General features: G+C 43.6%; 2 protein-coding genes and 1 non-coding gene across 4 annotated transcripts; 2 read left to right on the forward strand and 1 right to left on the reverse strand.

Moving 5' to 3' along the window:
- The first annotated feature begins 5,188 nt into the window (after nt 1–5,188).
- On the forward strand, nt 5,189–14,071 carry snip1 (Smad nuclear interacting protein). The gene is made up of 3 exons (XM_055656046.1): nt 5,189–5,524; nt 6,782–7,383; nt 11,380–14,071. Exons 1-3 carry the CDS (start codon nt 5,249–5,251, stop codon nt 11,654–11,656), a joined length of 1,155 nt encoding a protein of 384 aa, XP_055512021.1. The 5' UTR covers nt 5,189–5,248; the 3' UTR covers nt 11,657–14,071.
- Nucleotides 14,072–19,775: 5,704 nt separating this feature from the next.
- On the reverse strand, nt 19,776–19,959 carry LOC129709982 (U2 spliceosomal RNA). The gene has a single exon (XR_008725610.1). It is a non-coding gene; the product is annotated as a U2 spliceosomal RNA (small nuclear RNA).
- A 3,141-nt stretch (nt 19,960–23,100) lies between these two features.
- On the forward strand, nt 23,101–44,281 carry meaf6 (MYST/Esa1-associated factor 6). Of its 2 annotated transcripts, XM_055656047.1 has the most exons (8): nt 23,114–23,269; nt 27,549–27,664; nt 30,999–31,086; nt 31,192–31,237; nt 35,722–35,917; nt 36,402–36,431; nt 40,321–40,354; nt 43,436–44,281. In XM_055656047.1, exons 1-8 carry the CDS (start codon nt 23,180–23,182, stop codon nt 43,442–43,444), a joined length of 609 nt encoding a protein of 202 aa, XP_055512022.1. In that variant the 5' UTR covers nt 23,114–23,179; the 3' UTR covers nt 43,445–44,281. The 2 variants fall into 2 exon arrangements, with proteins under 2 accessions (XP_055512023.1, XP_055512022.1); XM_055656048.1 differs by lacking the exon at nt 36,402–36,431 and having other exon boundaries at nt 23,101–23,269.
- The last annotated feature ends 27,808 nt before the right edge of the window (nt 44,282–72,089 follow it).

Genomic DNA, 72,089 nt, shown 5'->3' on the forward strand with positions numbered 1-72,089 from the left:
CTGTAAAAGCTTCTTTAGATATGTAAAAAGGAAAAGATTTGTGAAGACAAATCACAATCAGGGACAGGTGAATTTATAATGGGAAACAAGGAAATCGCAGAACAGTTAAACAAGTACTTTGGTTCTGTCTTCACTAAGAAAGACACAAATAATCTCCCAAAAATACTTGGGGATCGGGGATCGAGTGGGAGGGAGGAACTGAAGTGAATCCACATTAGTCAGGAAATGGTGTTAGGCAAACTGTTGGGATCAAAGATCCTATGGCGGAGCAAGATAGACCACTCCTGTTAAATCCAATGGGCTGACGTGTAGTACGCAACGGAGTGGAATGTCAGCCATTTCAGTAAACCTACCCGACTTTGGTTATCCCTCTCGCAGTGTAATCAGCGTTGCGGGGGAACAGTTTGTGTGTGTGATATAGGGTTAGATTCATAATTCATAATTCTGTTCATTCATAATTCTGTTCATTCATAATTCTGTTAATTTTTGTTAGTGATTAATATGTTATAATTCTGTTAATTTTCTTTATTAATGGGTTTTTTTAAATTTTATTTTTAAATGGCTCATGTGCGGTGTTTGAGTTGATGTTTGTATTGCACTTGCACTCTGTAATTTATCTAATCACACTGTTCACAACTGCAGTATTTGGTAAAATAATAGCAATATGAAGATTCTAGTTGCTCTACTCTTGGAATGTTCCTTAATGTTCTTTTGTGTCTATGGAATTGTTTTTCAACAATAAAATGGGTCTGATCTTCCCAATCGCCAGAGAGTGGAATGAGATCTGTCTGTAATGGTGGGGTTATCTAAATGAAGAATTTAACAAAATAAAATTTGTTTTGAGCAAGATTAACAAATGATGTATGACTTAAGGATGATTTTATCCAGCGATCATACAACTGATTAGATTGTGGAGGAAAGAACACACATAAACACGTATATGACTGTATCTGAGACAAAGGGGACCACTCCGCTCTATGATCTGAGCTATAGTAAGAGTTCGAGCAGGCTTAATAAAATTTTCACTACACAACAGAGTGTATATGGTCTGATTTTGTATTAGATCACAGAGAGGCAGAACAAAAATGCCCTTGAGAAGATTTTTAAGAGGATGTTGCACGAGGACTTGACTGTATCTGAGACATAGCGGAGCGCTCTGCTCTATGATCTGAGCTCTCGTGCGAGTTCGGGCAGGCAATATAAAATTTTCACTACACAACAGAGTCTATATGTTCTGATTTTGTATTAAATCACAGAGAGGCAGAAAGAAAATGCTCTTGAGGAGAAGATTTACGAGGATGTTGCCACGAGGACTCGACTATCTGAGCTCTATGATCTGACCTACAGTGAGAGATTGAGCAGGCTAAATAATATTTTCACTATACCATAGAAAGTAATAAATGTTTTCTTACCTTTCCTCCTTAATGGGGAACCTGAAGAAAGACAGGTCGGGTCGCCTACATTGGCGATTGGAGCAATTTATAGCAGAGCAGTATGCTACACTAGTAGATGTGGACACCATGACCAAAGCAAAGATACTAGCGCGGAGACAGAAGCCGGTTACGGAAATGGTGCTGAAGATTACCCATGGCCTACTACGGCTTTTTCCTCGAGTGGACTACCTTGCTCTGCTTTAGGATCTTTTGTTGGGATTGAAGGCAGATAAATCTTCAGGGCCTGATAGGCTGCATCCCAGGGTACTCGAGGAGGTGGCTCTAGAAATTGTGGATGCATTGATGATAATTTTCCAATGTTCTCTCGACTCTGGTTCAGTTTCTGTGGACTGGAGGGTAGCCAATGTAGCCCCACTTTTTAAGAAATGAGGGAGAGAGAAACCAGGGAATTATAGACCAGTTAGCCTTACATCGGTAGTGGGGTAGATGCTTGAGTTGAATACTAAAGATGTTATAGCAGCGCACATGGAAAGCAGTGACAGGATCGGTCAAAGTCAGCATGGATTTATGAAGGGGAAATCATGCTTGACTAATCTTCTAAAATTTTTTGAGGATGTAACAAGTAGAATGGATAAGGGAGAGCCACTGGATGTGGTGTATCTGGACTTTCAAAAAGCCTTTGACAAGGTCCCACACAAGAGATTAGCCTGGAAAATTAGAGTACATGGTATTGGGGGTAGGGTATTGACATGGATAGAGAACTGGTTGGCAGACAGGAAGCAAAGAGTAGGAATTAACGGGTCCTTTTCAGAATGGCAGGCAGTGACTAGTGGGATGCCGCAAGGCTCGGTGCTGGGACTCCAGTTCTTTAAAATATATATTAACGATTTAGACAAGGAAATTAAATGTAACATCTCCAAGTTTGCGGATGACATAACGCTGGGTGGCAGTGTGAGCTGCGAGGAGGATGCTATGAGGCTGCAGGTTGACTTGAATAGGTTGGATGAGTGGGCAGATGCATGACAGATGCAGTATAATATGGATTAATGTGAGGTTATCCACTTTTGTGGCAAGAACAGGAAGGCAGATTATCTGAATTATGTCAGATTAGGAAAAGGGGAGGCGCAACAACACCTGGGTGTGCTTGTACATCAGTCACTGAATGTAAGCATGCATGTACAGCAGGCAGTGAATAAAGCTAATGGCATGTTGGCCTTCATTGTGAGAGGATTTGAGTTTAGGAGCAACTGCCTACTGCAGTTGTATAGGTCCATGGTGAGACTGCACCTGGATATTGTGCGCAACTTTGGACTCCTAATTTCAGGAAGGGCATTATTGCTATTGAGGAAGTGCAGCGCAGGTTCACCAGATTAATTCCCAGGATGGTGGGACTGACATGTGATGAAAGAATGGATCGACTGGGCTTGTATTCACTGGAATTTAGATGGATATTAAGAGGGGATATTATAGAAACATATCTTATATCTTATAGAAACTGTCTTCACTAAGGAAGACACAAACAATCTCCCAGATGTACTGCAGGACTGAGGATCTATGGGGGTAGAGGAACTGAAATAAATCTTCATTAGGCGAGAAATAGTATTGGGTAGGCTAATGGGACTGAAGGATGATAAATCCTCTGGACCTGATGGTCTGCATCCCAGGGTCCTAAGGGAGGTGGCTCTAGAAATAGTGGATGCATTGGTGATAATTTTCCAATGTTCAATAGATTCAGGATCAGTTCCTGTGAATTGGAGGATAGCTAATGCTATCCCACTTTTCAAGAAAGGAGCGAGAGAGAAAACAGGGAATTACAGACCAGTTAGCCTGACTTTGGTGGTGGGAAAGATGCTGGAATCAATTATTAAAGAGGTAATAATGGGGCATTTGGATAGCAGTAAAAGGATTAGTCCAAGTCAACATGGATTTATGAAAGGGAAATCATGCTTGACTAATCTGGAATTTTTTGAGGCTGTGACAAGTAGGGGTGCCAGTGGATGTAGTGGATCTAGACTTTCAGAAAGCCTTTGATAAGGTCCCGCACGGGAGACTGGTGACTAAAATGAGAGCACATGGTATTGGGGGTAGGGTGCTGACATGGATAGAAAAATAGTTTGGCAGATCAGAAGCAAAGAGTAGGAGTGAACGGGTCATTTTCAGAATGGCAGGCAGTGGCGAGTGGAGTGCCGCAAGGCTCGGTGTTGGGGCCGCAACTGTTTACCATATATATTAATGATTTGGAAGAGGGAATTAGGAGCAACACTAGCAAGTTTGCGGATGACGCAAAGCTGGGTGGCAGTGTGAGCTGTGAAGAGGATGTTAGGAGGTTGCAGGGTGACCTGGACAGGTTGCGTGAGTGGGCAGATGCGTGGCAGATTCAGTACAATATAGTGAGGTTATCCACTTTGGCAAAAACAAGGGGGCAGATTATTATCTCAAAGGGGTTAGGTTAGGTAAGGGGGAGGTGCAGCGAGACCTGGGCGTCCTTGTACACCGGTCACTGAAAGTTGGCTTCCAGGTACAGCAGGCAGTGAAGAAAGCTAATGGAATGTTGGCCTTCATAACAAGAGGATTTCAGTATAGGAGTAAAGAGGTTCTTCTGCAGTTGTATAGGACCCTGGTGAGACCACATCTGGAGTATTGTGTACAGTTTTGGTCTCCTAATTTGAGGAAGGACATCCGTGTGATTGAAGCAGTGCAGCGTAGTTCATGAGATTGATCCCTGGGATGGCAGGACTGTCATACGAGGAAAGATTGAAAAGACTAGGCTTGTATTCACTAGAGTTTAGAAGGATGAGGGGGTTCTTATAGAAACATATAAAATGATAAAAGGACTGGACAAGCTAGATGCAGGAAAAATGTTCCCAATGTTGGGCGAGTCCGGAACCACCTTTTCATTGAAAGCCGTCCAGAAAACGTTTTCACCCAGAGAGTTGTGAATTTATGGAATTCCCTGCCACAGAGGGCAGTGGAGGCCAAGTCACTGGATGGATTTAAGAGTTAAATAGCGCTCTAGGGGCTAGTGGAGTCAAGGGATATGGGGAGAAGGCAGGCACGGGTTATCGATGGGGGATGATCAGGCATGATCACAATGAATGGCGGTGCTGGCTCGAAGGGCTGAATGGCCTCCTCCTGCACCTATTTTCTATGTTTCTATATAAAATTCTTTTAAGGATTGGACAGGTTAGATGAAGGAAAAATGTTCCCAATGGGAGAGTCCAGAACTAGGTGTCACCATTTAAGAATAAGGGGTGGGCCATTTAGAACTGAGATGAGGAAAAACGTTTTCACCCAGAGTTGTGAATCTCGCACATCAACCCGGCACAGACACATTAGCACTTTAGACTGTTTTACTGTTCTTTTTATAAATCATGTTTCTCGGGGTATCTAAATCTAAATTGTATTAGTTGTTTAAGTTATGACATCGGTTGGAAGCTGCATACCAAATCTCGTTGCACATATGTGCAATGACAATAAAATATATTATTATTATCTGTGGAATTCTCTGCCACAGAAGGCAGTGGAGGCCGATTCACTGGATGTTTTCAAGAGTTAGATTTAACTCTTAGAACTAAAGGAATCAAGAGATGTGGGGAGAAGGCAGGAACGGGGTACTGATGTTAGATGATCAGCCATGATCATATTGAATGTCGATGCTGGCTCGATCAAAGATCCTATAGCAGAGCAGATCTTTGGGCTGGATATTGATCCAGCGCTGGGTTTGATCCGGTAGAGGAGGTGATGCAGTGACGCAGTGGATGATGACCCCTCGCCTCCGCCCCGGAAGCGCCAGCGCCAGTGAGTGAGCGAGCGAGCGAGCGTCCCCGCTTTGGGCCGAGGCGCCGCCAGCAGTGATGGAGGCCCCGGGCCCCCGCCGCACCCACCGCCAGCCCGCCCCGCACAGCCCCGGGCCCCGGCCCCCTGCACCCCGCCGCACGGCCAGGGGGCATGACCCCGCACCCTTCATCAAGCGGCGCCGCTCCAGCTCCCGCTCCTCCGGCGGCAGCGTCTCCCCGCCCGCACACTGGAAGGGCGGCTCGCCGGCCCGGAGCAGCCCCGGCCCCGGCCCCGGCCCCGGCCCGCAGCAGCAGCAGCAGCAGAGAGCGCGGCCCCACGACAGGAGCAGGAGGGTGAGTGCAGCCGAGGGAGGGGGTTAATGGAGGTAGGGATTGGGGGGCGCGCTCTTCTTTCATCACCACAACGCACCTAAATTCACATCAAACAAAATGTGGCCATAATGCAGTTCCCTGGTCGGCGAGGGATAGAAGGAAGGAAGGAGGTGGTTTTAGTTTGACAATGGGTGGATTGTGAAAGGGAGACAAGAGATGTCGGAATCTTGCCCAAAAAATCGGTCCTAAAAAAAAACTGCTGAAGGAGTTCAGTCGGTCAGGTAGCATCTGTGGAGAGTGGGATTGCACAGACGACATTTTGGGAAGGGCTCAAACTATTTCAGGAACACCTGCTGAGGTCCTGGATATGGGAATCATGTCCTGGCTCAGATAACGTTACATGGAGGAAAATGATTCCTTGGTTCCTTTAGCAGTTTGTGTTTTTGGATTATGAAGAGTTTTGACAGGAAGTCTCAGCTGGGTGACTGATCAGTCACTTGAGGGCACAGAACAATAGGGAGCTGCGGGTGGATTAATGAGAAGGAAGCATGAGATACTGGAATGTACTGAAAGAGTGGAGAAAACAATCAGCAGTGACTTTTAAAGTCTACATGCATGAAATGGAGGTGGAGGAAGAGAGGGGTGAAGGTAGGAGAGACATGCAGGAAAGGGAGACAAATGGCAAAGCACAAGTGCTGGTGACACTCAGTGGGTCTGGCGGCATCTGTGGTGAGAATGGACAGGCAACGTTTTAGGTCGTCCACAGGACACATCCTCAGGCTGGGCAAATAGGGCAGAGTTTTCAAAAAGTTGAAACATGAACTGAACTGTCCTGTCTGAGGTATTACTATATATTTAAAGAAGGGTCTCGACCCGAAATGTCACCTGTTCCTTTTCTCCAGAGACGCTGTCTGACCCACTGAGTTACTCCAGCTCTTTATGGCTATCTTCAGTTTAAACCAGCATCTGCAGTTCCTTCCTATAACTATATATGTATACTTTTGTTAGTGGCTGAAATTAAGTGTGGAATTAAGTTTTGATTTGTGCTGGTGACAGAAAACCATCTCATGGAAGATTAGTGTAGTTTATTGTCATGTGTACCGAGGGATAGTGAAAAGCAAGAAGCCAAAATTATGTACAGGATATTGTATTTTGTTTCATTCGTTTCATTAAATAGATTGTTAATAAAATAGCTGTAAGGTAAGATTTTAAAAACTTGGCTTTTTAAATGCTGGCTGTGTTGTAGCAAGCAATATTGGATGTTCTGATTGTCTCCAGGAACGTCATGAGCACCCACGACAGGAGCGCAACGAGAGACGCCACAGAGACCACTCGGAAGGAAATGAGCACCGACGTAAGAAGGACGGTGACCGAGAGCGACGGAGAGAGGGCTCTGACCGCGGGCAAGCTCACGGCAAGAAGAACGGTGGGCCCCGCACAGAGCCTGGATTGAGCGGTCGGGACAGGGAGGATCTGAGTGAACAGCAAGCCGAGCGTGAATTTAACAACGATAGACGGCGCCAGAACCGTGACCGGTTCAAAGCACTGGGTGCTGAGAATCCCGAAACTGAACCAAACAGTAGCCAGGCCAGTAGCGGGAATGCTGCCCAGGTTAAAGAGGAGCCTAATTTTGAGTTATCCGGTGCCCTCGTGGAAGATACAAACACCTTTCGTGGCGTGGTGATAAAATACAATGAACCGCCAGAGTCCCGCATCCCAAAGAAACGGTGGCGACTTTACCCGTTCAAGAATGACGAGCCTCTACCAGTCATGCACATTCATCGTCAGAGTGCCTATCTCTTGGGTCGTCAGCGAAGGATAGTGGACATCCCCATTGATCACCCCTCATGTTCCAAGCAGCATGCTGTGCTGCAGTACAGGTTTGTGTTCCTGTCTCAATAGGGTGATTTCACGAAAGGTCACTGGATCATAGATCCTCACCCACGTGACCGCAAAATCCAACTGGGGTACAAGCGTCACTTCCGGTACATGTTATTGATGCTGAAAACGCGCACTTTCACACCCGTTAAAAACCGCGAAAACGGACCATTTTTGAGCTGTAAATAACTGTGCCAGTCGGGGTGACCATGAGGCACAGTTATCTTACTTTACAGTCCAGAAGATAGATAAAAACGAAGATAAATACAAGAGGGAGCTGAAGGGGCAACAACAGCGGAAGTGGTTAGCGGACATCCGCCGTGGAGATATAAATATTGAAAATATCGGGAATTATCGCGGTTGCTCGCTGCATTTCATCAAAAGTAAGGCATTATTGACGTTTTATCTTTATTCATTTGTTATATAAAAAGTTGTAAAAGTGAAAAATCCGTCAGTAAAATTGCAAAATCGCCCATGGTTCTCAGGTGGGTTTTAACATGCAAAATGAAAACGCTTCTGAAGCTACATTTACCATTTAAATAATTGTAAACTATCAGTGCATTTTGAAATACATTTTATTCAGATGCAAGCTAACGAATGGGATAATTGTCAGCTGTTAATTGGACAAAATCAGGACATTTAATTATTTGCCAAAATATATTTCTCAATATTTCTTGTTTAAACCCTGCACAATCACCCAAACTACTTATTTATTTTACTGACGGATTTTTCACTTTTACAACTTTTCATATAACAAATGAATAAAGATAAAACGTCAATAATGCCTTACTTTTGATGAAATGCAGCGAGCAAACGCAATAATTCCCGATATTTTTTATCTTTATATCTCCACGGCGAATGTCCGCTAACCACTTCTGCGGTTGTTGCCCCTTCAGCTCCCTCTTGTATTTACCTTCGTTTTTATCTATCTTCTGGACTGTAAAGTAAGATAACTGTGCCTCACGGTCACCCCGACTGGCACAGTTATTTACAGCTCAAAAACAGGCCGTTTTCGTGGTTTTTAATGGGTGTGAAAGTGCGCGTTTTCAGCATCAATAACATGTACCGGAAGTGACGCTTGTACCCCAGTTGGATTTTGCGGTCACGTGGGTGAGGATCTATGAGCCAGTGACCTTTCGTGAAATCACCCTATACATACATTTGGGGAGAGGGAGGTTTAAATGTAGTTTCCCTTTACATGCCCGAAAATGTATTGATGAATCTACTCTCTTTAAGTCAATTCTGGATAGCAGACTTGATACTAAATTAAATATAATTTTGGAATTTATGGAAAAGGATGACCTAATGGTTGTGACTTGAATTCCAACCTAGGTTTTAAATGAGTTGAATCGGGAAAGAATGAAGTTGATCAAGCAACACCTCGGCTTTGCACTGGTATCAGTGTCTGATTCAAAGTCGGTGACATTTCCCGGCACTTTTCAAACTTAATATGAAATAGTACGTAATTTCTTCGCTCCCTCTTTTGTCAGTGACTCCAATAAAAAGTGCACCTACTAGTTTAATTTGGGTCTACAAACTGCACAAAACATTACGCAGAAACTAATTGCACCCCAAAGGCTTATTGCTTTGTCATAGAAAATAGAACTGTACAGCGCAGGAGCAGGCCTTTCGGCCTCCAATGTCTGTCAAACATGATGCCGAGACAATTCCTATATACCTGCACAAAATCCATATCCATGTGTCCATCCAAAACCTTTTTAAATGCCACTTTGTGTGTCGTGATATTACTTGCGAGCGGAGCACCAAGGCAAATTCCTCGTATGTGTACACACTTGGCCAATCAACTAATTAATTAATTAATTCATTCATTCATCACCACCCTCGGCAGTGTGTTCCAGACAGCCACCACTCTCTTTACTTGCCTTGCACATCTCATTTAAACTATGCCTCTCTCACCGTAAAACTAATATTTGATATTTTCATCCTGGGAAAACAAAATCAAACTGTCCAACTAGGCTTTAGACATACAGTGTGGAAATAGGCCTTTCAGCCCACCGAGCACGCACTAACCAGCCATCACTCCAGCTATTCTGCCCACTAGGGACAATCTACAATTTTACCGAAGCCTAGTTCTAATTAATGTAGAAACCTGTATGTGTTTGAAGTGTGTGGGGAAACCTTGGCATCTGGAGAAAACCCACGTGGTCATAGGGAGAACGTATAAACTCTGTACAGACAGCACCCATAGTCGGGATTGAACCTGGGTCTCTGGCGCTGTAAGGCAGCAACTCTACCACTGAGTCACTGTGCCGCTCTGCCTCTCATAATTTTACATACTTCTATCTGGTCTCCCCTCAGCCTCCAATGTTCTAGAGAAAACCATCCGTCAGACCAGCTTCCCCTTCTAGCCAATATCCTCTAATGCAGACATTTTAGAACATTGGTGAAAGGCTGTGCATATTGGTATTGTGCTAGTTTTGAGAGTGAGAAGTTTTTCTTCCCGTTTCATCATGCAGTAGTTTTGTTTTTTGATGTCTCCCTTTATTGCACCCTCATTTCTCTTTCCCACTAGCTCTTAACAGTAAGTATGGAATTTAAGGAATAATTTCTATTATGGACAGGACAGCGGCTTGTACAGTAGAGGTTCTCGAAGAAAGACCTTGTTGAGATGTTTGATTGGTTATTTTCAAGAATGGGTGAGTGGTTATGTTGATTCTTCATTGGGCTAGTACTCTGAAGAGCATGATATCCTGATAACCCAAGGACATTCTTTAGAGGGTTGGGGTGTAGAAACAGCCGACGAACAAGATTCTGGTGATGAAGGAAAAAGATAGTGGGTTAGTACAGCAGACTTCATTTTCTGCAGACTTTGCATAGACGTTTACTGGCACACTTCTGAATCTTGTGCAATATTTTAATCCATATTCTTTTGAGAAGATCGACACAAAAAGTCAGGCAGCATCACTGGAGACAAGGATTGGTTGATGTTTGGGTCAAGACCCTTCAAGAGTAGAAAGTAATAATTAGGAGACACTCCAGGAGTCATGAGTGGTTAAACCAACAGGAAATATTTAAGGTACACAAAAATGCTGGAGAAACTCAGCGGGTGCAGCAGCATCGACGGAGCGAAGGAAATAGGTAACGTTTCGGGCCAAAACCCTTCTTCAGACTGACGGGGAAATATTTAAGTTAATTTTACATGGATCACAAAAAGCAAGTTTGATGGCTCATTCCAAGTCTGCATCATGTTGATTTGATTGTTTTAGCAACCTCTAGTTATTTGTTTCTCCTTGAAGTCTCTGTGTGGGCATATCATGAAAATGTGTACATAATTTGTCAATGTTATTTTTAACATGCGCACACTATTTATTCCAGGTTCAATTAGTGAAATGAAAAGAGATACAATGAAACAACATTGTGAGTCCAAATCAAAGTTGTTTTATGCAGGGAGAAGAGTTCCCTCTACAGTTTTAGCAAAATTTAAACTAACTATCCCACACACACTAGGGATAATTTACAATTTTACCAAAGCCAATTAACGTACAACATGCACATCTTTGGAGTATGGGAAGAAACCGGAGCACCCAGAGGAAACTCATGTAGATCACAGGGAGATTGTACAATCTCTATACAGACAGTACCTGTGGTCAGGATCGAACCTGGGTCTCTGGCGCTGCAGCAACTCTACTGCAGCGCCACTGCACCTTTAATGAGGGTGTTTTAGGAACCTCCCTTAACAAAATAGTTGTAATAACATTTGCACGCTATAATCAAAAAACAAGCTGTTGGAAATGTGAAGTGAAGAGAAAATTTGTGATACTCAGTATAAGGCGGCATCTGTATAGAGAGAAACAGTTAACGTTTCACAGATGAAAAATCGTTGACTCAAAATATTAGTTCTCTTATTATGCTGCCTGCATGCAAATACACAGCGATGGCTTTGGTAAATTTACTGGGGATCTTTTCTACAGAAGTGGATCTTTGATATGTAAAAGTCCAATTTTTAAGTAACTTGGTGTCTATTTTCTCTCCATCAGACTAGTGCAGTTCACCCGTGGTGATGGTACAACTGGCAGGAGGGTGAGGCCATACATCATCGATCTAGGCTCTGCCAATGGCACCTACCTTAACAATCAACGCATTGAGGTCCAGCGATACTATGAACTCCGAGAAAAGGATGTGCTGAAATTTGGTTTCAGTAGCAGGGAATATGTAATTTTGCACGAATTCTCAGATACTGCTGAGGTGGACGCACGACAAGAACAGAACGACGACGATGATGACGAGGAGGAGGAGGAGGAGGAGGAAAGTTAATGTAAAAAAGCACCACCTGGCTGTGCATTTTCAAATTGGCACAACTGTTTCACTTCCCCTTGCAGTTAAATTGTAACAATTGGAAGGACCAACGGACAATTGACCAATTGAGTTCTTCTGTCCAAGCCAAGCCAACAGAAAGCGCATATTGACTCTTAATTTGGAGTTTCATATCAACTCGGACAAAATGCTGCCTGGCTAACAACTGAACATGTAATCCCTTCACACCAAATGTTTAAAGTTCTGTTTTGCAGTCGATTGTCATGTTTTGTAACCTGATGCATTGTAGTATTGAAGAGGCTCAGTAAATGGTGGCAAAAGCCCATGAAGTTACTGCGTGAGTTTAACTGAGCAGCAACTAAAGGGCAGCATTGTCAATGATGTAGGAATATATGATGCTTTTCATTGTCATTTTGTTTTATTAGTTTCAGGTTATTCACTGGAGAACGATGAACTCCACAAATTTAGCTACAGATTCTTTGGTCTGACAAAGTCAGAAAACAAGAAGTCAAATGCGCTTGGGCTTTTTATACACCTGTTGGCTTTTGCAAACTCTGAGATATTGAGTTGCTAGTCTGAAGGCTTTAATTTCTTTTTCTAACAAAAGATTGTGCACAAATCAATGTTCTTTCTAATTTAAAAGCCTTGTTTTGTACATGAGTTATGTTTTACAAACATTTCAGATTCTTTGGGTTTTTGGATAATGTATTTGTAATTTATGAACTTTACAAATAACAAATATGAACATTTCTTATGTCTGAATATAATCTGTCTTGAATCCTTCTGCAAGCTGCAGGATGTTTTTGCATAATATGGGATTCTCCCCTGAATCTTATGTTTCTTCCAGTCGCTATTTTGGTTAGAGGTGAAAATAAGGATTTTATTCCCAGTTATCCATGACACCTAATTACCTAAAAGCGCTCAGCAAGGCAGGAGGTTTTTGGTTAAAAGCTTATTTTTTGTTTCCCCAGCCAGAAGTGAGATGTTATTTTGGTTCCTCCTGGGAGCAGGAAGCAACAGGAAGCTCAACAAACCATTGCACAATGAACGTCGGAGGTATAACCCTCTGCCTCTTCATGATTGATTTGGGCACAGTCACAAATGCAGCTGTACTTGTGCACAGTGCGAACCACATGCTGATGGAAAGGCTGTGACATTCTAAAAATGTTCCTAGTAAATGATACCCTAACCAATACACGCATTATGGGTGTACTTTCTATTGAGAGATGTGTTATTCATATGTAATTGGCTAAATTCCGGGATATCCAGAAATTCAACTGATTGTGGTTGGAAAATTGGATTAAAATCTTGAATTAAAATGGCAACATTGGTTGTCAGCAAAATGATGCCGTCAGTTTACATCCACCAACTGAGCTTGGAGTACTTAAACTGCCAGCATGATCCGATTGTGGTCTGTAATTATTAAAATACTTGCATTAGCAAAAGAACTAGAGAGAATGGTTGTATCATTCAAAGTCACATCTGCATTATATTTGCAATAATAGCTTCTGACATCTTATGTTAGGAGGCATATATTCCGCCAACAATTATTTTAATTGCTATTAGCTCTTGTGAAAGGCTGTGGACCTGGAATGTTAACTCTATGCTTCTCTCGCCACAGATGCTGCCTGACTTAATGAGTGTTTACCGACATTTTCTGTTTTTAAATAACTTTCATTACATTGATGGACTTTCCAGTTAAGATGCCTGGATGTCCTGACCACCTTACTGTATCTAACATCTCCGTATAAGAACTGCTTGGAGCCAAGATGTTAATTTAAAATATGGATAAGGGGGATGGATTTGGAATCGGTTGGCTTTATGGATATGTATTTCTAGTTGGCCTATTACATTGATTTTGTTCCAAGGAAGTGGTTATTACCCCTCTCGATATGAAAGAGCCTGATGTTGAGTGTGTGCTTGGGAGGGACAGGGAAGCTGTGTGTTGCATCTAAATAGTGTGTTTCATCAATAAAATGGAAGGCGGGTAGCAAACAAATTACTGCTTTAAGTCTGTATAATTACACTGACGCGTGTAGGCCTTGAAAACAAACATTCAGGGAAAAAATTGTCTTTTTCATTACTTAAATTCTTTGTAATTAAATGCATCTGCTAAAATGTTCATAGATTTTCATACCAAAGGGCTCAACTTTCCCCCTTTCCCCCCCGTACAGTTGCATAGTGAAGTCAGGTTGTTGCTGAGCAACAGGAGAGTGATAATGAACCGCAGCACAAACCTATTTGTTGCTGCAATTTGTTATTAAATGGAAAGCTGTTTTAAAATACTGCTCAAAATTATATTTTGTTGTATAAAGAAAACTGGTGTTCTGCCGATTGTGATTTTGATTTTGTTACAATCACTCCTACGTTTTTGGCAGTCTGCATCATTTTTAGTAAAGTAGATTTCAAACAACATTTTTCATGTGTTGAGTGTGCATTTATTTTGACATTACAGGTACAGGCTTTCTTAATTTATCAGCTGCACCCCTGTGGCATTAGTCAAAGTATGGTTGGATATGTGGCAATGTCACTTCAGTTGTTCAAATGGAGCCAAGATTAACCAAACCCCTTTCTATTTGAGTACGCCCCATGGGAATGTGGTGTAAAGGGGAATACACTGAGGTCATTATATAGGTTTTCTGCTTTTTAATAAACCCTTCATGAAAAATATTTATTTACCTGCTTCTATTTTTAGAAATGTTCAACCTCAGCTGAAAGCACTGGTGGCGTGGAACTCTGGTCAAAATGACCAAGCGGCCATGTGTAAGACCAGGTTGTAAATAGTGGCCCATTTACTAGTACATTTAACACAACGTGATCATAGAAGTGAATGATAATTTGTGGTGGTCTGATTTCTCCGGGCTAGAGTTTTGCTTCTTTATTAGCCTCTGTACTCACTATTTGAGATTTGTAATAGAAAAAAATCACATGTGATTAAAGTGCATATTTCAGATTTTAATTAAGGCCATTTTTATACATTTTGGGTTCACCATTGAGAAATTACAGCAGTGTTTATACTTAGTCCTCCTCCCCCCCCCCCCCCCCCCCATTTCAGGGCACCATAATGTTTGGGACACAGCAGTGTCATGTAAATGAAAGTAGTCATGTTTAGTGTTTTGTTGCATATCCTGCATGCAATGACTGCTTGAAGTCTGCGATTCATGGACATCACCAGTTACTGGGCGTCTTCTCTGGTGATGTGCTGCCAGGCCTATATTGCAGCCATCTTTAGCTTATGCTTGTCTTGGGGGCTAGTCCCCTTCAGTTTTCTCTTCAGCATATAAAAGGCATGCTCAATTGGGTTTAGATCGGGTGATTGACTTGACCACTCAAGAATTTACCATTTTTTAGCTTTGAAAAACTCCTTTGTTACTTTAGCAGTATGTTTGGGATCATTGTCTTGCTGTAGAATGAACCTCCGACCTATGAGTTTTGAGGCATCTGTTTCAAATTGAGCAGATAGGATGTGTCTTTACACTTCAGAATTCATTTTGCTACTACTATCAGCAGTTGTATCATCAATGAAGATGTGAGCCAGTACCTTCAGCAGCCATACATGCCCAGGCCATAACACCCCCACCACTGTGTTTCACAGATGAGATGGTATGCTTTGGATCTTGGGCAGTTCCTTCTCTCCTCCATACTTTGCATTTGCCATCACTCTGATATAAGTTAATCTTCGTCTCATTTGTCCACAAGACCTTTTTCCAGAACTGGTTGCTCTATTAAGCACTTCTTGACAAACGGTAATCTGGCCATCCTATTTTTGCGGCTAACCAATCTTGCAGTGTAGCCTCTGTATTTCTGTTCATGAAGTCGTCTGTGGACAGTGGTCATTGACAAATCCACACCTGCCTCCTGAAGAGTGTTTCTGATCTGTCAGACAGGTGTTTGGGGATTTTTCTTTATTATAGAGAGAATTCTGTCATCATCTGTGGAGATCTTCCTTGGCCTGCCAGTCCCTTTGTGATTAGTAAGCTCACCCGTGCTCTTTTTCTTCTTAACGATGTTCCAAACAGTTGATTCTGGTCAGCCTAAGGTTTGGCTAATGTTTCCAATAGTTTTATTCTTGTTTAAAAGTCTCATAATGGCTTCTTTGGCTTTCATTGGCACAACTTTTGTCCTCATGTTGATAAACAGCAATAAAAGTTTCCAAAGGTGATGGAAAGACTAGGTGCTGAGAGCTCTCTTATATATATACCTTCATTAAGGAGGCATTTAAACACACCTGAGCAATTACAAACACCTGTGAAGCCATGTGTCCTAAACATCATGGTGCCTTGAAATGGGGGGACTATAGATAAGCACAGCTGTAATTTCTGCCTGGTGAAACAAAAATGTATAAAAAATACCCTTTAGTAAAATCTGACAATGTGCACTTTAACCACATGGGAATTTTTATATTACAAATCTCAAATTGTGGAGTACAGAGGCAAATAAATAAATGATGGGTCTTTGTCCCAAACATCATGGAGGGCACTGTACATACTGTGCCAAACATGGACCGTGGCTGGGAAATCATCAGCTTGGTGAATGTCACACCGGCTGAAACTTGTTGGTCTGGAATCAGATGCTGCCAACTGGCACATTTCCAAAGTGCAGGGATATGCACCGAAGATGTTTGGTGCAGTCACAGTAAGGGCTCTGGTGAAAATCCAGTCGAAGGTCCTGGTAGTCACTGTGTAGCAAGGAACTGCAAATGTTGGTTTAAACCGAAGATAGACACAGAAAGCTGTGTCAAGACCCGAAATGTCACCTACTCCTTTTCTCCAGAGATGCCGTCTGACCCGCTGGGTTACTCCAGCTTTTTGTGTATCTCCTGCTAGACACTGACGGCTGGATCTATGTAATAACTTCTCACCATAGAAGGCGTGGGAATGAAACATTGGTGACGTTGACACATTAAATTACTTGATAATGTGAATGAAGGAAATCACTGAAGAAGGATCTAAACCAAAATTTCACCCATTCCTTCTCTCCAGAGATGCTGCTTGTCCTGCTGAGTTACTCCAGCATTTGCGTCTATCTTCAAAGAAATGACAGGTTCTGTTTGTGTGACTGCAATGTTGTAACTAAATATACATTCGGATAAAAAGAAAACAGCCCTGACCAGGTGTGAACAACGGGTTTCTTTTCCAGATACACATTAGGAAACCAAAGAGGTTTTTAACAAAAAAAAATCCATGCACCGTTACAAAGATTAGATTTTTAATTCTCAATGTATTTCATGAACTAAATACCAATTTTGCAGCAACGATAATCACAAAGTTGCTGGAGCAACTCAGTAACTGGAGTGGGTCAGGCAGCATCTCTGGACAAAAGGAATAGGTGTCATTTTGGGTCGAGACCCGTCAACTTGAGAATCGCGGAGGGGGAAACTAGAGGTATGGAAGGTACAGAACAAAGCAGAGGCTGCATCTATGACTCAGGGAAGGTGGAGCCCATAATGGCCCATTGTGGGCTGGGGACAAGGTAACAACATAGAAAAATAGGTGCAGGAGTAGGCCATTCGGCACTTCGAGCCAGCACCACCATTCTATACGATCATGGCAATCATCTAGAATCAGTATCCCGTTCCTGCTTTTTCCCCATATCCTTTGATTCCTTTAGCCCAAAAAGCTATATCTAACTCCCTCTTGAAAACATCCAGTGAATTGGCCTCCACTGCCTTCTGTGGCAGAGATTTCCACAGATTCACAACTCTCTGGGTGAAGAAGTGTTTCCTCATCTCAGTCCTAAATGGCCTACCCCTTATTCTTGAAATGTGACCCCTGGTTCTGGACTCTTCCAACATCGGGAACATTTTACCTGCATCAAGCCTGCCCAATCCTTTAAGAATTTTATATGTTTCTATAAGATCTCATCTCATCCTAATAAAATTCCAGTGAATACAAGCCCAGTTGACCCATTCTTTCATCATATGTCAGTCCCACCATCCCAGGAATTAACCTGGTGAACCTACGCTGCACTCCCTCAATAGCAAAATGCTGTTCCTCAAATTAGGAGACAAAAATTGCACACAATACTCCAGGTGCGATCTCACCAGAGCCCTGTACAACTGCAGTAGGACCTCCTTGCTCCTAAAGTTAAATCCTTTCGCAATGAAGGCCAACATGCCATCAACTTTCTTCAATGTCTGTTGTACCTGCATGCTTACTTTCAGTGACTGATGTACAAGCACACCCAGGTCTGATTGCACCTCCCCTTTTCCTAATCTGACACCGTTCAGATAATAATATGCCTTCCTTTTTTGCCACCAAAGTGGATAGTCTCACATTTATCCACATTATACTGCATCTGCCATGCATCTCCCCACTCATCCAACCTATCGGCCTGGACCTTCTCCTTTCCTCCCCGGTTTTCTTCTTGTGGGGTTTCCCGTTCGCCTCATCCTCCGACGAGGAAAGGTTGCTGCCTTCCGTCAGGAAGAGAGCAGGAGTTCAGAGAGCAGAGAGTGGGGGTTCTTTTGCGCTTGCCAACCCCTTCTGGCCTCTGCTACTTGTGCTGACCCTTCTGGTGTTTTCCATACTTCACCGTCGTCCAATTCTACTCTCCCCCCTCCTCCATCGACTCTCCCTCCTGGGCTTGGTGCTGGAGTTCTCCTGGCTCTTGGGGTCTCGAGGTGGTTGAGGTGGTTGGGCTGTCCTCATCCCTGTTTTCCCTTTCTGCTGGGGACTTGGCAGTGGTAGTGGGTGTCTCACCTGGCCTGGGGGTGCTGGAAGCCGCCCCTTTTGTTGCCTGTGCGTATGAGCAGGCTCTTTTTGGGCAGGCCCTGTCAAGGTGGCCTCCCTCCCCACACAGGTTGCAGTTCTTGCTGGCCTGACAGTCTTTTGTCTCGTGGCCCTCCGTTTTGCAGTTTTTGCAGACCACTGCAGTGCATTGGGCCACCACATGCCCAGGCTTGTTACATCTTCTGCACAGTCTGGGCTGCCCCACGTAACTCAAATAACCTCGGTTTCCTCCAATTGTGAACACCGAGGGAGGGTGGAGGAGAGCTCATTCCTTGTCCACCCTCAGCTTTACTTTGACCTGCCGCTTGCTCGTCCAAATCCCATGCAGGTCCTTCACGTCCACGCAGTTCCCTGCTCCGTCGACGTAGCGAGCAAGGAAGGTGAGGACATCCACTACGGGCACATGTGGACGCAGCAGATGCAACACTTGTCCCTTTACCTCCCCCCTCAACTCCTTTCAGGGACCCAAGCAATCGTTCCAGGTGCGACAGAGGTTTACCTGCATCTCTTCCAACCTCATCTATTGCGTCCGCTGCTCTAGATGTCAGCAGATCTATATCGGTGAGACCAAGCGGAGGTTGGGCGATCGTTTCGCCGAACACCTCCGCTCGGTCCGCAATAACCTAGCTGACCTCCCGGTGGCTCAGCACTTCAACTCCCCCTCCCACTCCGTCTCCGACCTCTCTGTCCTGGGTCTCCTCCATGGCCACAGCGAGCAGCACCGGAAATTGGAGGAACAGCACCTCATATTCCGTTTGGGGAGTCTGCACCCCGGGGGCATGAACATCGACTTCTCCCAATTCTGTTAGTCCTTGCTGTCTCCTCCCCTTCCTCAGCTCCCCTGCTGTCTCCTCCCACCCTCCAGCCTTCCGGCTACTCCTCCTTTTCCCTTTCTTGTCCCCACCCACCCCCACCCCTGATCAGTCTGAAGAAGGGTTTCGGCCCGAAACGTTGCCTATTTCCTTCGCTCCATAGATGCTGCTGCACCCGCTGAGTTTCTCCAGCTTTTCTGTGTAACCTTCGATTCTCCAGCATCTGCAGTTCCCTCTTTAACACGGGCACATGTGGGTTGAACATGTGCACCGTGATCATCCTTTCTTTTTGGTTTGGGAGGGTGAAGAGTGGCTGCACTTTCAGCAACAACAGCGGAGCTTCGTTCCCCTTCTGGAAATCTTTCATAAACGTTTGCCATCCTGTCGGAAGCACAAAGGTAACATCGAAGTATCCATTACCCGGGAAGTCCTGGAGGCAGTAGATGTCTTTGTGCTCAAACCTGCAGGTCTCCAGCAAGACCTTCTTCACGAACATATCTCGACAGAAGGGCATCCCCTCGCTGAGGTCCTTTACACTAATCCTCAGGGTATTGCGGATACCCTGTCCTCTCGCTCCAATTGCAGCTGCCATTGCTACGATTCTACACCGCAATCTGCAGCTCTTGTCCTTAATGGACTGCCAGGACTGTTCTAACAAGAAGATAGTCCTTTCACTGTTCTAATAAGAACAGATGCTCTCTTTTACCACTGATGAGAACAGATACTACACTTGATCTTAGCCAAAAGGCCGAGAACATATCACAATGATTATTACACACACACTGAAACAATTCTCCTTGATTCATTTCTTGCCTCCTTTGAACTGCTTAATGTCCCTTAATGGGCAAGGCTGGCATGAATATCATCACCTCAACAGTGAACATTATTTTATAATGTATGCTCTGATGTCCAGTTAGTATTCAGTTTCCAGCAAAAGCTTTGGATCACATGCAGGCAGAGGAGATTAGTTTAACTTGGCACCATGTGGTGGCCTGTTACTGCGCTGCACTGTTCTATGTCCGATGATATCTGATCTGATGTGTTCCCCTTTGTTTTCGTGCTAGAGTTAGCTTCTGTGACCACATTCAGTTCAACACATTACATGTCCATCTCTGAAAGCCACTTTGGGCTTTTCTTTAGCATTAGCATTTACCAAATTTGGCTGTTAAAAGCGTAGTTTGAGATGCAACAATGTCTGGTTTCTATGAGGCACAGCTGAATCAAAATCAATATCTACAATTATAAACAGTCAGATTTAGTCCAAGATAAAGTCCAGTCGGTTTAAGAGTGGAGCGATTTTAATGAATGATTGCAGATCCACTTCTGAGATATCTGAAGAAGGGTCTCGACCCAAAATGTCACCTATTCTTTCGCTCCATAGATGCTGCATCACCTGCTGAATTTCTCCGGCATTTTTGTCTACCTTCGATTTTTCAAGCATCTGCAGTTCTTTCTGAAACACTTCCAAGACCAGCATGCAGGCACGTGAATTGGGTACCATCTTCTGACATGCTTTTAGTCTTCCAACCATTTCTACCACAGGCAACCACAAACAAATTGGATTTGCAGTGCACATAATTATCCTGAAAGGCCACTGTAACATTCTTAAAACTAAAATAATGAAATGTCACTTCTGCATGGTTGCAAATATAGCCTTTGAAGATATATAGGAAGGAACTACAGCGGGTCAGACAGCATTTCTGGAGAAACGGGATAGGTGACGTTTTGAATTGAGACCCTTCTGTCCATCTTGCCTTTGAAGATATTTTAAGGCTTTCAATTAATTGATTCCACCTTAAATTTTAATTCAGCTGCCAAATTGTTTTAATTTCTTTGATTGTTTAGTTACATTGAAGGTGTCGTAGAGTCATATTGTGATACAGTATGGAAACAGGCCCTTTGGCCCAACTTGCCCACACCGGCCAACATGCCCCATCTGTACTAGTCCACTAGTGTGTTGAGTTTATTTACTGTTCTGAATTGAATCCATGAAAGTGGTTCCATATTCTGGCTGATGGAGATGATTGAGGTGGCATTAGATGTGTCTACAATCCCATGTAGTATGGTGGGACATCCTGAGCTGCTGGCGGCATTGTGGCCGACATATCCATAATGGCATGTTTCCTTTATCATCGTTAATTTTTGGCATACCTTACATTCATTTGTTCTTCATCTCTCTACATCATCGTCTATATCTCTCGTTACCCTTTTCTCAACCCGAAACGTCACCCATTCCTTCTCTCCAGAGATGCTGCCTGTCCCGCTGAGTTACTCCAGCTTTTTGTGCCTATCCATATCCATAGACTCAAAGTGCCGGCGTAACTCAGGGGGACAGGCAGCATTTCGGGTCGAGACCCTTCTTCAGACTTCGGTGTAAACCAGCATCTGCAGTAAAGATACCAGAGGAGCAAGATAGACCACTTGACGAAAAAGTCGTAGTACGGGAATCTCATGGGTAATTTATTTCACGCCATTTTGGGAATCAAATATATGAGGGGTTTTTATAAATGGGCTTCTGTCATGGCATCCACATCTACAAGCGTAGCGAGCTGTTCTGCTATAGTGCTCAAATCGCCAATGTAAGCGATAGCAGTCTTTCTTCAGGTTCCCCACTAAAGACGAAAGATAAGAAAAACATTATAACTTTCTGTCGTGTCCCTGGACTAAACCAAACCCTCGGTCCTGTCCCGCCATCCTTTTTGCAAATTTTAGCAACTCAAAGGTGGTGCGTCTTCATTGCCGGGAAATACGGTAACTCATTTCCCTCAAATATATGTTAGATTTTCCTCAAATATGTTAAATTAAAAACTAAACTATGGTAGCAATGCACAGTATTTATGTCTAAAGCTCACACTTCTGCATCAATGTAGGTATGTATACACTATATTTCTTTACACTAATATAGAATGAAAAAATATCTTGGCATGTGTTCATTTATATTTTATTCACAATATTAGGATTTCAGAGAGAAGTCGAATGAAAGAAAAAAACGTTCTACAAAATTAGAGATCACAAGAAACTAGAGAAATATACGTGTGTGTTGTATATTTATATACATATACATCACACATATATACGCATCATATATATATATAATGAATATGTTTTTTAATATATATATATAAGAAACTAGAGAAATATGTATGTGTTAAATAATTATATACATCAATATCACATTTATATATGGGTGTGTGTATCATATACATGATATATATACATGTTTATAATATATAAATATAAGCAAATATATTGGCTTATGGCGTATGTTCCTTATATCTTATAGGCAAAAAATAAAGGCAAATATAATAGTACATCATAAGTTGCTTTAAATCAAAGTTGCTTCTGATCCATGAGGAACTTTGAAATCTATTATCTCTATCTTGCTACTCACACACAGAAACACACACATACCGTTCCCCCACAACACTGATTAAACCAAAGATCATAGAATGCATATGGTCCATAGACCTTTCATTGCGCATTGTCGCTCATTTTATACGCAGTTTCCCTTAAACATTTTTTTCAAAAGAAGCACCTTATTTATTATAAACAAAGATCATAATGGTCTAACATAGAAGGCTAAAATAGACCAAGATAAACTGCAAAATTCCATGGACTGACGTGGAGGCATAACGGAGATCGGGGTCTTATTCCTAAAATGGCGAAGTGACGTTCCGATGCGTACTGCACGTCAGTCCATTGGATTTCGTAGGAGAGGTCAATCTTGCTCCTAGTTCATCCATATCCATATCCACCGGTAATGCATCGTCGGCGCTGCGGGCGGCGCTTCTGCGGCCCCCGGTGTGTGCAGTGAGCCCTCCCATACTGCGGGCGGCGCTGCTATCCCCCCCGCGGGTGCCCCTGGCGGCCGGAGGCCGGGCTGGCGAGCGAGCGGGCGGGCACGGACGGACGGACGGAACGGGCGGCGCGGCGCGGCCTGGCGGGGCGGGGGCTCGGGCTCGGGCGGGCGCTGCTCCACGATGGCGATGCACAACAAGGCGCAGGCACCGCAGATCCCCGACACTCGGCGGGAGCTGGCCGAGCTGGTGAAGAGGAAGCAGGAGCTGGCGGTACGCGGGGGTCGGGGGAGGGGAACCGGCGCGAAGCTTCTGGAAGGAGGCGGGACCTGGCGCGGCGGCGGGATCCGGCCTTGGGCCGGGGGGCGGGGAGGGAGGAGCGGGACCGGCCGGCCGGGGCCTGGGGAGTAGGGATAAAGGGGAGGTGAAGAACGTCGGCCCATTAAAGGCGGTGTGGAGGGAAGGAGGGGGGGAGTGAGAGAGGGAGTGTTGCACTGCCATCTGCTGCCACCGCCGCCCACGGTCCCTGCACCCCTTGTCCAGTGGCCAGGCCAGGCACCGTGCAGGTAGAGCCTGTGTTGAACCCGTGCCCATTGCATGTGTGGGCCTGCATCTGCATCTACAGGGCAACAGCATTTGACCAATGGATACTGGATTTTGTGGGCCAGCAATGTTCATTCAACTGACGCGTTGCACCCGTGCCCATTGCATTTGCGGACCAGCAATATACATCCAACAACGGACCCGAAGAAGGATATCTACCCTAAACGCCACCCATCCTTGTTCTCCAGAGATACTGCCTGACCTGCTGAGTTACTCCACCTTCATCCAACAACATTCAGCTGATGTGTTGCACCTGCGTACCAGCAATATGCATCCTAGAGACACCTGCATCTGCAGGCCAACCACCTTTGATCAATAGCTACTGGGTTTTGTGGACCAACAATGTTTCATCCAACAACATCCAAGTGCAGCAACTGCAGGCAATAGCATCCACACAGTGTCTATTGCATTTGTTGACCAGCAACGTGCATGCAACGGGAAATATGCAGGCAGACAACAGTCAACAAATGGGCGCCAATAATGTTCATGCAGCAAACAGCCAACAGGAGCTACACCTGCAGGCCAACGGCGTTCCACCAAAGGCCATTTAGTTTAGTTAGTTTTGTTTATTGTCACATGTACTGAGGTACAGTTAAAACCTTTTCTTGTGTGCTAACCAGTTAGTGAATCGAACCGTCCACAGTATACAGATACACAATTAACGGAATAACTTTTAGCGCAAGGTAAAGATCGGTAAAGTCTGATCTGTCGGAGAGTAGAAATGCAAAAGAGTGGAGCGATTGTTATGTGTGATTGCAGATCGACCTCTGTGACCAGTAGACAGAGTCGCCTGGGTTAGCAATGTGCTGGCTAACAACATTGACGTATGCCCACGGCATCTAAGGGCTAACAACATTCAGCCAACAGGCCCTGCATCTGCAGTTGTTTGGTGTCGTAGGTGTTCTTGCACAAAATGAGAATTATAGTCATTAAGCTACTGTGCCCTCCATAATGTTTGGGACAAAGACCCATCATTTATTTATTTGCCTCTATACTCCATAATTTGAGATTCGTAATAGAAAAAAATCAATGTAGTTAAAGTGCATTGTCAGATTTTAATAAAGGCAATTTTTATACATTTTGGTTTCACCATGTAGAAATTACAGCAGTGTTTATACATAGTCCCCCCCATTTCAGAGCACCATAATATTTGGGACACAACAATATAATTAATTGAAAGTAGTCATGTTTAGTATTTCGTTGCATATCCTCTGATGATGCTCTGCCAGGCCTGTATTGCAGCCATTGCAGCTTATGCTTGTTTGGGGGGCTAGTCCCTTTCAGTCTTCTCGTCAGCATATAAAAGGCATGCTCAATTGGGTTCAGAATAGGTGATTGACTTGACCACTCAAGAATTTACAAATTTTTAGCTTTGAAAAAATCCTTTGTTACTTTAGCTGTTACTTTAGCAGTATGTTTGGGATCATTGTCTTGTTGTACAATGAATCGCCAGCCAATTAGTTTTGAGGTATCTGTTTGAACTTGAGCAGATAGGATGTGTCTATACACTTCTGAATTCATTATGCTACCACCATCAGCAGTTGTATCATCAATGAAGATAAGTGAGCCAGCTACTACCATCAGCAACCATACATGCCCAGGCCATAACACCCCCACCACCGTGTATCACAGATGAGGACGTATGCTTTGGATCTTGGGCAGTTCCTTCTCTCCTCCATACTTTGCGCTTGCCATCACTCTGCTATAAATTAATCTTAATCTCATCTGTCCACAAGACCTTTTTTCCAGAACTGTGGTTGCTCTTTTAAGTACTTCTTGGTAAGCTGTAACCTATTTTTTCATTTAACCAGTGGTTTGCATCTTACAGTGTAGCCTCTGTATTTCAGTCCATGAAGTCTTCTGCAGACAGTGGTCATTGACAAATCCACACCTCACTCCTGAAGAGTGTTTCTGGTCTGTCGGACGGTGTTTGGGGAGTTTTCTTTATTATAGCGAGAATTCTTCTGTCATCAGCTGTGGAGGTCTTCCTTGGCCTGCCAGTCCCTTTGCGATTAGTAATCTCACCAGTGCTCTCTTTCTTCTTAATGATGTTCCAAACAGTTGATTTTGGTAAGCCTAAGGTTTGGCTGATGTCTCTATAACAGTTTTATTCTTGTTTCTCAGTCTCATAATGGCTTATTTGACTTTCATTGGCACAACTTTGATCCTCATGTTGATAAACAGCAATAAAAGTTTCCAAAAGTGATGGCAGGTTCTCGCTAGTCACAGGGAGAACATTTAATCTCCAATCTATGTAGCACAGGTTCAGAATCACATGTCACAGGAGCTATGAGAAAGTTGCACTAGCAGCGACCCTGTGTCATCCAAGGTAATGACTACTTGATGATAAGGTAATTAAAAACAAATGTATGAGTTCCTGTCAGGCAGCAAAGTATTCATAGACCCACAGGACCAACATTACTCTAACATGTAATTGTAAATGTGTATGTTTAGAGCCACCATCTCATGAGCACAATTTGCAATCCTTATCTGATTAAGCCCACAGCTAGAGGTGTGGAGCTTCATGTGCAGCCACTGTTTGTGTATTTCAGCCATTGAACTCCCTGGCATATCCCATCTATCTAGCAAAATCTATCATCTTACTCAGTAAAAATGTTTTTAAACAGTGATTACTGAAGCCTTGCGCGGCAGACTTCAGTAGTCACACAAGGAACTCCAGATCTGGAATCTTGCTGGAATATCTCAGCGGTCTGGCAGCATCTTTGGAGGGAATGGATAGGCGACGTTTCGGTTCGGGACCCTTCTTCAAACTTATCCATTCCCTCCGAAGATGCTGCCTGACCTATTCTAGCATCGTTGTGTGACTACTGAAATCCACATTTTTTATTTGTGACATCCAATTAACACATAGCACAGCATTTATGCCATAATTCATTTTCTTCATCAGCATTGCTATTCTGCCTGCAGTAAAAAACATAGGAGCAATGCTAATTCATTCATCCACTCAAAGCCACATCACCTTTCTTTCTTTGTGGTCCAAACTCTTGTTTATCAACCCATGGTCTGTTTCCCTTGCAATCTTTGACTTTCAGCCGAGCCAAATAAGCATATTATATATAGGCTAAAAGATTGCAGAGCACTGAGATGCAAATGGAACCAGGTGTCCCAGTAGTGCATGGTTCACAGAAGACAAGTATGCAAGTATTGCTGGTAACTAGGAAAGGCAATGAATGTACTGCTTATTGTGGAATTGAATACAAAAGTAGAAAGGTTATGTTTCAGGTAGATGGGATGTTGGTGAAGGCCACATCTAAAGTACTATATATTAGTATAGGGTGGCGCAGTGGTAGAGTTGCTGCCTTACAGCGCCAGAGACCTGGGTTTGATCCTGACTAAGGGTGCTGCCTGAATGGAGTTTGTACCTTCTCCCTGTTACCATGTAGGTTTCTCGGGGTGCTCAGGTTTCCTCCCACACTCCAAAGACATACAATGTGTAGGTTAATTGGTTTTGGTAAAATTGTAAATTGTTCTAGTAGTACGCTAGTGCTAATGTGCGGTAATCGCTGGACGATGCGGACACAATGGGTGATAGGGGGTGTGTCCCTTAAGTAAAGTTTCGATTTCCTCAAGGATGCAAATGCATTGGAAGCAGTTCAGAGAAATCTATGTCAATCAGTTATATGACTAATGACTGTAAGGTGTTAAATAATATTATCTGTGATCATCAACTACCGGAATCTGAACCTTATTGAATAATGTGGGGAAAGATTTATGCTTAGAAAGTGACTAATTTTTCTATCACAACATTCAGTAATAGGTCTTTGTAGTCTTTCTTTATAATTTAATGTCATGATGTGTTACGCATTTTATTTTCTATACTGGTACAACATTTTTTTTGCCATGGCTTTTTCCATAACAGAATACAATTGCAAAACAAGAGAATTTTTGTTCTGCTACAGTTTTAATGGTTACTTTATTCTTTTCACAGGAGACTTTGGCAAACCTCGAACGACAGATTTATGCATTTGAAGGAAGTTATTTGGAAGATACCCAGATGTATGGGAATATAATTCGAGGATGGGATCGTTATTTAACTAACCAGAAGTATGTTTTAACAGCAAGAGCTTTTGCACAGTGCTCTCAAAACATTGGCACATCTTTGTTTTAATTCTGAAAGTTCTGTATATATTATGTAGTTGATGTTATTCTATTTTCATTAAGGCTTTTGACTGACATATTGAGAATGGGTTGGCTTGTATTCATTATTTTGACTTTTCCAAACAAAGAGGCTAAAAAAACTATTTTGCATGCACCTTAAAATAATTTTGTATCATGCCAATAGACCTTGTATGTTTTATTATTAAGGTGTGCTGATTCTGTGTGCTGACAGGTAGGTGCCCAAAGAAATTTAAAATGATTGCCCAGGATGAGATTTCCTGCACTTAAGTTAATCACCTGATTTCATGGTATAAATTTGAGCCATGCAGTGCCATTGTGCAAAGTGCAAGAGCTGGGGACGTGTAGGAAAGAAGTTAAAATCAAAGAAAATGCTGGAGTAACTCAGCGGGGCAGGCAGCATCTCTGGAGAGAAGGAATGGATGACGTTTCGGGTCAAGACCCTTCTTCAGACTGATGTCAGGGGAGTTGGTGGTACAGAGATAAAGTGTAGTCAGAGACAGTAAGATTGATCGGAGAATTAGGGAGGGTATGGAGAGAGAGAGAAAGCAAGGACTACTTGAAGTTAGAGAAGTCAATGTAAATACCTCTGGGGTGTAAGCTGCCCAAGAAAAAAAATGAGGTGCTGTTCCTCCAATTTGCGCTGGGCCTCACTCTAACAATGGAGGAGCCACAGGACAGAAAGGTCAGTGTAGGAATGGGAGGGAGAGTTAGTGTTGAGCAACCGGAAGATCAGGTATGTTTAGGTGGACTGAGCGGAGGTGTTCAGTGAAACGATCGCCGAGCCTGCGCAGGTACAGTAGATGAGGTTGGAGGAGGTGCATGTGATCATCTGCCTCACCTGAAAAGACTGCCGGGGTCCTTGGACGGAGTTGAGGGGGGAGGTATAGAGACATGTGTTGCATATCCTGCGGTCACAGGGGAAAGTACCTGGGGAGGGGGTGGTTTGGGTGGGAAGGGACGAGTTGACCAGAGAGTTGCAGAGGGAACGGTCTGCAGAAAGCGGAAAGGGGTGGAGATGGGAAGATTTGGCTAGTAGTGGGATCCTGTTGGAGATGGGAAGATGTGGCTAGTAGTGGGATCCGCTTGGAGCTGGCGAAAATGTTGGAGGATTATATGCTGAGGGTGAGAACATGTTCCGACAGGCGGAGGAGAGTATGAGTAGAGGGAGAAGGATTGGGTCTCTGATCGAGGAAGAGCCAGAAGGCCTTGAGACCTTCCCGGTCAGGAATGGGGGTGCTAAGAAAGTGAATGTCCATGGTTAAGGTGAGGCGATGCGGGCCAGTAAACTGGAACTTATTCAAATGTGGAAGGGCTTGTGAGGTGTCTCAGATGTAGGTTGGAATGGACTGGACAATAGGGGAAAGGATGGAATCAAGGTATTTAGAGATGGGTTCAGTGGGACAGGAGCAAGCAGAAACACAAGATCTGCCAGGGCAGTTCCATTTGTGGATGTTGTGGAGGAAATAGAAGCGGGGCTGGGGATGATAAAGTTGGAGGCTGAGGAGGGGAGATTGCCAGAGGTGATGAGATGAGAAACAATCTGGGAGATGATGGCCTGGTGCTCAACCGAGAGGTCATGGTGAAGGGGTGAGATTGAGATGCCCCACACCTGCTGTACATCTGCAGATGCTGGGGAAAGTATGTTTCTTGTTTCTTAAAAGACCTACGTAGCTGTCTCCATTTCAAGGAACAGTATCGACTGACGTCTTGCGTCCCTGACGTCCCACTGTCTCCCACATTTACTTTGACAACACCTACACCACCATGTTTTTGCAAGGACGCCATAACATTCTCAATTTGTTCGCCTTATCTGCTCCCAAGATGAAGCTTTCTACTCAAGGACATCCTAAATGTCCTTTTTCTTCAATAAATGTGCTTTTCCACCTGCTATTGTGGATCAACCCTCATCCTTGTCTCCTCTGTGTCCCGCAATTCTCCTCTCCTTGGTCTATCATCCCACTCAAACCTGCCCCCCCCCGCCCCCCAGGTGCTTTCCACTCAATGTAACACCTGTTCCTACACCTCCTCTCGTGCTTCCTTCCAGGGTCACCGGCAGCACTTCCAGATAGCACCTCCTCGAACTTTGGATACTGCATCAGTCGCATCTGATATGGCCTCCTTTACATTGGCGAGACCAAGCGTAGACTAGGCGACTGTTTCGTCAAACACTTGCCCTCTCAGCGATGGCCTGCTGGGGCTCCCAGTTGCTAACCATTTACATTTCTTTCCCATTGCCATATGGATCCTTGTGTCCTAAGCCCCTGCCCAAAGCCAGTGAGGCCACACACCAACTGGAGGATAAGTACCTTATATTCTACTTGTTTCGCTTACGGCCAGTGGAATGAACATTGAATTCTCCAACTTCACATAGAAGCCCCCTACCCCCTCTTTCTTTCCTGTGGTCCCATTCCCACCAAGTGCGCTCCCATTTCTCCCACCTTCCAAACCCCTAGTCACCCTTGCACCTAGCCCTCGTTCGTACACTTTCTCCCAACCCAGTGTCCCCCGTTTCCCGTTTCTCGCCCCTCTTTCCCCAGCCCACCCCCTTCCCTATCCATCTACATCCCATCCTCCAGCTTTACATTTCACTCCTCTTATCTGGTGCCATTTGTGTCCTTTTCATCTCTAGTCTTTGTCACTTACACCACCCATCTGACAATCAAATCTCTCTCACCTGTATCTGCCATCACTTGCCAGGTTTTGCCTCGCCTCCAGCTCTCTTTTCCAGCTTACTCTTCCTATCAGTCTAAAGAAGGGTCCTGACCCGAAACGTCAACTATCCCTCTGACCCGCTGAGTTCCTCCAGCACTTTGTGTTTTGCTCAAGATTCCAGCATCGGCAGTTTCTTGTGTCTCCATATCTACAGCATTCATTTGTGGAGCAACATTCCCAACGAATGCTGAAGTTACATTTTGAATGGAGGATTGTTGCAGAGAGTAAATTTATATTTGTTTCAAGATAGATTTCATAGTTCAAATTTATATGGATATAATTTGTCCCTAGTCTGTCTCTTTGAATGACTTGATCGTGTGTGGTATGTAGACCAGATAGTTTATTCAGGGAACACAGTCAATACTTCTGTAGAACTTGACATTTGGGTTAACTTGTTCTCATTTTATTTTCCCCTTTTCCTATTAGATTTATTTGCACTCTTATATATCTTATACTAGATAGCTGCAGTAATTGAGCTGTATACATCAATTATTGGTTGGTAAATACCTTGGATGTTTTACCTATTGAGGGCTGTATTCTGTTTCAGAAACACCAACAGCAAGAACGATCGAAGGAACAGGAAGTTTAAAGAAGCGGAACGTCTCTTTAGCAAGTCCTCTGTTACCTCAGTAGCAGTGCGTAAAATAACTTTTTTAATATATGATTATAGAATGCTGAAAATTTGCAGATCTACTTTGTGCCATTGTGTTCAGTGTTATCTGATCCCTCTTTCTTTGTAGGCAGTGAGTGCTTTGACTGGTGTCCAGGATCAATTGGTGGAAAAACGTAAGTCTCAAGCATGCTTGATCGTTCCTTTCCGCTGGCAAAGGGTCTTGACCAGATAAAATGAGACACTTGGCATTGCAGATACTGGAATCTGGAGTAAAAAACAAACTGCTGGAGGAACTCAGTGGGTCAAGTAACATGTGTAGAGACATAGTTAATGTGTCCCTTGCCCCATCTCCAACATTGTCTCCTGAATTTGGTGTCTTGAAGTGGCCTACGTTGACGATACTAAATGTAGACAGGTGACCATATGTGGTGCACCTACAGTGAACATCGTTGCCTCTTGGTTGCATTTCATCTCATAAGTGCATAAGTGATAGGAACAGAATTAAGCTATTCAGCCATCAAGCCTACTCTGCCATTCAATCATGGCTGATCTATCTCCCTCCTAACCCCATTCTCCTGCCTTCTCCCCGTAACCCCTGACACCCTTACTAAACAAGAATCTATTTATCTCTGCCTTAAAAATATCCATTGACTTGAGCTCCACAGCCTTGTGTGGCAATGAATTCTACAGAGTCACCACTCTCTGACTAAAGAAATTCCTCCTTGTCTCCTTCCTAAAGGAATGTCCTTTAATTCTGAGGCTACGACCTTTGGTCCTAGACTCTCCCACTAGTGGACACATACTCTCCACATCCACTGTATCCAGGCCTTTCACTATCTGGTAAATTTCTATCAGGGCCCCTCATCCTTCTAAACTCCAGCGAGCAGTGGCCCACTGCAGTCAAATTCTGGGATCATTTCGAATTTCATTCCCTTATTGACCTGTCAGTCTTTGGATTTCCCTGTATGAGGCTAAACACAAACTACACAAACTAGAACAACTGCACCTCCTATTCTGCCTAGGCAGTCGACAACCCAACAGTATGAACATAGGATTGTCGAATTTCAGGTAACCCATGCTACCAATGCTCCTTTTTCTTCCTTTCATGCCCTCCTGAGTTATCTGCTTATCACCCATAGTCTTAGAACAGTACAGCACAGGAATGGGCATTTTGGGCAAAAATGTTAGTGCAAAACTAAACTGCCTGTACATAATCCAAATCCCTCACCTCCATGTGCCAGTCTAAAAGCCTCAAGCGCTCCAATCGTATCTGTCTGCCCCACTGCCCTGGGCAATGCGTTCCAGGCCCCCACTACTCTGTACAGCTATGCCCTCCAGTCTTGGACATTTCCACCCTGGGGGGGAAAAAGGTTCTGAGTGTCCAATCCATACCTCTCATCATTTTATATAATTCTATCAAGTCTATCTTCAACCTCTGAAGTTCCAGAGAAAACAACCCAAGTCTATCCAACCTTTCCCTGTAGCTGAAACTCTTGAATCTAGGCAGCATTCTGGTAAACCTCCTTTGCACCCCGTACAATGCCTCCACATCTTTCCTGTAATGAGGCGATCAGAACTGTGCGCTGTGCTCCAAACGTGGTTAATCAAAGTCCTAGAGAGTTGCATCATGACTTCATGACTCTTATAGCTAATGCCCCATCAATGAAGGCAAGCTTACCATATGCCTTCTTCACCACCCTATCTACTTGTGCTGCCATCTTCAGTGAGCTGTGAACTTGGACTCCAAGACCCCATCTGCACATCAATGCTGTTAAGGGTCTTGCCATTAACTGTATACTTTCCCCTTACATTCAACCTCCCAAAGTGCAACACCTCACAATTGCTTGGGTTAAAATCTATCTACCATTTCTCCGCCCATTTTTGAAGCTGATCTATATCCCGCTGTATCTTCTGACCGCAGTCCTCACTGTGCAACTCCTCTAATTTAGGTGTCATCAGCAAACTTACAAACCCACCAACCCATTTACATTGACATCCAGGTAATTTATATATACCCATAAATAGTAGATGTCCCAGCACAGATCCCTGTGGAACTCCACTGGTCACAGACCTCCAGCCAGAATATCTACCTTCCACCACAACCCTCTGTCTTCTATGATGAAGCCAGTTCTGAATCCATACGACATAGTCATTGTGAATCCTGTACATTTTAATCATCGGGATCAGACAATATCCACCAAATTACCCTGTTTAAGAAAGAACTGCAGATGGTGTAAAAATGAAGGTAGACAAAAATGCTGGAGAAACTCAGCAGGTGAGGCAACATCTATGGAGCGAAGGAATAGGCGACGTTTCGGGTCGAGACCCTTCTACCGAAGGAATAGGCGACGTTTGCTTCCTCGTCGCAACCTCCACGCTCACTGACCTCCCTCTGTGATTCCTCCTTCCCTCCAACTCTACGACCACGTCTTAATCCAGACCCATTACCACAGCCACGTTTGCTTTCTCGGGACTTGCCTGCACCTCCATCTTGTAGGAAGAAGGGTCTTGACCTGAAACGTCGCCTATTCCTTCACTCCATTGATGTTGCCTCACCCGCTGAGTTTCTCCAGCATTTTTGTCTACCACCATATTACCTTCGTCATCTCAAAAAACTCAATCAAGTTGTTAAAACATGACCTGCCCCATACCGCTATGCTGGCTGCCCCTAATTAACCCATTCTCTTGCAAATGAGAGTTAATCGTATCTTGAAGAATTCTCTCCAATAGTTTAACGTACCATTGACGTGAGGCTCACTGGTCTACAGTGCCATAGATTCTCTCTATTTCCTTTCTTAAACTATGGAACAACATTGACTACTTTCCAGTCCTCCGGACCTAGCATGTTGTTAAAGAAGTTCTCGCCAAGGCCCCCATAATCTCCTCTCTTGCCTCTCAATAACCTCAGAAGGATCCCATCAGGCCCCGGGGACTTATCCACCTCAATGTTCTCCAAGAGCCTCAGCACCACCTCATTCTTGATCTCAAACTGCTCTAGCATGTTTGTATTCTCCACACTGATCTCATTGTTCTGTAACTTCTCACTGAAATGAAGTTCTCATTTAATACCCTCCATCCTCTGACTCCAAGCATAGATTTCCTCCTTTATCCTTGAGCAATCTTACCGTCTCCTTGATCGCCCTCTTGGTTTTAACGTATTTTTAACAAGACTTGGGATTTGCCGGAATCGGACTAACCAATGACATTTCAAAGCCCCTTTTGGCCCTTCTACTGGCTTTATAATCCTCATGTCCCATCTGATGCTACCTTCTTAAACCTGACATACGCTTCCTTTTTCTTCATGACCAAGTTTATACCTCCTTGGTCATCCACGGTTCCCCTACCTTGCCGTCCTTATCTCTCCTCCTGACTGGAACGAGCTTGTCAACTGAGCAAAGCGCAGGAGCTTTAAACAACTCCCACAGGTATCGACCCGAAATGTCACCCATTCCTTCTCTCCAGAGATGCTGACTGTCCCGCTGAGTTACTCCAGCATTTTGTGTCTACCCACATGTCAGCTGTGGACATGCCCAATAACAACTGCTCCCAATTTACCATCCATAGCTCCTGCCTAGCATTGTAATCAGCCTCGCTCCAATTGAGTTCCTTCCCCCAACATCCCAAAAAGTTCATATTCAAGAAAATCGTAAAACGTATGGAGTTGTGATCACAAACGTCTGGTTCTATCCTTGCGCACAAACTTCCATCTACCTATCTGCCCCCCCCCCCCCTTATTAGTTCAATTTACCATCTTCCTTACATAATCAGATTCCTTGTTTCTACATCTGCCAATCTGCCTCTATCTGCCCGCTTATTTATTTTTCCTTATCTGACCCTACATTTCACCCACCTAGCGCCTCCTTTCCCCCTTCCACAACCTGCTCAACCTTTCCCTCCTCGCCTAGTTCCCCTATTGTCTGTCAGCCCCTGCCCACGCCCCACCCCTCCCCTTACCTCTTTATATCAGCTATCTGCCTTCTCCTCCATAAACTCTCCTTTTTCCCCCATAGGTGTTGCCTGACCCACTGAGTTCGACAGCAGTTTGATTTTTGCTCTTGACCAGATAAGCAAGCCGCATCGTGGATTGTGTTGGAGCACTTCATTTGAAATGCTTGTGCTAGTTGTAGGGGATGGGGCTGGGGAGGTTGGGTGGAAGGAATAGTGGAAGGCCCACATATTGTGATATAGACATCGCCAGCTTCCAACTAGTGTTCCAAATTAATTGCATTGCTGACACACTATGATTTTTATTAATTGACGTTAACCTGAAAAGACTTGTGATTTCATCTGCTATTCTATTTACCATGACAGTGAAATAAACACCCATTCAAATTGTTCATGCCAATAATGTAAAATTGATACTGAAAACAGTGTAGCTCAATGTTGTCATTAGTGTGATATATCTTTTCATGGTTCACTAAATCATTGTTGTTTTGCAGGTGGATGCAATTGCCAAGTATTTGCATTGTACTTTCAGAAATTTCCTGTTGCAATAAATTCTAATTGGTGTGATTAAACTTTAATGCTATTTTCGAAGCTTGTTCAACATTTTTCCTCTTGTTTTGTGTTGAGGTGCTTTGAGGGATGTAATTATATGAACTTGAATGACCAAACATTCTTTTTGTATCCGTGACACCTTGTGTGTGAAATATATCAGGTGAACCGGGTAGTGGGACAGAAAGTGACAATTCACCGGACTTCCAGAATCAGGAGAATGAACCAAACCAGGAGGACACTGAGGAACTGGACGGCTCGCACTTACAGGGCGTGAAACCCCAGAAGGCAGCCTCCTCTACATCGTCCAGCAGCCACCATGGAAGCCACAAGAAAAGGAAAAACAAAAACCGACACAGGTAATTCTGTGTTGAGGTTTGTGAGGTTCTATGATGTGTAGCCTGTAGTGGATGCATTTTGACGGAGTATTTTTGGGGGACAAACCAGGACGTGACATGTGGAATTTCCACTTGTAACATATTTTTATAATAAAAGAATAGCAGCATCTTGATAATAAGCTGTTCTGTAAATTGTATTTATTAGTATTATATCAGTAAAGTTTTATTTTAGTTGCTGTTTGTTGTGGGGACTCTTCATCTGCCCAAAAGCTTTCTTTGCTTTTGAATTAAATAGATTAATATCCTTAATGCTCGGTTTTTATTTAATTCACTGAATATTTTCTGCCAAGTTTATGACTATTGAGTGAAAATTATTTTTGTGTCTCCATTTAAATTTATCAGTCCTTTTGCTAAAAAAATAATAATAAAAAAAGGTAGAGACTCTGGTTTGGATAATTGATATGTTAACGTGTTGCTTTCTTTCCTCCTTTATGCTACCATCAAGCCCATCTGGCATGTTTGATTATGACTTTGAGTAAGTTTGTTTTCTGTCAGTATATGTGCTGTTTCTTTTCCAGTATTCCCCTTTACTGTGATGTGTAGACTGTAGATCTTTGCTATAGCATTGAATATTTGCCTATATATAATTCTGCATTGATTATCATGCATTCAATTCTGCTTTTGTTTAGGATATGTTCTGTACATAAGGACTACAATATCACAGTATTTCATGAACTTAGCGTTAAATCTCCTGATAAATATCTGTCATTCATCTGAGATGTACAATGCCCTCCATAATGTTTGGGACAAAGACCCATCATTTGTTTATTTGCCTCTGCTCCACAATTTGAGATTTGTAATAGAAAAAAAATCACATGTGGTTAAAGTGCACATTGTCAGATTTTAATAAAGGCCATTTTTATACATTTAGATGATAAGGCAAATAAATAAATGATGGGTCCCATACATTATGGAGGGCACTGTATGTGTAAGTGTGGAAGTCCATGCTAGTGAGCAGAATGTGTGTGTAAATCAGGTCCCCATTGCTCACCACAATCGTTTAAACTCTTACCAGTAGTGTATGCAGTTTGGCATCGATCAATTAGTTTACCATAACTGTGCAGTTCTGAATATGGCCACAAATGGTCCTCAGTAAGTTAAGTAAACAATCTTTCTAGAAACAGGCAGATAATGACCTTAATTCAATTTACAATTGGTTATCGATCATTTCCCACAAATCCATGACTAGGTCACGTAGTTCCTTTTCATCTTTATTACCATTCAGTGCTTGAGTTATGCAGAATGCAAAGAACAAATCCTTGGGTACTAAATGGATAACTAGTGTGTGCACGTTTTTATATATATTGAAGGTTACATAGAAACATAGGTGCAGGAGTAGGCCATTCGGCCCTTCGAGCCGGCACCGCTATTCAATATGATCATGGCTTATCATCTAAAATCTGTACCCCGTTCCTTCTTTTTCCCCATATCCCTTGATTCCTATAGCCCTAACAGCTAAATCTAACTCTCTTGAAAACATCCAGTGAATTAGTCTCCACTGCCTTCCGTGGCAGAGTTCCACAGATTCACAAGTCTGGGTGGAAAAGTTTTTCCTCATCTCAGTCCTAAATGGCCTACCCTTTATTCTTGACCTGTGACCCCTGGTTCTGGACTTCCCCAACATCGGGAACATTTTTCCTGCATCTAACCTGTCCAATCCTTCAAGAATTTTATATGTTTCTATAAGATACCCTCTCATCCTTCCAAATTCCAGTGAGTACAAGCCCAGTCAACCCATTCTTTAATCATATGTCCTTCCTCAAATTAGGAGACCACACAATACTCCAGGTGCGCTCTTGCCAGGGCCCTATATAACTGCAGTAGAATCTCCTTGCTCCTAAACTCAAATCCTCATGCAATGAAGGCCAATATGCCATTAGCATTCTTCACTGCCTGCTGTACCTGCATGCTTACTTTCAGTACTGCACCCTCTTGAGTTTCTCCAGCATTTTTGTGTGCTTACTTTTAGTGACTGATGTACAAGCACACCCAGGTCTTGTTGCACCTCCCCTTTTCCTGATCTGACACCATTCATCAGAGATGTCCTCATTCTTTAAGGAACGGGGATTCCCCTCTTCCATTATAGATGAGGCTATCACTAGGGTCTCCTCGATATCCCACAGCCCCGCTCTAGCTCCCCCTCCATCCATTCGTAACAAGGACAGAGTCCCCCTTGTCCTCACCTTCACCCCATCAGCCGTCGCATACAGCATATAATCCTCTGGCATTTTCGTCACCTCCAATGGGATGCCACTACTGCCTACATCTTCCCATCTCCACCCCTTTCTGCTTTCCGCAGAGACCATTCCCTCTGCAACTCCCTAGTCAACTCGTCCCTTCCCATCTAAACCATCCCCTCCGCAGGTACTTTCCCCTGCAACCACAGGAGATGCAACACATGACCCTTTACCTCCCCCCTTGACTCCGTCCAAGGACCCGACCGTCTTTTCAAGTGAGGCAGAGGCTCACTTGCACCTCCTCCAACCTCATCCACTGTATCCGCTGTTCCAGGTGTCAACTCCTGTATATTGGCGAGACCAAACGCAGGCTCGACGATCGTTTCGCTCAACACCTCCGCTCAGTCCGCCTTAACCTACCTGATCTCCCGGTTGCTCAGCACTTTAACTCCCCCTCCCATTCCCAATCTGACCTTTCTGTCCTGGGCCTCCTCCATTATCAAAGGTCCAGCACAAATTGGAGGAACGGCACCTTATATTTTGCTTGGGTGGCTTACTTCCCAGTAGTACGAACATTGACTTCTCTAACTACAAGTAGCCCTTGCTTTCCCTCTCTCTCTCCATTCCCTCCCCTTCCCAGTTCTCCCACCAGTCTTACTGTCTCTGACTACATTCTATCTCTGTACCGCCCACTCCCGTGGGCGGTACAAGATAGTATGTTATATTGTGTGTTTATAATTGGCATCAGTCAGTGTGATTCTCTGTGGTTCTTTCGGTGCAAGGGTTGGAAGTCATAGAAACATAGAAAATAGGTGCAGGAGGAGGCCATTCGGCCCTTCGAGCCAGCACCGCCATTCATTGTGTTCATGGCTGATCGTCCCCAATCAATAACGCCTTCTCCCCATATCCCTTGACTCCACTAGCCCCTGAAGCTCTATCTAACTGTCTCTTAAATCCATCCAGTGATTTGGACTCCACTGTCCTCTGTTGCAGGGAATTCCACAAATTCACAACAATCTGGGTGAAAAAGTTTTTTCTCACCTCAGCCTTAAATGGCCTCGCCTTTATTCTAAGATTGTGGCCCCTGGTTCTGGACTCGCCCAACATTGGGAACATTTTTCCTGCATCTAGCTTGTCCAGTCCTTTTATAATTTTATATGTTTCTATAAGAACCCCCTCATCCTTCTAAACTCCAGTGAATACAAGCCTAGTCTTTTCAATCTTTCCTCATACGACAGTCCCGCCATTCCAGGGATCAATCTTGTGAATCTACGCTGCACTGCCTCAATCACAAGGATGGCCTTCCTCAAATTATGAGACCAAAACTGTACACAATACTCCAGATGTGGTCTTACCAGAGCCCTATACAACTACAGAAGAACCTCTTTACTCCTATACTGAAATCTTCTTGTTATGAAGACCTTATCAGGCCTATGAAGTCTTGGTAACCAATTTGAAATTTGCAACTGGATAAAGAATGCCTTAATTAAAAAGTTACTTAGCGATACTGTAACATTTTTGCTAATTTTATGGATTTTGCCATTCTAAACTCTAGCCTAATTGATCACCTGGAGTAGAAATATCCTTCTCCATCAGTAAAACAGTTGAATGCGATTTGATAAATTTTCTGGTGGATGTTGGTTCACTAGCCATAATTTGATAGTAAATCAAATCTGCCACTTATGAGTCTATGATTCAAAAGCAGTGAAGCAGCCACATAATAGTCTGTGATTCCAACCTCCAGCAATGACCAGATTACTTAACATTCTTTCCCCCTTTCCCCCTTTCTGCCACCTTCGATGTTCCATTGACTTCAGTCATGTCAAGTCTCTAACAAAATGTAAACAACATAACAAGAACTTTAGGCCTATATATATATATTTGATAGCATCGATCGACCAGAATGTTTAAACTTCTCAGCACCTGCTGTCAATTTGGAAAACTACCACAATGCAATAACTTTCTACATTGGTTGGCATAAGATTCTTCTTGTGGTGACAAGGACTAGTGAGGGGTAAAAAAAAATTGAAATCAAATAATCAGTTAAAGAGAAACGAGTTATGAACTAATCATTAAGCTGAATGGTTTTAGATTCTGGGCATTGCTGTTAATATCAATAGATGATAAGTGTTGTGATATTTCAAGGTAGTGTCACTTTCTAAGATATTCTTCTGATTTTAATTGTAGGATTGATATCAAGCTGAACAAAAAGCCAAGAACTGTGAGTACAATTTGAATTTTTCTTACCACATGTTTTAGGATGTTGTTGGATGTCCGATTTAAAATGAGAAACATGTTGGGTAGAATTGGCTGCTGGTGAAGAGGATGACAGTGCTTTGCAGCCTACCACATCCATTTGTGAATCGTGGTGGATAATTGAGGACCTAATATAAATACAGATCTCAAAGACCTTCCTTAAAGATGGCAGAGGACCCCAGCTGGTCCTCTGCCATCCAAAGGATCATGATGAAGACTAATTTGAACAGTCTTTACATCCATTTATATCTGCTTCTGACGTTTCCACACTTAGTGAAGTTAATTTCTGCCAAATTGAATTTTGTACATGATACCAAGAAACAACTAAGAACACTGGATACTCCAGAACTAATTCTACCATGAGCAGAAGGGCCTGCCTCGGAACCTGGAGAGGGAAGCCGCCAAGCCCAGCCCCTGCTCTCCACCGAAGACCAGGAACCGGAGAGGGGTGCAGGGTGTTGGCAACGGTGGAAGATGCTGGACAATGGCCGGTGAGAAGGAGCGGGGATCTTGCCTTCCGCCCTTAAGGTTGGCTGCAGGAGGCACCCCGGGATATAGAAACATAGAAACATAGAAAATAGGTGCAGGAGTAGGCCATCGAGCCTGCACCGCCATTCAATACGATCATGGCTGATCATCCAACTCAGTATCCTGTACCTGCCTTCTCTCCATACCCCCCGATCCCTTTAGCCACAAGGGCCACATCTAACTCCCTCTTAAATATAGCCAATGAACTGGCCTCAACTACCTTCTGCGGGAGAGAATTCCAGAGATTCACCACTCTCTGTGTGAAAAAAGTTTTCCTCATCTCGGTCCTAAAAGATTTCTCCCTTATCCTTAAACTGTGACCCCTTGTTCTGGAAGTATGAATGTTGAAGATGGCCGAGCAATGAGGTGGACAACCGTTCGAATGACGACCAGATGGAGGCGGCAGCTGCAATGGGACTTTATGGCCAGCTATAGTTGGGACTAACATAGCACCAAAACCTGGCAACTATTGTATTAGACTCAGTGCGCTGTTTCTGTGTATAATGTACTTATTGTACTTATACATGGCAATAATCTTCTGATCTATATGCAAAAAAAGAATATCACTATACCTTGGTGAAGTGATAATAAATGAACTATTGAACCATTAATTGTATTTATAGCCATTGCAGCAGAACAGCTACATGCTTGCATCTAACTAACATTGGGTAATGGTGCCCAAGTGTGTCCTGCTGAGAAAACATATCCAGCTAATCATTGTACCATTGGCGATCTTCAGCAAAGATATCATTAATGTGGCTATGAATAGTCTACTCACTGTATGTTTAGCCATGACCATTCAGTTCTTGACCATGTAGCAAAAATCTGCATTCCACAAGCACAGTGCAATGCCCCTAGTCTAGACTAATCATCATGTGTAGGAAGGAACTGCAGATACTTCTTTACACCGAAGATAGACACAAAATGCTGGAGTAACTCAGCTGGTCAGGCTGAATCTCTGGAGAGAAGGAATGGGTGATGTTTCGTGTCGAGACCCTTCAGACTGAGGGTCAGAGGAGAGGGGGAACAACGGAGCTTAAGAAGCATCCAAAGGTGACAACGAAGCATACAAAGATAAACATTTAATCAGAACAGTCAGACTGGTTGGAGAACTGAAACATAGGAGAAAACCTTTTACTGTGTAGAATTGTAACGTGCATAAAGGAAGATAGTTGCAGGTGTGAAGTGATTAATCTCATAGTTTATATTTACATATGTTGTTAAGGACACGATTCAGCCCATTGTGTCTATGGTGGCTTTCAGAACACATCTGTCGGTACTACTACATCAATTTTTTTGCAATATTATCTCCATTGCATGAATTCAATTTCCCAAATTGGCTGCAGAATTACTAGGGTAGCTAGGGTAGAGATATTTTGAACAACACGTTTCATTGATCTGGAATGAAGGCAGCAGTCACAAGGGAACATCAACATTTTCATGTTCTCCCACCCAACTGGAAAGTATATTGCAGTTCTTGTAACATAGTGTCTAAATACTGTAAATCCTGACCCAACAGCACACAAGGAGCAGCTACATCACATGGATTACAGTTTATGGAGAATGCAATACCACCACCACCTCACTTTCACTACAATTAGGGATAAGCAGGAGACCTGTCCCGATCTAATAAAGACTTCAGAAAATCACCTTGTCTCATGCACCGTTTTCACTTGAAGACTAGTCTTTCTGTTACAGATCCACCACCAATTTTCCTGCACCCTTGGTTCAAGAGCCGTTCTGGAATATCCGTTTTAGGGCGCCAAAATATTGGCCTGCAAAGTTGCTTGCAGAAGTCGGCTATGGGAACGGATCTGTGGGATCCAGCTGGGCTGCAGTTCCAAAGTCCCGGACACGGGGCAAATTCGACCTGCCGATTGGCGCAGAAGCCCTGATGTTCACCGCCTCACCTGCCCTGGGCACCACATTTTCGGAGGGACTTCCGGGGGTGTATTTTGTCCAGATTAAAGGGAGGGATGGACCATCTGTTGCTGGAATATTGGTGGTGGACCTGTTTAATAAAATGTTTTATATAGAAAATATGTGAAGGACAGCAAAATCCATTTTCAGACCGTGGACCGGAGGATTGCCTGGGCAAACATGACAATGTGTGATAAAATAGTGTTCGTTTTTATATAAACTGCATTCCACAAAGTAATGTAAATTTAAATGTTAATTTGACATTTTCCACAAATGTTGTGAAACGAACATAGATTTATTTTTCTCTTTGAAGATAAATTAGGTAAATTAGTCACAATTGGAAGAATGAATTTGAATCAGTTTTAAAAAAAAAATAATAATTCCCAGTTAAGTAGACCAAACATTAATTGCTACAGTTAAGTAATGCAGGCAGAACATTGGCCATTTTACATTCAAAGTGAATCTCCAACTCTCAGTCGTAGTTCAGTGTAAAATTGTGTCGGCCTTTATTCTCAGCTCTCGGCCGGACATCTGGCTGGTTGATACATTGGACATTTTTGTCTCTTGATGTAACCATTTTAATTTGTCATTTTTATAGGATTACTGAAGGACCTTTGCCAGTTGCCAGGATCAAAGTTTGAGGAACATGGATATAAAAACTTAAAATCGAGTTGCTTGAAGCATTCCACGTGATTTTAACTGAACTCCACTGTGTGAAGGCAGCCACGCCGCCTCCTGGTGTTCGAGGCCACACATTGCGTCGATCAGCTGCATCGGATTTGTGTTCTATTGGACATCGCTGTTTGATTACAGCCTATTTGTTCGTTATTTGTACAACTAAAGCATCCATTGGGTTTTATACTCAATTTAAACTGTCATGGGGTGGGAGGGTTTGGGGAATTAATTGATCGCTTTTATGTCTGTTGTGACTCAGTTTGACTATTTGATGTTACCCGTGGCATTTACGTGAGATTGTAGTCTACCTAAAGAGTTGTGTTTCATTTGGTAAAATTCAATTTTAAATCTCTTATTGCAAGTTCCTGTATCACTTTGAGTACAAATGGCAGATCATTTTTCTTTGTCCTGAACTTTATTTCAAATAATTAATTCTGTGCTGGAGTGTGCCTTGCCAGATTTTATATGCAGGCACGATGTTCTCATTTTGGGGTCAAAGCCTTGTGTAGCTGTGAGTTTGAGAAAAGCACAGAAAGGCCATATCCTCCAGATATTTCTAAATGGACTCAATGGAGTTAGATTTAATAGCAACATGTGGTTTTATTTTTTGAACCCATTATATTTTTCGTGCTTTGGATATTGTATGTATAAAATATTACCTTTTTAATTTGTACAATTATGACTTTTTTTGGACACACGGCTTTATTATTTTTTTTTAAAGAAGGAAAATGGATTTGTGACCATTTTGTATTAAAGAAGTTAAATATAATTGTTGTTCCCTCAGTTATTGATAAGGTCTGCCCTTCACACCTGACGCAGCGTAATTGACCCAGTTGAAAAATGTCTGTCAAAGGCTGACCGAAACTGCAGTACTTTGCATGGGTGGATGTGTACAACAGTTTATTGTCATAATGCACAAGTACAGTGAAGTACAAATGGGCCTGTACTCGCTGGAATCACGAAGGATCGATAAGGTGCTGGGCAGGCTGCATTTGGAGTATTTTGAACATTTTTTGGTTGCATATCTGAGGAAGGATGTGCTGGCGCTGGAGAGGATCCAGAGGAGGCTTACGAGAATGATCCCAGGAATTAGTGGGTTTGACAGCACTGGGCCTGTACTTGCTGGAGTTTAGAAAGATGATGGGGGACCTCATTGAAACATACCGCATGGTGAAAAGCCTGGATAGAGTGGATATGTTGAGGATGTTTCCACGAGTGCGAGAGTCTAGGACTAGATGCCATTGCTTCAGAGTAAAAGGACATACCTTGAGAAATGAGATGAGGAATTTCTTTGGTCAGAGTGTAGTGAATCTTAGTTCATTGCCACAAAGCTGTAGAAGCTTTCAATTGATATTTTTAAGGCATTGGTTTAAGATTCTTGATTAGTACGGGTGTCGGGGGTTATGGGGAGAAGGCAGGAGAGGGGAAGTTAGATCAGCCATGATTGAATGGCGGAATAGACTCAATGGGCCGAATGGCCTAATTCTGCTATCACTGGTGAATAAATACAGTGTAAATCTTGCAGCAGCCTCACAGACACATAGACTCAGAAACACACAAAAACAGATTTATTTTCACACACAATTACTAAAGCATCCCCTCCAAATGCCAATGGGCTTTTGAACAAGATGGTGTGGCATTCAACCTCTTGAATGCATAGTATCTGCTGACTATTTATTGTAGTGGAATGATTGAAATGCAGAAAGTGTAAGGAAGGGTGCTTCCTCTTTGACTAGTGTAGCTGGGACATTTTTGGAAGGCGTGGGCTAGTTGGGCCGAAGGGCCTGTTTCCACACTATCACTCTATGACTAGGAAGGTTGTTGACTGACGTCCTGCTGTAGGGGAGAATGCAAAAGATGCCATTGCACTGTTTAAACAAAGATGCATGCAATCTCCCAAAGTACTGGTCAGCAGTTGTCCTTTAATTAGTGCCACATAAATAGATTTGGTAATTTCATTGCTGTTTGTCAACTTGGCTGAAAGTAAATTATTTGTCCTGTGTTCTTTCATAGTATTGACTGAATTGTGAAGTAATTCCTGAATAGTGAAGTACTTTTGAGATTTTATATGTAGAAACAAATTTATTATTTTGATACCTTTGTTATTGATTTGACAACACCATCATTAGAGGTGACAAGAGCAGGGTAATTGATATTGTAAAGGTTATGGTGGAAGGAATTTTTTGAATTGCAACTGACCCTCTGGTTGGTGCACATTGCATTATACATTGAGTTTTGTTGATTTTTAGTTTAGTTTGGAGATACAGCATGGAAACAGGCCATTCGGCCCACAGAGTCCACGCCCACCAGCAATCCCCTCACATAACACGATTCTGCACACACTAGGGACAATTTACAATTATAACCCACAACTTGTACATCTTTGGTGGGAGGAAACTGCAGATCTCAGAGATAACCCATGCTGTCATGGGGAGAATGTACAAACTGCAGACAGCACCTGTGGTCAGGATTGAACCCGGGTCTGGTGCTGTAAGGCAGCAACTCTACCTATGATTGATGTAATTATGACATTTAAAGTGGTAACTTAAGAAGTTGGAGTATCTTAAACAAAATAACATGTTGTTTAACCTCAATCTCAAGTGAAACATTTTCTGTGGTTATAAAATATAGATGAATGAATAGCCAAAGTGAGTAATCAAGGATCAATAGAAGGTGTATGCTTGATGATGTACTTGTACTTGCTGGAGATGCATCTGATAGATAGCCCAAGATGCCATCATACCACAGCCTATTTGGATTGGCTTTGCCACCATTCCAGATCAATACAATTCAATTCAATTCAACTTTAATGTCATCGCACAAATACAAGTATGAGTACAACGAAATGCAGTTTTGCCTCAGTCCGTAGTAGTTGTGCATAAAGAAATAAAAAAAATAGAAAGAGAGAAGATACAGAATGATCAAAAAATACAGAATAATTAAACAATGGGGACGGAGGGACCAGAAAAATCTATCGGCGGGACTCCGAGTTCAGCAGTGTAATTGTATTATTGTAGATGATGTACTTTTACTTGTTGGAGATGCATCTGATAGATAGCCCAAGATGCCATCATACCACAGCCTATTTGGATACTGTCGAAAAAGCCAAATCCCAAATAAAAAAAGACCTTGAGAGTCAATACTTTGCCTGCTGAAGTTCTAAAACTTTGTGGAAACGTGATTTGGTAATAAATCCACCTCATTGTCCATGTGTGGGATGAGGAGCGACCTTCAGGAATGGGGTCCTCTGTTTTAAATGAAAGAGATGGCTCTTTGCTGCTAAGTGCGGGCGGGGAAAGTCATTGGTTGGTTCATCCTCCGCTGCCTTCTTTCAGTAGCACAGGCGATGCTCTGTTAATTACGGTGTGTATTCTGCCCATTTAATGGCAGTGTTCCTGCTCTTCACTCAGTCACAATCCTAAGAGGAGTGCAGGAAGCAGCACCGGCCATTGTTTGTCATTTTTCAACCTCACTAATGGCTTTCACTCCATCAACTGGGAGGGGTTGTGAAGCACTGCTCTCAAATTATTCTTCTGAAGAACTGTCTTCATCAAGTGGTTGCATTATGATGGCATGCAAGCTGTGTTCCTAATCACCATCGGCAATAGTAGTAATCTAAATGTAAACCATTAACAAATGAGGCACCATTTCAAGTAACTCATGCATTCTTCCACAACCTCACCACCACTCCCACCCTAGTTGTCCTCCTAGTCCCACTGTTCACGTTCGTGTATCCCTGTCGTTAGTGCATCTTCCCCAGCCAACAATGGGCCATTATGGACTCCACCCTTCCAGAGGTCATCTGTTGCCAGCCCTGTTTTGTTCTGGCCTCTCCCTTTCAGTCTGAAAAAGTTCTGACCCGAAACGTCACCTGTGTCACCAAACATAGAAACATATGTTTCTATGTTTCTATTCTTTTCCTCCATGAACGCTGCCTGACCCACTGAGTAACCCCAGCATTTTGTGTTTATCTTTGGTCTTTGCATCTGCAGTTCCTTCCTACACAAGGCAACATTATCCATGCATTTTTTCAATCTTTTGGTTTGGCCATTTCTCTCCGACAAGCTTCCTGCGGGAGTAAAGCAAATATTATTTAGTTAAAAACTTCATCTTATGGCACAATATTCCAGAGCCAAGGCCAGCCCAACTTTGGTTGAGCTATGTACGATATGAAGCCGCCATTTGTGCTTGCACTGAAAATCCTCCTTCAAGATAGTAACTTCTGCACCAGCAAGTGAAATCCTTGAGCCTTCACCAATCTAAATGAAGCATCTGTGAAAGGACTGTGACCCTCAGGAGACTGCAAGCTCTGCTCAAATGGCCGAAGGAACATGCCACCTTACCAACCAGCCACAGATAAATGCAGGGCTGCCAACATTGGGTGAGAGTTGAGAGTGAGAAATTGCGAGAAACCAAGCCTGAGGGAACGATGTGCGATCTGGTGCATACTGTTGCAAGTCTTTAACTTACACTTGAATAGTTCAAATTCAAGAGCTTCAAATTCCTGGGCGTGCATATTTCTGAAGACCTCTCCTGGTCCCAGAACACTGATGCAATTATAAAGAAAGCACACCATCGCCTCTACTTCCTGAGAAGATTACGGAGAGTCGGTATGTCAAGGAGGACTCTCTCGAACCTCTACAGGTGCACAGTAGAGAGCTTGCTGACCGGTTGCATCGTGGCCTGATTCGGCAACTTGTGCGTCCAGGAGCGGAAAAGACTGCAAAAAGTTGTAAACACTGCCCAGTCCATCATCGGCTTTGACCTCCCTACCATCTAGGGGATCTACCACAGTCGCTGCCTCAAAAACGCTGGCAGCATCATCAAGGACCCACACCATCCTGGCCGCACTCTCATCTCTACGCAGCCTTCAGGTAGAAGGTACAGGAGCCTGAAATCTGCAACAGCCAGGTTCTGAAACAGCTTCTTCCCCTCAGCCAACACACTATTAAACTGAACTCAAATAAAAATCTGAACTTCCATAGCCTATTGCACTTTTTAGAAACATAAAAACATAGAAACAAAGAAAATAGGTGCAGGAGGAGGCCATTCAGCCCTTCGAGCCAGCACTGCCATTCATTGTGATAATGACTGATCGTCCCCACTCAATAACCCGTGCCTGCCTTCTCCCCACATCCCTTGATTCCACTAGCATCTAGATCTAACTCTCTCTTAAATCCATCCAGTGACTTGGCCTCCACTGCCCTCTGTTGTGCTGAAGCAAGCCAAGAATATCATTGTCCTATCTGGGACACATGACAATAAACTATCTTGAATCTCTTGATTCTTGAATGCAATATTTATGCTTTAAATTGGATTAGCTATGGATAAGGTTAGGCTAAATTACATTCCGCAGTAGAACGAGGCTCTGATCAACAGGTGCAGCACATGAATGATCTTAGTGTATTCATGTATGGATATCAGATTATAATAGTAAGATTAAACGAGAACTTACCAGTTTGAAGTTTGATCTGTATTTTATGAGGAGTTACGATGAGGGATTACGTGAAGAGCCCGCTCAGCACGCATGTGCGGCATACTTCAAAGCAGCGGTGTGGAATCACAGATAGACACAATTATTTGAAGTAAACATAGTAAAGAAAAAGATACATCAATTTATCAGTTTGATCCATATAATGAGGGTGGGAGCGGAGGGCACGTAATCCCTCATCGTAACTCCTCATAAAATACAGATCAAACTTCAAACTGGTCAGTTCTCGTTTAATCTTACTATTTTACTTCGGAGTCACGTGAGTGACTACGTGAAGATTTCAAAGCTCTGTGATTTCAAACCGTGTAACAGTTCATACTTCACTCGCTGCCGAAGTCATTCGAGGGAGGAAGTATGTTATCGTAATTAACCATGAATCTGTTTGTAAAAACAATAATGGTGTTATTAACAACAATAAGACCAATTGCTCCCCCTGGCTTAAATTATATATTTTTTGCAGATTCTTTTTTCTGCAAACGATACAGGTTCTGTCAGTGGTTTCTTATAAAGGTTTGGAACGTATATTCCCTAGACCACCCTGCTGTAGCCAGGATGTGGTCCATAGGCTCGTCCATCCTCTTAGTTACTGATGTGGAAGCTGTCCTGGTGGAATAAGATTTATACACGTTAGTATTTACTCCAGCAACTCCCAGTACCTGGTACCTGCTTGAGCAACTACATAGTTTAGCTCGTCACCCGACCAAGAGGTTTATTGTGGCTGACCCATAAGGCTTTTTCCTCTCACTCGGTATTCCTTATTGTGTCGATGTAGATCTCTGAGTGGGTCATGACACATAAAACGTGGTTCAGGTGGGTATGCCCGGAATTTCATGACTGGACCTGATATTCCTGGTCTGTTCTGTTTGGCCAACCCTTGAATGGGAATGTGACACTATCTGGTGTCATAACCATGTTGTCCAATCGCTGTAGATGGGAGAACTGGCTCTTTGTGTTGAGGTAAGGCCACCAGCATGTCCATCTTCAGTGTAGGCTGTTCCAGGGTGAGTGACCTGGCTGGTGATCATCCCCTAAGGTATGTCAGGATTTCACTGACATCCCAATTTGGGTGTACCTATTTCTGGGGAATGGACTGAATATACCTCTCCTGTATCTGATCACCAGTGAGCGGTACCCAAGTTGAGTAGGCTGACAGAACATTTCCTTCATTGTGGTGAAGACCTGCCAGGAGCTCCAGTACAGTTTTTTGTTGTAGTTGAATGTGTAATTCCTGTTTTGGAAAAACAGTGTCCCATTTCTTGATGCTCCTTAGGTATATTCCCTAGGATATGCGACGGAATGCTGTCATCAGGCTGATAGTGCTGCTGATCCAAACACAGCAGTGGTCTTCCCAATTCTGCAATTCTTTTAATGACCATATCGAGGATCACTGGGAACCATGCCTGTGGATTTGGTCCACTGTAATTTGCGTAGTACCCGACTGATGTAGTATCTATTGAAGAGGTAGAAGGAAAGGAGAAACATAGAGTTTAGATTCCCCCCACCCCTCAAAACGCGGGAATGTCTCCATTGCCGCTGCCTTGAAATTGGTTTCATGTGATGTAAGTTAGTACGTGGTGATTTAATTTGATATAAGGAATCGATATCTGGTGTCCATATTGCTTAGTAATTTCAGCAAATATTTTTGGTTTAAAATGTATGTTTACAGCATTTAGCTCACCTGATAGGTGAGGTTACTGATGGTCAAACATGTTTGATGACATACGGTTACCAATTGTTAATAAATTGTCACCTAATATCGATGTTCTCCGCCCAAGTGGTTTGGTATATGCCACCACTGTGATGTTGTTAACTTATAAATGAACATGCAAATTTGGTGGATTACTGAGCAAATGCTTCACTAGAATTAAGTAAGTTAATATATAAAACACGTTTAAGTCAATTCACATTGGCACTAAGTATTACAAGCTCAGTAACACATCAGGACACATAAGATGTTACTCAAAACAGGTGGAAGTGTACAACCATAATCCTTCCTGCCGATAAATTCCATGATAACACTCCAGATTAATCCATTTGCCCCCATATTACAGGTATGGAGATAGTTTTGAACACTAGTATCTCAGCTCATAGGAAAGGTACAATGTTCAGTAGCTGGTAATGCTGCTACTATCCCAATAACCTTGCCACGTAGTTGATTGGTGGTTAATGTTACCATAACTGATAGTCTTAATGAATACCAGATGACAAAGTCGTGGATGGTCAACGTAAATATCTGGATATATGGCAGTGCCCGCTAAATAAGTTAGTAACTAATGCAGCAGAAGCTGTATCCAAGGATAGTCTGTCGTTAACTCTGGATAGCTTTGACTTAAATGCCGCAATGCTCATCATGGTTACTCCATCCAGGTAATTGCGGTATATCCGAAACTTATTTGAGAAGGTACTGAATAGTATGCATCTTCAAGGTCGATGTCTACCATAAAGTATCCTTGGATCCATGGTAGTAGTTACAAATCCCATAAGTGGGTATACCTGGTGAAATACTCAAGTGGTTAATCAATGATGGTGCGACATCCACCATCGTGGGGGGGTAGACCCCTTGGGGTGCTTGCTGAATTGGTGGCAAGATATTAATCTATTCCCCTTGTATTTATTTTTTGGTATATAACTACCAAGAGTGATAGCTTCCTAACCAGGTGTGATTCACCCACCCCTTGTTAGTACAACCCTTCACCTTTATGTGATGGTAGGAACCATACTTATCTGTCTTCATTGTTGTTTTCTTCGGTTTCTGGTTCCTTGTTCTTGTAGGGACGATGTTTGTTGGGGGGTGGCGCATTTTCCATGGGGCCTGCTGTGTGCCCTGGCCTAAAAAGGCTTACGGGTTGGCATGCAGGCCCCGAGCTTTCACCAGTACCATGAGGTAGACGCCCCTGGTGGACGCGTAGAGGTACTGTTGTCTGGTTTAGTGTGGTGCTCATTCCAGACTCTGCCCTCTTGTGCCGAATAGTTTGAACACTTCGTCCAGTTTTTTAGGACTGGTTTGGTAAGTGCCAGGTAGCAGGATCTGTGATTGTGAGGTCGGCGTTCTTATAGTCCTGTTAATTTCATAGATTGAGGGCAGGTTTGTGACTTCCCTTGAGAATTTATGGGGTATACCGTTGAACAGTAGGGTCAGGTGTTTTGCCATACTACCCTGCCCTTCTGGAATGAGCAGGTGGACATGGATAGCCGACGTCAGGGTATCAAATGCATTTTTTTAAATATTTAGGTGAAATGCGCTGCTCAATGTATCCCCCAATAATGGCGGGCACTTTGAGTAAATGCAATTTAGGGGAGGCGTGATGAAACCAACGCCTCATGGCTACCTGTCTTGGAGAGGTTTTTTGGAAAAGACAGGTAGTAGGCTGGCCATCAGTTAAGACTGAAGCCATCTTGCTCGTGGTGAAACCACGTAGCGGCCACACCCAGCAGCTCTTCCTGTTCGCCAACGCTGTCCTCGGATGAGGAGGAAGCAATGGCCAGTGCATGAGGCACTGTGGAGGGAGTGCCTGAACTCCCTCTGCGAAACTGCTCCCCATAAGCAAGTCTCGCTGGAGCTTACGCTCCACAAGCCGCTCCATGCGGCTCAGGCGGCTGTCTCTGCCCTAAGCGGGCGGTGAGACGTCCCCGTCCGACGAATCGGATACCACCGGCCGGATGTCTTGACATCCAGTCCGCTGCTCAAGCGCTAGCGGAACTGGGCTCGGATCGGTGTCGGGGATGGCGGAGCGCCGGGTTGGCGGTCCTACCGCCCTCTGTCCCCCACTGATGAGACGCCTGTCTGCTGGAGCCGAGCTGGGGACAGGTTTCTTGGAGAGTCTTGTTCTGTTCTTTTTTCTTGGCTGTTGGAACAAGCAAAAAACTCTCCTTTGCCAGTTAAACTGACCTCTGAGTAGATTTGCCTGATGGTCCGTTTTTTAACTGAAGCGGGAGCGCCTGACTCCCGTTGTTTTCTGGACTGGAACCCGGCACAGCTCCCTGTCTGTGGACCGCAGCGTGTGCAGTCCTGGTGGCGCTTTCCCCCTTCCGTGAAACGGAACGCTCCTTCCCCGGAGTCCAACTGGGGCCGCTTGCGTCGGGACTGGCACCGGCGCAGCTCCCTGTCCGTGGACCGCAGCGTGTGCGGTCCTGGTGGCGTCTTTCCCCGCTCCGTGAAACGGAACACTCCTTCCCCGGAGTCCAACGGGGGCCGCTTTCATCTGCTGGTTTGCTCCACCTGGAGCAACAAACAGACGCGAATCGCTGGTTAACCTGAAGGTAAGTACTTACCTAAAGCTTTCTTTCAGGGTTGTAGCGGGAGCGCCTAACTCCCGCCTGCCGCTGTTGCCTGCTGAAACGTAATGCCGCACATAGATAGATAGATATGCCATTTATTGTCACTATACGTACAGTGAAACTGAAAGCTGCTCGTACTCAGTGCATACATACAATTTAGCACAAAAAACAAGAAACAGAAAAAACAAAAAACAGAAGGGAGATGGGGGGGGGGGGGGAATAGGTGCCCAAATTCTGCGGCGCTACATACATATATACATATATACAGATGGAAGTCCGTGTTGGGCGGTGTAGTCAGTGCATGTGTGAATTTGAATTTATAGTAGTTATAATTCTCGGAAAGCAACTATTTCTGAGTCTGTTTGTCCTGGATTTGATGCACCTATAGCGCCTTCCAGAGGGCAGCAGGTCGAACAGTCCAAACGCAGGATGGGAGCTGTCTTTGATGATCATGCGTGCTGAGCGGGCTCTTCACGTAGTCACTCACGTGACTCCGAAGTAAAATCTAGCAGGCAAGCAGGATGCTTTCTTCAACCACCCCCATTTGAAGTCCACTACCTTCCACCGTTTCTACCCAGTGCTTGGTACTTACTTCCAGCAGTCACTGGTTGTCCGCCAGGATGCACCGAGCCGCAGCCTGATCCATGCCGGTCACCTGGGCAAATTCGACACAGAGACTCTCTCTCTCTCCCCCCTCTCTTCTGCTCTCTATCCTCTCAACCCCCCCTCTCCTCTCTCTCTCCCCCTCTATCTCTCCCCTCCCCCCTCCTTTCCCCCCCTCTCTCCTCTCTCCCTCCGTTCTCCTCTCACCCCCTTTCTCTCTCCCCTGTCTCCCCCTCTCCCCTTCCCTCTCTTCCCTCCCCTCTCTCTTCCCCCCTCTCTCCCCTCTCTTTCCCCCCTCTCTCCCTCCCACCTTACTCTTCCCCCTCTCTCTCGTCCCCTCTCCTCTCTCTCTCCCTCCTCTCCCTCTCTTTCCCCTAACTCTCTCTCCCCTCTCTTTCCCCTAACTCTCTCTCCCCTTCTCTCTCTCCCCCTCTCTTTCTTATCTCTCTCCTCCTCTTCTCTCTCCTCCTCTTCTCTCTCCTCCCTCTCTCTCCCCTCTCTCTCTCCCCCTCGCTTCCCCCAACCTCTTTCTCCCTCCCTCTCTATCTCCCCCTCTCTCCCTCTCCCTCTTGCTCCCTCTCCACACTCTCTCCCCCTCTCTCTTTCCCCTATGTCTCTGTTTCTCCTCTCACCTCTCTGTCTTCCCCCCTCCCTCCTCCTGTCTTCCCCCATTTCTCCCATCTACCTCACTTCCCCTTGCCCTCTCTCCCCTCTCTATCTCTTTTCTCTTGCCCCCCCGATCTCTTTCTTTCCCCCGTTTCTCTTTTCCCCCTCTCCCCCTCTTCCCCCCTCTCTCTTTTACCCACCCCTCTCTCTTCCCCTTCTCTCTCCCATTCTCTCCTCCATCGCCACCCACTCTCTCTCTTCCCTCTTTCTTCCCTCTCACCCCTCTCTCACTTCCCCCCCCCTCTCCCACCCCACTCTCCCACCCCACTCTCCCCCCCACTCTCCCCCCTCTCTCTCCCCTACCTCTCTCTCCCCCTCTCTCTCTCTCCCTGCCCTCCCTCTTCTCTCTCTCCATTCACTCGCCCCGTTTCTCCCTCCCCCTCTCACCCCCCCCTCTCTCTCTCCACACTGTCTCCCTGTCTCCTTCCCCTCTCTCTCTCTCCACCTCTCTTTGAGAGTATGTCCCTTCGGCACAGAGACTCTCGCGGCAGCAGTGCAACGCTTCCAACGCCTCCGACGCCCGGGACACTCGCATTGTCCGGAGTGCTCCATTGCCAGAGCTGCAGCGAGCGACACGCCGACTCGAATAATAGTCGGTATCCCCCTTACCGAACCCTCTTCCCCCACATTAAAACATTAAAAAAAACATAAAAAACACACTTCAACATAACAAAAAAAACCGAAAAAACAAAAAGATACCGGGCTGAAGGTGGAGGCAGCTGACACCAGCGCCACCCGGAAGTACAACTGGAAGTAAATGGTCCTACCGCAGATTTGTACATCTGTCGTCTCATGGTAGAGAGTAGGTTTACCTTAAAATATTCTAGCATTAGAGCAATGGAGTGGATTTTATGACAAAACATCACTTCGTTTTTGTTTTGCCGTGTAATTATCTCGTCCTTGTAACCTCATGAGATTTTGTGTATGCAAATTGGTTGCTGTAATTCCCATATTTTATCACTGATCACACTTAAAAATATACTTCATTGTTTGGTAAATGTGTTGGTACATTCAGTGATCAGGAAAAGTAGCGTGTAATCAAAGTTTTTTTCACGGGTATTCTGGTCAGATTCCTTGATCAGAAGATAGTGATGTTTAAAGGATTCAAGAAAATAATTCCTTGAGAAGCATTTGTACAGATTCGTACAGATGCTTTTAAAAACATTCTCTTCTTGAATCCTTAAAACATCACTATCACTGAATTTTAATTTTGAGACGGTGCTGATAGTTAAAACATGACATCGTGAAGGGCGGCCTGGTGGCGCAGCGGTGGAGTTGCTGCCTTTCAGCGCCAGAGACCTGGGTTTGATCCTGACTGTGGTGCTTGTCTGTACGGAGTTTGTATGTTCTCCCTTAGGGTTTTCGTCCAGGTGCTTCGGTATCCTCACACTCCAAAGACGTACAGGTTTGTAAGTTAATTGACTTGGGTTAATGGTAAATTATCCCTAGTGTGTGTAGGATAGTGTTAGTGTGCGAGGATCATTGGTCGGCACAGACACAGTGGGTCGAAGGGCCTGTTTCCACGCTGTATCTCTAAACAAAATAATTTGAAGACATTTTACCATTCACAATGCCCTTGCCGGAAATGGTACATCAACGTATTTTAATTTCAAATAGCTTTTAATGAGAAGACCACAGAGCAACCAGGCCACTTCATTAACTCCATGAATGTCTTCTCTCTGTGAGTCTTGAGCTGTGTTTGCATGACAGTTTACGGAAGAGAGGGTGAAACCAGGGACAAGGTAGAAAGTGTATTCAGCAGCAGAAGAGGATATTTAATTGGAGTAATTTAAAATAAATAAGGGTTCTAATGGAGCCAGTGGAGAATGATCATTTTGTTTGTTTTGGGATTAAGTAACTTTATACCTTAATTTCCAAAATGTTGAGGGTGCACATTTTCTGTGGAGCTTTTTACAAGCTTCTAATCTTTTCTCAATAGTGATAGTTAAGGAATTTATAATTGGATAAATATGTAAATGGAATGACCATTTTGCCTTAATGAATTGTAGCATTTCAAGGATATTTTATGATTTCAAATGCTGGTATTTAGAAGAACAGATGATTTTCACTGATTGCCATTAACTGCTGTGGAAAATTGCAAATTGTGGAGGTGTTGCTTTTTTTTTGCAACAAATATCAGATCATTATGGGCGTTTTTTCTTTTCTCTTTCTAAACGAACAAGTGAGGCATATGAAGCAAGAGGCTGAAAGATCAGAGGACAGGTTTGTGTCAATGGAAGCTTCGTACATGTTGAAAATCGAACAGATTCAAGAGGAGCTGGACAATGTACAGGTACCCCAAATAAAAATCCCTTGTATAGGGGCACAATTTATAAACACCTTCTATAGGGGCACAATTGAGAGTATAATAACCTATGGCATCGGGAGCTGCAAGGCTTACGAACAATATCAACTAAACAGGATAGTGAAGACTGCCAGCAGGATTATCGGTGCCCCACTCCTTCCTGCTGGAGATATACAAGAAGAGGAGCATCAGCAGAGCCATCTCCATCATCCAGGACCCCTACCACCCATCACATCACATCTTTTCCATTCTGCCATCTGGGAAGAGGTACAGGAGCACCAGCTGAAAAACCAGCAGGATGCTCCTCAGCTTCTTCCCACAGGCAATAAGACTGGTTAACGGACTTTGTCCCCTCCCAAAATATCGCTCACCAACACATCCAACACCGCCCATACTTTGACAGTTAGGCACCTGTCAAAGTAAAGCCACTGTCGATCGGAACGTCTGTTTTTATTATATTGTTAATCTTAGGCCTACTTTCTTTTAAACATGGTAAGTTTCATTTGTTTTTACAGCTCTATGTATTATCCTTTTTTTAAATTTATACACTGAATGGAAACCGATTGAGCAACGTTTTTTCGTTTCCTCTGTGTATGCGAGTACTCAGTGAAATGATATTAAAGAAATACTGAATACTGAATTGCACCTGGTAATGATTAACTGAATATTAATCTGTTTGCCATTTACCTGGAATGAAGTGACTTCATCTTATCAAAAAAGGAAAATTGATGGTATGATATACCGTGAGTTGTTGAAGCATTGTAGGAACCAATTTTTTATTTTTTTTACACAGTTTGTTATGTACATTGTAGATTTTTAATCTGGGCTCAAACTGTATGAAGAAGTGCTTCCCTACATTTCACTGCTCACTCCATTCCATGTAGAACCCCTTTCTGAAGAGTAAGTGACATGGGATAGATGTGAGCCTGCAGGAAAGTTCAACCATAAAATAATTGTGGTAGAATGCTGTCGGCAGTGACACATTAAAAGTATAATGCATGCTAAAATTATTTAGAGAGTCATACTGTTCATAAACAGGCCCTTCAGCCCAACTTGCCCACACTGCCCAACATGCCCCATCTACACTAGTCTTACCTGCCTGTAGCGTCATAAAGCAAAATATTTAATCCAGAATTTGAATGGTGACTATTGCACAGACCACTAGAAATCCCTTGGCTTTAATTGACACTAAACTTATTTCTACCCAGATTGTACCTTCTCAGAAGCTGTTGCTGGAGCTCAAAGATGTAGCGGTTGACTTTGAAGAGGAGAATGAACAGTTACACTGGAGAGTGAACTGGCTACGACATGTCGAGGCACAAAATGGTGTGTGTATAGTATGACTTTAATTGGGTAAGAAGGAACTGTGGATGCTGGTTTACACCGAAGATAGGCACAAAATGCTGGAGTCAGCGGTCCAGGCAGCATCTCTGGAGAAAAGAATAGGTGATACTTTGGTTCAAGACCCTTCATCAGACAGGGAGGGGGAAATTAGAGGTATGGGGATGTACAGAATAAAGCAGAGCCTGCATCGATGACTCAGGTAGGTTGGAGCTGACAATGGTCCATTGTTGGCTGGGGATGAGATGATAATTTAGGAATACAAATGGTGAAATTAGCAAGAGGACTAGGGTGGGGAAGAGATGAGGAGAGAGAGAGAATGGAAGGGTTATTTGGTTAGAGATCCTTCATTCTCTTGTGTAAGAAGGAACTGCAGTTGCTGTTTTAAACCGAAGATAGACACATAAACCTGGAATAGGTCAGCAGAACAGGCAGCATCTGTGGACAGAAAGAATGGGTGACGTTTCAGGTCAGGACACTTCCTCATTCTCTTTATTTAAATGGTGATATGTGTTTTCTTACAGAGAATCTTCAAGCAATATTGGAAGAATACGAAGTGCAACAACACAAAATGCAGGAACAATTAGAACAAGTTACAAAGGGAGCAACTTCCCAGGTTGGGAGAATTTGTGATGCATTTAATTTCTCCACATACAATCTTAATTCCAAGTGTGCGCATTCTGCACAGATTCAACAGTCTCAAGTATCCTGATATTTAATATTACATTGCATTTTATGTTGCTTATTCAGATTTTTTTTTTAATGGGTCATTTAAGTAAGTTTTTATTTTGCTCTTTTCTATTGTCATTCTTACGTTTTGGCTTGATGCTTGCATCTGAGGGGAGTTATTTGCTTCCACACCAGATGGTTTCTGAATGCCATACCTAGCAATGTTACAACATTTTGAGATTTTTATAAAGCATAAAAAGGTTAATTTGACACATAATTCACTTTCATATGTTCAGTATTAAAAAAGTTATGGCCATTTTCATACTGAAATTAGCATGTTGTTCCCTATTGCTTTTCCATTGACTTAACACAAAAGCTGTGATCGAGGACAGTCAAAAGCCTGTAACTTTCTTAAAAATTAAGAGAACTGATTGAAATTCTCAGTTATTATAGATTGAAGCATTCTGAAACAAATATGAAACAATCTTACTTGGATGGCCTGAAATTAAAGCATATAATTAGTTAGTTACACAAATTGTAGCTAATTACAAAATTTAATTACTAGATCTAAACATCTATCCATTTCTTAAGAAAAGGTTAACATTTTTAAATAGCCTGTGTCCAAATAACACAAGAATTCACAATATAACATGATTTTTAAATCTCATTGTCATGAATTTATAGGTCAAATGGAAGGAATTTAATGTTTAATCCCCGTAAATTAATGGCCATTTTAATCATCTTGCGAGTGGGTTTTGTGGAACGCGATCGATTGGAAGGTTGCGATTACAGTGAATTTGAACCCCATATTGGCAGGAAAAACACTGCCGGTTCGTATGGGGCCAAAATCGCATTCTCGCCAAGGAAATTTTGATTAAAGTCATCCTAAGAAGCAAGTTTATATGTAAAATAGACGATTTACAATTTGTTTTGTCCCCTACGTGAGATCCGTCCCGTTGTAAGCGTCGACGGCGTTATAAGGAGCTTTATATTTTACTCCAGGGATTAAATTGTCCCCTGATTTTTTTTTTAAACTTCAGAGAACGGAAGTCGGAACAATTTTTCTGCAGCAACTTAACAGCCTGAGGAAGTTCGACTCCGACAGGCAGGAGAAAACGGCATTTTAATCCCACGCCCCCCCCCCCCCCCCCCCACCAAGGCGCCAAAGTCACGCACATGGCCAGTGGCAGAACTGCAGCGCCGCTGAAGGTAAGTATTGTAACATCGCTACAATACCACACACCTTGGGCATGGAGAAAGTCTACCGAATTAACTAGTGTGGTTGGGGAAGCAACAGAGTATTTCCAGACTTTTCAATCTAGTTTGGGTAATTTTACCTATTAATATTATACGGTCATAAGGAATAGTAGAATTAGGTCATTCGGCCCCTCAAGTCTACCCCACCATTCAATCATGGCTCAAGGTAGAAGTCAATGTTTTTTAAGCACAAATCTTAGAAGGTACTATTCAAAAGAGCACTTTCATTTACTAATGATGCACGGAAACAAGCCCTTGCATCAATGAATAAATTAAGCAGGATACTAAATCTCAAGGTACTAAAGATGAAGCCATGACATTGCTCATTGATGGGACTTGTTCCTCAGGATGCATATGATGACTAACTATTTGTGTTTTTAGTTATTTTTTAATTGAAAAGATTCCAAGATGGACACAGCAAAGATATGTTGTAATCTTTTTTTGCATTCATGTGTGTATAAAGATTGAGCACTATTTTCATTTTGCAGGAAAAGGAAGAACTGGAAACCCTTCAGCAATCAACACAGCAGGAGCGCAGAGACCAAGATCCGTCCTCCTGCAAGAATGAATTGGCTGCGCTAAGGTTTGGTTCTACTTGAACTGGGATATCAGTTGCATTTCTATTGTGCCATACGATCAAATGGGAATATCCCTTGATGCTTTGGCCAGCAAACAACGTTTGAAGTGTCGATGATGGTAGCAAACACGGCAGTCAATTTTCGTAGGGTGGTGTCGTAGAGCCACAAATTATTCAACTCCTTGACGAAGGAGAATTCGTCTGGTTAAAGGAGGACATTCAGTTGCGAATGGCTGAACGGCTTTCACTTGGTTTGTTTTAGATTAGTTTAATTTAGAGAGAAAATCCAAGCTGACTATCAACACGCATTTGGGATTGTTTCAGTTCAATAGGCTTCCATTTGGCATATCATCAGACCCAGGGATTTTTCAAGTGTTTATGACACAAATTCTAGAGGAATTTGAAGGTGTGGTGTGTTACTTGGATGACATCCTCAACTCAGCCCCTGGCAGGCAGACACATGATGAAAGGTTGGAAGAGGTACTCAAACGCCTTGAAAATCACTGTGTAAGAGTGAAGGCACAAAAGTGTGAGTTCTTTCAGACCTCGGTAGAGTACTTGGGTCATAAGATAGACAAGGATGGGCTACACCCTACCAAGGGTAAAGTTGATGCGATCAAGAACACGCCCACTCCCAGAAACGTATCTGAGATACGATCCTTTTCAGGATAGTGCATTATTGTGGGAAGTTCGTGCCATGACTGTCCATCTGTTTACATCCCTTGAGCAAGATCTTGAGAAAAGATGTACCATGGAAGTGGACATGTGAATGTGACCAAGCTTTCAAGTCATTTAAAGCTCAGTTGGTAGAGAGTCCAATACTTGCTCATTACGATGTAAATAATCCAATGAAGTTAGCATGTGATGATTCACCATACGGTGTTGGTTAGAACATACATACTTGTATGTTAGAAGGTTTGTAATCGAGACATATCACCAGTCGTTGACAGTGTTCCTAAATCCCAAAGCACACATACCAACTCTGGCAGCAGACAGAATGCAAAGATGGCCATTGATATTGACTGCATAGCAGTATCAACAATGCTGATGCCATATCTAGATTACCTTTGGAATCGGAGGTTACCCCAAACAGAGAGAATGTGTTTTATTTCTCTCATGTAGATGAGTTATCTATCACTTCAGGGGATATTCGGAAGGCTACTCGCACTGACAGACTTTTGTCAAGAGTGCAGGAGTATGTTACAAATAGATGGCCAAACAAATTGCCGGATTCAGAGGCAGACCTGAAACTATTTTTTGTATGTAGGAATAAACTCTCAGTAGACCAAGGGTGTGTCACGTGGGAGGGAGAGTTGTAATCCCTGAAAGATACAGAGTAAAATTGCGCGGAGATCCTGATCAGCATTTGGGAATGTGTCTAACAAAGAGTCTAGCTAGAAGCTATCTATGGTGGTCTGGTGCAGAGTTAGATGGACAACAATTGTTCATTGTGATTGATAGTCACTCCAAGTGGGTTGAGGTGTTTCCAATGAACAAAACGACATCCAGCAAAACGATAGGCATTTTGCGAGGATTGGTTGCGTCCTATGGATTTCCAGAGGAAATTGTGTCTGATAACGACCTTAATTCTGTTCACAAGTGTTTGCGTAATTCATGAAAGGGAATGGTGTAAAACACACTAGAGTCGCTCCATACCATTCCACTTCAAATGGAGCAGCAGAACGCACAGTGCAAATTTTGAAGTGTACATTAGTCAAACAACTGCTGGATCCAAATCCAAAGAAAAGCCATTTGTCTCTGTTTCACAAACTGGCTAACTTGAGATGATGAACTAAGGAGAGGTTCTGCAGAGGAAGCATTGCTTGTAGTTGAATTGAGTCACTGAGTTGAATGTAGGTGCTTGTTTGCTAACATGGTAATAAAATGGCACATCCATTTCGCCCATCACTTTTAGCAACCTTGGAAGAATAAGATGTCATTAGTCTTTGGACGCACTAACAACATCTTATTCCTCCAAGGTTGTTAAAAGACACACGTTAGTTACTTTAGACTTTAGAGATACAGCGTGGAAACGGGGCCCCTTCGTCCTACTGAGTCTGCGCCGACCAGCAATCATCCCGTACACTAGCGCAATCCTACACACGAGGGCCAAATTACAATTTTAACCAATCCAAATAGCCTGCAAACCCTCACGTCTTTGGGATGTGGGAGGAAACCTACGCAGTAACAGGGAGAAGTTGCAAACTCCAAACGAACAGCACCTACAGTCAGGATTGATCCTGGGTCTCTGGCGCTGTAAGGCAGCAATTCTGCCCCCACTGTTACTTGATAGAATCTGAAGAACCATGTGTACACAATAACCATATAACCATATACCAATTACAGCACGGAAACAGGCCATCTCGGCCCTACAAGTCCATGCCGAACAAATTTTGTTCCCCTTAGTCCCACCTGCCTGCACTCGTACCATAACCCTCCATTCCCTTCTCATCCATATGCCTATCCAATTTATTTTTAAATGATACCAATGAACCTGCCTCCACCACTTCCACTGGGAGCTCATTCCACACTGCCACCACTCTCTGCGTAAAGAAGTTCCCCCTCATATTACCCCTAAACTTCTGTCCCTTAATTCTGAAGTCATGTCCTCTTGTTTGAATCTTCCCTATTCTCAAAGGGAAAAGCTTGTCCCACATCAACTCTGTCTATCCCTCTCATCATTTTAAAGACCTCTATCAGGTCCCCCCTTAACCTTCTGCGCTCCAGAAAATAAAGACCTAACTTATTCAACCTATCTCTGTAACTTAGTTTTTGAAACCCAGGCAACATTCTAGTAAATCTCCTCTGTACTCTCTCTATTTTGTTGACATCCTTCCTATAATTTGGCGACCAAAATTGTACACCATACTCCAGATTTGGTCTCACCAATGCCTTGTACAATTTTAACATTACATCCCAGCTTCTATACTCATGCTCTGATTTATAAAGGCTAGCATACCAAAAGCTTTCTTTACCACCCTATCTATATGAGATTCCACCTTCAAGGAACTATGCACGGTTATACCCAGATCCCTCTGTTCAACTGTATTCTTCAATTCCCTACCATTTACCATGTACGTCCTATTTTGATTTGTCCTGCCAAGGTGTAGCACCTCACATTTATCAGCATTAAACTCCATCTGCCATCTTTCAGCCCATTTTTCCAAATGGCCTAAATCACTCTGTAGACTTTGGAAATCCTCTTCATTATCCACAACACCCCCTATCTTGGTATCATCTGCATACTTACTAATCCAATTTACCACACCTTCATCCAGATCATTGATGTACATGACAAACAACAAAGGACCCAACACAGATCCCTGAGGCACCCCACTAGTCACCTGCCTCCAACCCGATAAACAGCCATCCACCATTACCCTCTGGCTTCTCCCATTCAGCCACAATGTGGGTGGAATTACAGAATTCTGCTTGTAGTAGCACTGAATGATTTATCCACTTAATGCTCCCCCCCCTTTCCTCTTTGACATGCGCCCTTGAATTGTTTTTTAAAAAATATATTATTATTGAGTATTTTTTTACCACTTTTTTAGGGAATATAACCTAGGTCATAGTTTGCTGAGTGAAAAATAATTTCTCCTCCTCTTCCCCTGGCATTTTTGCTAGTTTCTATACCCTTGCTTCCTCCAATTCAAGAAATTGTCTTTCCAGTTCGGCTCCATCAAACCGCTTGTAGAGAAATCCACAGACTGCAGAAAGCAGCTGCTTCAAAGTCCTTGGAGAAGATTCCTTGAAAGCCGTGTGTTCTTCCCAGCCCTTGGTATCTATAACATTTCATTGAGAAGGTGGGGTTACTGTGTTACTGTTTATACTGCTGTTTTCTTTCCAGACATGGACCTCTTCCTGTCAGACCAGCGCCCAGGAAGTACACCATTAGTTTGGAATCAATCGAGGAATGTGAGGAGGCTTTGGAGATAGACCCCAGTGAACAGGTGGTGGTGGCACGGAAGGTGTGTATTGCCAATCAATTCTTCCTTTTCTAGTTGTAATCTAATTTCCTGACATTTTACACTCTATCTTGCCCCCCACCCCCACCCCCATCCAAGTGAACTGGGCAACTCGGGAAAACCTGCTTCCATGCACTTACTAACTAATAAATAGGATACATAGTACATCGGTTTGGAGTGGGTGATTCAGGCATCAACACCTGGCCTGGCCTGGTTTCTTTGTCCAGCCTCGAGGTCTACACGTATCCCCTCCTCTCACCCAGCAACTCAGCATGAGGTGTTTGAATTACTCTCATGTCGCACTCACGCAAATCGGCTTTCAAATGCATATCTCTAATCTCTCTGTTTCCGTATGAAAGAGCGCAGTCAATACAAGCCAAGGTGTAAGCCAAATCTCAAAATGAATGCAATAAATTTAGTTACCTCATCTTAACCAAAAGAAGATCTTAAATGTAGAGACACCTTTCCAGGAACACAGAGAGCAAGAGAAAACAGCTGATGAAGATTCATCTTTCCCCACCTTCATCATGCTGTATAATGCAAGAATGGATACATCACCCATCACCAAGGAATCCAAGACTAACCATGGAAGCACTGTCATTTTCTGATTGACTGTGACAGAGGATTGTTTAGAATCTAGACCTCCTGTCCAATAGTTCACCAAGGAATCTACATTGCTTGTTTGCTCATAGAATAGTGCATTCATTTGGACCATAGTATTGAAGCCGCTGCCACCCATATGTACATTATAATGCGGATCTTTATAACATGATAAGTAAATACAACTCTTCACATCTGTACCTTGGTATTTTACTAATTAGTTTAATTCTGAAAGAACTAATTAGTTGAGGTTCATAAGTGATAGGATAAGAATTACGCCGTTTGGCCCATCAGGTCAACTCCTTGATTGAATCATAGAAACATAGAAACATAGAAACATAGAAATTAGGTGCAGGAGTAGGCCATTCGGCCCTTCGAGCCTGCACCGCCATTCAATATGATCATGGCTGAATCATGGCTGATCTATCTCTCCTTTGTAACCCCATTCTCCTGCCTTCTCCCCATGAACTCTGACACCTATATTAGGTTGATGTTAGTTAGCTATTGACCTCTGTTTCTGTTTTGCAGGTGAAGAGTCGAGTTTCTTCAAGCGCTTATTTACTGCTCGAAAATGAAGACTTCCTGGACAAGGTCACGCTACTTGGTCTAAGCATACTTTGCGACCCCACATTTGCTTGTTTACATGTGGCCGGCGAGGCTTTTTGGACGCACTACAGATGGGAATGACATCAATATATTTATCAAAGCTGTTAATGAGTTGAACACTGACCTCAGGTGTATAAATGAATACTGAACTGTTAATGTATGAAATGTATGAACGCAGCCCCCAGCGATGCATGTTGGTGTTGAACCGGCCGACCCCTGCACAGAGCCAGTTCAGGGCCACCCACTCTTTGCAGGGCAGGTCTGAGCCAGGTGAGGCTGTAGTGTTCGGTGCAACAGTGAATTGAGGAGGTCGGGAAGTCTGTTCCCACCTGGTTCTCCAAGCTCCTAGTGTGTTGAAACCGGAGCCACAGAGGATGGCTGCGTGACGGGAGAAGGGGCGACAAGATGACAGTCATTGAGGTCCCAGTTGCTGTGAGTCCTGGGCAAGGTGGTGCAAAGGATGTTTGGCGTCCGATGGGGCCTTGCACACCAACCTGTGGGTGAAGTACTCTCTGCGAAGCTTGTTGGGTGTGATACCTGCGAGCACCGGCAGAAGATCCGGAGTAGGACGTAGGCAGCCGGTGATGATCCGCATGGTGTCGTTGAGGATGGCGTCTAGCTTGCGAGTATGAGCGCTGCTGCATCATGCTGGGGCGGTGTACTCAGCGGCGTTGTACACGAGTGCAAGAGCACTGGTTCAGAGAGTAGATGGCCTGGCGCCCCATGACAATCCAGCCAAGCAACGCAGGAGGTTGTTCCGCGCCGAGACTTTAGCACGGAGAGCTTCAAGGTGTTGCTTGTAGGTCAGCTGCCCATGTAGTTTCACACCAAGGTATGAAGGAAATGGGTTATAGGGTAGGGGTGACCCATTGAGGGTGACGGTTAGCTGGCGTTGAGCTTCCTTGTTGTTCAGGTGAAAGGCCGTTGTGGTGGTTTTTGCCACCCTCAGTTTTAGTCTCCAGGTCTTAAGGCAGCCCGTGAAAAGTTCCATATCCACTGGAAGCACATCCTCCATGTTTGACCAACTCCTGTCCAAATGCAGTAGGGCCAGGTCATCTCCGTATCCATACTGGCCCGATGTTGTGCGTGGCAGATCGCTGATAAAGAGATTGAAGAGCATGGGAGCCAGTACCGAGCCTTGGGGGTCTCCGTTTCTTAGGCGTTGCAGTCGGCTAGATTGTCCATCGCTGGTCTTGAGTACAAAACTGCAGTTGGCCGGGATGTTGGCAAGGAACCGCACTAAATGGCAGTCAGGAATGGTGTGGAGGAGCTTCAAGATCAGGCCCTGGTGCTACACTGTATCGTAGGCGGCAGTGAGGTCCACCAGTGTGAAGCCCGCCTTGCAAACCTTTTCCAAACTGTCTTCGATGTTGTTGGTCAGCTTGACTATATGGTGGGTAGTGCAGCGTCCCATACAAAAGCTATTTCAGGACACAGAGGAGTGAGATGGGTCGATGGTTCCTTGGGTCGTACACATGCTTGTTTGGTTTTGGTAGCGCAATGATGGTGGCTTTCTGCCAGATCTTCGGAATGGACTGACCAATGAGGCAAGAGGAGTAGAACTGACAGAGCCAGACCTGGCGTTTAGGACCGCAGTGTTTCAGGAATTCTGGGGGATGTTATCAGGACCCTGGGCTTTTCCGCATTTCAATTGAGTGATGACAGGAGAGGGTTCTGCAGAGGAAAAGGCTGCTGACAGGAGCCCATCAGCGCCTGGAGCTTTCCAAAGATTAGTAGTTTCCAGTTTGACAGAACGAATATGATTCTTGTCCGCGTCTTTGAAGTGGCCGTTGGCCAGGAGCTGGAGGGCGATGGAGTTGGCTGTGACAGGGCAATGCTTTGGGCGAGTACTTCGACCAGTGAGGCGATTGAAGGTTTTCCAAGCCACCCTACTGGAGTGTGTGAAGTCGATTCCTTGGAGTGTCTCTTCCCACCGCTCTCTGCACTTCTTGGAGGCAGCCTCTTCGCCAGATTCAGCGTCCAAGAATGCATCGTAGCATGCGTCACACTCTTCGTCCCATGTGGGGATGTACTGGCAATGATAGTCGCAAGAAATGGAACTCTTCGCTGCCCTGATGAGGAATTTGCAGAAGGCTGAGTAGGCTTTGTCCAGATTGGTGGAGGTGGGGTGGGAAGGCTGTCGATCCAGAAGTCCGCCAGATTTGTGAACTGGTCCCACCTGGCATTGCGGAAATTCCACCTCTTTGCAGGGTTGGTTGGGAGAAGCTCGATGTGGTTGTCCGGGATAATCAGAGATGGGCGATGTTGTGATTTCGGGAAGTAATCCAGGATGATACGGTGCGAGGATGGTCCATTCAGGTTTGCAAAAGCCAAGTCAATGTAGGAGTCAGGAGGGGACACTGCAATCGCTTTCCATTTTGCTGTGTTCCTTACAAAAGTGGCAATCCCATGGGTGTCGCTCTTGGTGTAGGCCGGCCGGGGTATAACCAGGGATCTTCAGAGTGGAGCTATCACTTTTGTGAGTCTTTTGGAGCTGGATTGCAATGACTTTGTGAGTCTGTAGCAGATGTTTAATGATGGTGGTCTTGGCCTTGTTGAGGTTTTCCGCATTCAGCTGCAGCAGGGTGATGCCATCCAGTTCGACATCTGTAGGTGCCAGCCCTAAAAAGGGCGCACACTCCTGGTTGGCGCTGAGCTGCGGCGACTGAGTTCAGTTGACAGTGTTCACCACGGGGAGGTTGACGACATGAGCTCTAGGTGTTATATAAAACTGTTATATAAAAGCTCTAAATACAAAATTATGTATATTTTTGTGGTGTTAAGCAATGTTATTTAACTCTGCTCCTTGGGAGTTAGGATGTCAGAGAGAGATTATATTGAGAGATTATATTTCTGCTTGGAAATGCATTTGTACATTTAAAGTGGTGCTGCAAATTTGAGGAAAGCTCTGAGTATATTAGAATATAATTTATCTAATACTTTCATCTTAGTTATGTTGCCATTAGGGTACAATTTAGAAATGCACTTTTGTTAATTATTTTGTTTGACAAAGTTTTTATTAAAAGTTACAATTCATTTTGACTGTTTTATCAGCTGTATTTATATTTGAGTGAAAATCACAACCAAAAGATGTCCTGAAATGATGTTACTTGTTTACTTGTGCCATAATGTCACTGCCATAATGTCTCTAGCATAGTGGCTACCAATGGTATTTAGCTGTACCTTGACCCGCTGCACTTCTATGGTAACACAAGTATGCTGGCCACTAGCATTAAGGATGTCACACCCCAGCCACTCCGTCCCTCTCCCATCAGGCAAGAGGTATAGAAGTTTGTTAACACACACCTCCAGATTGAGAGACAGTTTCTTTCCAGCTGTTATCAGGCAACTGAACCATCCTACCAACAATTAGAGAGCTGTCCTGAGATACTATCTACCTCATTGGAGATTCTTGGACTATCTTTAATCGGACCTTATCTTGCACTAAAGATTATTCACATTATTCCCTTTAACATGCATCTGTACACTGGATGGCTCAATTGTAATCATGTATTGTCTTTCCACTGATGAGCTTGCACGCAACAAAAGCTTTACACATGACAATAAACTAAACTAACTAACTGGTAATCACTTGGAACTTGACACTCCACAATGGATGTAATCTTGGTACATAAGTTTCAAGCAAATTGTGGGCGCTGCACTTCATTTCAGTCTTTTAATTATTGCCCTACTAAGTTATTAAATATATGGTTTTGTTGGCAAGGCATTGATTACATAGAACAAAGAACACTACAGCACAGGACCTGGCTCTTCAGCCCATCATCTGTGCCGAACATGATGCCAAGACATATCCTTATCTACCTGCATTAATTCATATCCCTCCAATCACTGTATAACCAAATGCTCATCTACAAGTCTCTTACTTGCACCATTGTACCAGCCTGTACCCCCAGCAAGCTCCAGGTGCTCCCACACATCTCCTTTAAACTTTACCCCTATCACCTTAAAGATGGGAGAGATAGATCAGCCATGATTGAATGGCGGAGTAGACTTGATGGGCTGAATGGCCTAATTCTCCTCTTATCGCTTATGCCCTTAATGCCCTTAAAAATTATCTTATTTAATATTTTCATGCAGGGAACTAGGTTTAGACTGTCTACCTCATCTGTGTCTCTCACATAATTTTATTTACTTCTAACCAGTCACCCCGCATCCTCTGACTTTCAAGAAAAAACATCTAAGTGTTCAACCTTTCCCTGTAGCTAATACCCTCTAATCCAGGCATTATTCTAGTAAACCACCTCTACACCCTTCCCAAAGCCTCCAAATCCTTCTTGGAATGGGACAACCAGAACTGCAGGCAACACTGTAATTGAGAAATTAGTCTGAAGAATGATCTCAACACAAAATGTTATGTATTGCTTTTCCCCTGAGATGCTGCCTGACCCGCTGAGTTACTCCAGCTTTTTGAGTTTGACTCCAGATGCAGCATAACCAAAGTCCTATATAGCTGCATCATGACTTCAGGACTCTTATACCCAATGCCGGGGGTAGGAGATTGCAACCTTCACGAGGTCCACCCTGTTTCGATGAATGCAATGCACCTGGCGTGCATTGCATTCATCGAAACATAACAAGATCCAACATAACAAGTTGTCTAACAACTTTGGGCTGTGCACGCCATACGAACGAGGAAGATACTCAATGCCCTGACCTATGAAAACAAGCATACCATATACCTTCATTTACTACACAAACCCCTTGTGATGCCACTTGCATGTTATAGACTTGGACCACAAGATCCCTCTGTACATCAATGCTGTCAAGGCAGTCATGCCATTGATTGTAGAGACAAAGAACTGTGGATACTGGTTAATACACAAAAGGACAAAGTGCTGGAGTAATGCCCCTGTCCCACTTAGGAAACCTGAACGGAAACCTCTGGAGACTTTGCGCCCCACCCAAGGTTTCCGTGCGGTTCCCGGAGGTTGCAAGTGGTTGCCGGAGGTTGCAGGTAGTGGAGGCAAGTAGGGAGACTGACAAAAACCTCTGGGAACCGCACGGAAACCTTGGGTGGGGCACAAAGTCTCCAGAGGTTTCAGTTCAGGTTTCCTAAGTGGGACAGGGGCATTACTCAGCAGGAAGACAGCATCATTTTGGAACATGCACGGGTGACGTCTCAGTTTGAAATCCCATTATTGGGGTACCAATCCTTGTGAATGTTTCCTGCTTGTGTAGCAAGCTATATTCACAGAAGGCTCCAGATTCCTTGGCATGCTGAAGAATCAAGAGGCCAGTGAAAATGAGGAAGTAAGAGGAGGGTGTTAATAATAAAAGATATTGTATAGGTTAATGAGTCTGAAACCTGAAACACCTTAAACATCTGATGATCTGTATCCCAGTTTTAAAAAAATATGCAAGGGATCACTGCAGTGTGGTAGCTTTTTCCAGGTCTAAGTTCACAAAGAACCTTCACAATTGACCAAAGGCTGTGCTAGTACATTGAAGACGATGGTAAATTTGATCAGAGATGTCTGATTTTCTGCGAGATCGCTCCTGAGTTACAAGAAGTGATCAACATTTACCAAGGTCTAACTGTGAAGCTTAGTTATCAATCAACATGCTCCTTGGTCCAACTCTGACCAAGATGTCCCATCTAAACTTGACCTATTTTGTCCATAGCCCTCCAAACCTTTCCTACATCCTCCGAACATAGAAGACTATTGGGCCGTGATTGATTCAGTGACTGAGTAGAATTACTGCTTTGTTTGATAAGGGGGCAAAACAAAATCTTTCACATCTCCCTGAACAGGCAATCGGGATATCATTGTGATCACCATAATGCAGCACTCTCAATACTGCACGACAATACAGGGAGCAGCAACCAACTCTTCCTAATCAAAGGCAAGAATACTGCAACTGAATCGAGTGGACACTTAATGAAGGTCACGTCTTTCAGTATGTTTGTACTGAAAACACAGAAAGGTTCGCCTGGACTATTGAAAGAACGAGGTAACACTTAAAAATGTCAAGATTTTTTTGATTACGAAATAAAAGCTTCACGATTAAAGAAAAAAGTTGCATCATTATGGGTGTGGCCATTTTAACTTTTATTGTAAAATTTTAATAACTATTTAATTGGAATCAGGTTTCAAGGGTTTAATCAAAGGTTTCATTAGCAGCTACCAGCAGAGATGCTGGCTGTAAACTCATTGTTACATTTTGCGAGAAGGTTCAGCTTTCAATAGCTAATGA

This window comes from Leucoraja erinacea, chromosome 26, assembly GCF_028641065.1.
Source record: "Leucoraja erinacea ecotype New England chromosome 26, Leri_hhj_1, whole genome shotgun sequence".
In the NCBI taxonomy this organism is placed as follows: Eukaryota; Metazoa; Chordata; class Chondrichthyes; order Rajiformes; family Rajidae; genus Leucoraja; species Leucoraja erinaceus.

What these genes read in the sequence shown, in the direction of transcription:
- meaf6 (XM_055656047.1), top strand. Translation starts at nt 23,180, where the DNA reads ATGGCGATGCACAACAAGGCGCAGGCACCGCAGATCCCCGACACTCGG. An exon ending in CGTTATTTAACTAACCAGAA is followed by an intron (nt 27,665 to 30,998) that starts GTATGTTTTAAC and finishes ATTCTGTTTCAG; the next exon opens with AAACACCAACAGCAAGAACG. An exon ending in CCTCTGTTACCTCAGTAGCA is followed by an intron (nt 31,087 to 31,191) that starts GTGCGTAAAATA and finishes CTTTCTTTGTAG; the next exon opens with GCAGTGAGTGCTTTGACTGG.
- snip1 (XM_055656046.1), top strand. Translation starts at nt 5,249, where the DNA reads ATGGAGGCCCCGGGCCCCCGCCGCACCCACCGCCAGCCCGCCCCGCAC. An exon ending in CCCACGACAGGAGCAGGAGG is followed by an intron (nt 5,525 to 6,781) that starts GTGAGTGCAGCC and finishes GATTGTCTCCAG; the next exon opens with GAACGTCATGAGCACCCACG. An exon ending in CATGCTGTGCTGCAGTACAG is followed by an intron (nt 7,384 to 11,379) that starts GTTTGTGTTCCT and finishes TCTCTCCATCAG; the next exon opens with ACTAGTGCAGTTCACCCGTG.